General features: G+C 40.3%; 1 protein-coding gene across 1 annotated transcript; it reads right to left on the minus strand.

Moving 5' to 3' along the window:
• Positions 1–15,517: 15,517 nt before the first annotated feature.
• E2F7 (E2F transcription factor 7) lies at positions 15,518–49,615 on the minus strand. The gene is made up of 12 exons (XM_069491043.1): positions 49,523–49,615; positions 44,485–44,760; positions 38,964–39,132; positions 34,690–34,980; positions 33,274–33,432; positions 31,687–31,821; positions 23,711–23,896; positions 23,137–23,209; positions 20,427–20,934; positions 19,077–19,332; positions 17,028–17,452; positions 15,518–15,688 (listed from the first exon to the last, which is right to left on the minus strand). Exons 1-12 carry the CDS (start codon positions 49,613–49,615, stop codon positions 15,518–15,520), a joined length of 2,742 nt encoding a protein of 913 aa, XP_069347144.1.
• Between the last annotated feature and the right edge of the window lie 22,474 nt (positions 49,616–72,089).

A 72,089-nucleotide genomic window follows, 5' to 3' on the forward strand; every position in this document is an offset into this window, starting at 1 on the left:
TCCCACCCAATGGGCTGCTACGCTGATGCAGTACTGCTGTTATGGAGTCTACTAACAGGCTAAGAGCTTTATGTCATAACATTATTCAATCCTGACAAAAACCTCAGGTGATTATCATCATCCCCACTTTTCACCTGGGTTCACCAAGTGCTAGTTGGTGGCAGAGCTGGGGCTTCAGCCAAGTCTGTCCGAAGTGGAAGACCATGCTCTTTAACTCCTTGCTTTATCATCTCTTACGTATATTTTCCTCCCAGAGGTGGGGATATCAGACCATCACAGATTGACCCCCCTAGCCTTTAACTTCATTCAACTAACATATTTGGTTTTTAACTCTGTACTTATCAACTGTATTGGTTGGGGTAGATCAAACTGCTGTACCAAATAGACCTCAAAATGGAATGCTCGAACACAATGTAAGTTGTCACATGTTTAGTACAGTGCCAGGATCAATAAATATTAGCTATTTATTATTACCCACCTGACACGCTTTCCTCAAAACCACTCTGTGACATAAGTATTATGCCCATTCCACAGACAAGGAAACTGAGGTCACACCACAAGTAAATGGCAGAGCTGGAACTGGAATCCCAAACCCACTCTCCTAACCACTGAGCAATACTTTCTCATGAGTTAAGTGGGGGAAATAATTGGCTTCTGGCATAAGAGAACTGAGTTCCTTGCCCTCTGTTTAAATATTTCCCAGGTTAACTAAATCTAAAATGTAACTGTCAAAAGCACTCTCCATTTTCCATCCAACTAGGTCTGAAGAAAGATGGGCTGCCTTCGGTGAATTGTATGGCATCAACAGCCTGCTGGCAAACAGTATGTAGAAATACTTGCTGACACAGACCAAAAGTTTGAACTTGAATAACTTTTTTTTTATTTCCAAAGGAGACCTTTTAAAATACTCCCCTGTAGAGAGTAACCACAAGACAAGGCTATACTTTAAGAAAATAAGTTTGCGTAGAGAAGATAGTTTTAAAAAATATTATTTTACATTTTATAAGTCAGAAACCATATGGAATTTCCACTCTCACAGAGCTCATAAATGACTTTGCCTGGCTTTCTTGAAACTTGACCCTGCAAACTCCAAACTCAGCAAAGTCTAAAGATGAGTTGGTGTCTGGAAGTGATATTCTAAACACCAGCCTGTTGTACAGGACGAGTTGTTCAGGAAGGAAGGGAGACATAGATTAGGAGGAATGAGACATGTTTTCAGCCATTAGGTTTGACCTGATTTTACCTCTCAAAGCTTAACAACTTTTCTAATTCTGAACTAGAAAAGTACTCTTGTCATTTGCTTTTGATGTTTTCCAAGAAAATAAGGACAATTAGTACATTGCTCTAAGAACATTTGTATGCCATGATCTATAAGCAGGCAATTGAATAAAAACATAGTGGTTTCTTGGCAATCTGATTACTTGTTGCCCTTTGGTTTAATTTTTTTAGATATTTATTCTACATTTATTTAATGAGGGTGTGGTTGTGACTGAAGGAGTAATTTTTGGTTTTTCACTTAATATTTTCTACTTTTGCAGAAGCAGAAGCAATATACATTTTTCCAGTTACATAAGAAAGCTATGGAAACTAGAGTTTGTTGGCACATATTTCCTGTATGTGTGTGTGTGTGTGTGTGTGTATGTATACCTGTGATTCTTGGATGGATCTTTATGGATTGTTGGGGCTAGCCTGATCCCCAATCTAGCTCTAAATTCAAGGTTTCCCTTGTATTGGTTAGCAATTGCTGAATAATAAGCCACCCTAAAATGTGATGGCTTAAAACAACAACCAGGCATTATCACCATGTATTATTCACTAGTCTGTTGGCCAGGTCTGTTGATCTGGGCTGCACTTTACTGATTTAGCTGGGCTGGTTCACATGTTTTCTCTTAGCTGGTTCAGGAAGGTCGCTGCTGGGACAAACTCTGGCACATAAGTTCCAGAGTCTGAGGCCCCTCTAACTCTGGAACTTATGATAGTCTAGCAACGTGGAGAATCTAGTATTGTTTTGAATATTTCTTTATTTTGTGGTATAATAAATCCCATAGTAGCCAATGACAATTTAGAAGGAGGGAATCATAATCATAATTAAAATAGCTAATGTTTCTTGAGTAGGCTTAGATTCCTGCTCCACAAAAAGTTTTATAAAAATCATCTCATCTCTATTTTACTGTTCTGATGTCAATGTAAGAGTTATCGTGCTGTGATCAATGGTAGTATCTTATATGAGAAATATTATCAATATAGAGGAAAGGATAACAGAGAAAGAAAAAAGTGAGAAAGAAAGGAATGAGAGAGAGAGGGAAGAATCTAATGCTTACTGAACTTTATGTGCATGGTCAGAAATGATTAAAGAAACATGACACTTGGCAGAAAGCACCAGGTATTCTCCACATTCTGAGTTCTTTTCTTCCTGGGCACTCAGGCAGGTTAAATCTCCCAGCTTCTTGCAGGTGGCTGTATCTGTGTGCCTGAGTTCCAGCCAATAGGATGTGAGCATAAGTGATGTGTCCTGCCTGCTGGTCTGGTTGTCAAAAGCCTCTCAAACATGCTCTGGTCTTTCCTGCTTCCAGCTCACCTGGATGAAAATGTTGCCTAGGGTGACCTTGAAAATCATGTATTGAGGATGGCAGAGCTGCCCTCACCTGTTACCCTGAAGGAGAGGCATGCTGCCTACCTTGAACTGAAAGGTGAGTGAGAAGAAAACTCTTATAGTGTTTGAGGCATTATACACTTTGGGATCCATTTGGTACAGTTTAACATATTCTAATTATATACAATGTTAATCTTCAAATCATCTCTATGAGGTAGATACTATTTATCTTTATATTTACAGAGGAGAAACTGAGGCCCACAGTGAGAGAGTGACTCTCTCAGTTTATGCAAGTGACAAATCAAGATTCAAACTATGGTCAGTTCAACTCCGTCCCCTCAGAGACCACAAACATTCCTTTCATACATTGAGAATAGCCTACCAGAGTTTTAATGCAGAAATTCTCATTATACTCTTACACATTGAACAAAGATGTAGGAAGATGGTAATTCCTACAACATTCTTAACCCGGTAGGAGCAAGAGGCAATGTGATGTAAGGGGGTTAGAATCTAACAAAATCTAGATTCTGCCGTTTACTGGTTCTGTGACAGGCAAATCATTTAACTTCTATGGACCTCAGCTTTCCAACCTGGAAAATTAAAGTAAAATTTAAAATAAAAAAAGTAGATTTACCTAAGAATGGTGAATAGTTATGCTAGTTTTCTGTTCCCATGTCCCCTTCCTCAAAACAACAGTGTACTTTTCATCCAACTGTATCTTAATGAAGTTGTCCTGTTCTGGGGTGTAAAAGTCTTAATAAAGTAGGATTGAATATTAAAAGAAATAACGAATGTTGAGCACCTAAAACAGTGCCTAGTATATAATAGGTGTTCAATAAAATCATGATCTTTTTAATAAGGGTAAATGGTACAGTGTACATTAGTTAGTACAGTGTTCAGAGTTGGGCACCATGTTCAGAGTTGCTCATGTATTCTGGGTTTCATTTTCCTGCATTTATCCATTGGGATGTGATTTGCCTTACTATTTATCATAAGTCATAAGGATCCTTATCTGTTTTTCAGGAAAAGGAGGTAATTTGGGCTGCAGGCATATTTTCATTAAAGAAAATGAGGGCAGTTAATGGTTAGTGTTCAGGAACAACAAAGCTCTTTCGGTTGCTTAGCAACTAAAGCTGGGGGGTGGGCAGAAACTGTAAAAGCAGTAGGGAAGAGAAAAGCAGGAAGGAGTGTAAAAATATGACTTTAATGTCTGGTTATTCCCAAGTGGGTGAAAGATTTATATAGCTCTGGTATTTATAGCTTATTTGTTACATGACTGGAAATTTTAATGAAACATTTCAAAATTCAGCAGTGGTAAGTTACAATGGACATTTATTGTTCTAATGCAAGGGAAATGTAAACTGTTGATTTAACATGTTTATCTTGGGTGGAAATACGGGAATGGTTTAGAGGTCATCTAGCTTTGGAAATCCGTCATGCTGCGCAGACACTACTGCCACCGTGTGGACAATGCCGGGAACCTCCAGGGAGCTGAAGGGTGAGGGATGGGTAGGAGAGGAACATGGTAGTGGATTTCACATGGTTTTGCTCATGTGTCCGTGAAAATAATCTAAAAAAATTCTGGCACATCTGTAAGTTAGTATGTAAAAAATTTAATTATACATTTAAATGGTTGAAAGGAATATAATTTCTTGTGGTTTATGAATATTGATATTTTAAAATAAAACTGCTATATCATGCCTTTAAATGTATACAATGGAATCTAAATACCGTAGGGATATGATATACACCATCAACTATTTTAAAATTACATGGGCAAGCTTTCTTAATTGAGTAATTTTCACATAATTACTTTTCCTCCTTGAATTTGTATTTGAATTACACTTTTCCAACGGATTTATTTTCTAACGTTTTATGCACATACATATGTTTTAAAATATATAATGTAATATATAATACTATGTATATGTAAAAAATTATATGTATTTCTCTTTAACAAAAATAAAATTAAAAGTGAAAGATTTTTTGTGACTATAAGGCTTTAGTTATCTATATATTTTAGTGCACAATTGATTAAAACACAAATATATTTAAAATGTTGATCAATAATTATTAACCATTAAAAAGTAAAGCTGTATTTAGAAATCTACCTCTTAGGTAAAGGAGACTTTTTAAAAATTAGTTTAAGTATCCATGATGAATATTGATTATTGCTAGAATGAGACAAAGGTCAACATAAATACTATCCATATTTATCATTTTTCCTAGTTGTAAGCCTAAAGAAGTTTCATTCACAGAAAAAAGTAATGCGAATGGAAGAAATTTTATTAGGCAATGTTAACTCAATTTTTTGAACAATTTCCAAGTTACTTGTCCAAAATGACTTAAGTACAGTTTGAATAATTTTCTTTTTTTAATGATTTCGTGGACAACTGGTTTAGATTTTGCTTCAAGGTTGTTAACGGCAAAAGGATTGGAAACCATTGGTCCTGCAAAAGGATTTTGTATCCAGTCATTAGAATCATTTACTCTCTCAGTACAGACACTAGTAATTCAAATCATCCCTGTGATGGATGTTCCAGAGGTTTCTATACCCCAGACAGTGCACTTTTGTAACCTTCAATTGCATGGGAGAGGGAGATAAGCTTTTGTTTTGCTATGGGAGAAAGAATGTGGAGAAAGAACGTAGAGAAAGAGGAGGTGGGAACAATGTAACGGTTTACCAGAGATAACTAGGCAAATAAATTTTTTAAATGAATACAAATGGAAGTTGAAGATATGAAGAAACTTGATTCCCTTAAATTTATGTGAATATATCTATCCTTTGAAAAGTTTGTGCACACCGAGGGTGAAATCACTGGTCTATCCCAAAAGCTGGTCTATAAGGAAGCTTTCCATGAGTCTGATGCCAAATTGAGCTGTCGGGGTAGGGAACAAGTGGGCATAGTTAAGTTTTCAGTGTTGAATTCACTGAGTTTAAATAATTCTTCTTTATTTTGCTATAATGTCTTCTGCATTTAAAAAAGAAAAAGAAAAGAAAAGACAGTGCTAGGAGATGTTAATGGTGATTTTGAAAGCCCTGATTTTCTAAAATCACATGTTGGCCATGCTATGTTGGTCCCCTCATTTATTATGCTTTTCAAATTGTGCCAGTCGGGATAGCCTACATTAGACTGAAGTAACAGACAACTCCAATTCTCAGCAACTTCAAAATAAGTCATATTTCTGCTCATGCTACATGTTCAATGCCTCTGCTCCTTGCCTAAGACAGTGACAGAGCAGCCCTGTCTGGGACATCTAGTTCTTGGCAGGGGAAAAAAAATAAGACATGGAAAACCATCAGCAGTCTATCAAAACTTCTACTCCAAAAAGACACATATCACTTCTGTCTGTGTTTCTTTAGAAAAAGCAAGTTCGTGGCTTCTGGTGAGTTCAACAGGGTAAGAATGTATAAACTTCCATGAGGAGGCAACAGATATTTGGATCAATACATAACTTATTGTGCCCCAAAACCCCGAAATCTAGGAATCATTGATGTATGGCAAGAAGATGGTTATCATTTTCCAAAATTGGTATATTATATATATAAAAATACAGACAACCCTTGACCTCCACGGGTCCATTTATAATGTGGATTATTTTATTTATTTAAATTTTTTTTTTTTAAGAGATGGGGTCTTTCTCTATTGCCCAGGCTAGAGTGCAGTGGCACAATCATAGCTCGCTGTAGCCACCAACTCCTGGGTTCAAGTGATCCTCCCACCTCAGGCTACTGAGTAGCTAGGAATATAGGCGTGCCACCACACCCAGATGTAATGTAGACTTTTTTCAATGACAGTTATACCAAGTCTGTCTGTCTCTCCTGCCTCTCCTTCCGTCTCTTCCACCTCTTCCTCCCTTGCCAAAAATGTATTTTCTCTGTCTTATGATTTTCTTAATAATATTTTCTTTTCTCTAGCTTACTTTATTGTTAAAAAGAGTACATAATGCATATAACATGCAAAATATGTGTTAACTGTTCATGTTATTGGCAAGGCTTCTGGTCAACAGTGGGCCATTAGTAGTTAAATTTTAGGGGAGTCAAACATTGTATGCAGTTTTGACTGCATGGGGTTCAGTGCCCCAACCTCTGCATTGTTCAAGGATCAACTATATCAAATTTTACAAAATATTTCCAACATATAGAAAAGTACGGAGACATAAATACTTATATCCCAGAATTACCAACTGTTCATATTTTCCATATTGACTTTAGTTAAAAAACAAACAAAATTTTGTAGATGAAGTTAAAGCATCCCCACTAACCCCATCCCATTTGTTTTTCAAACCCTTCCTTTCTAGAAGTAATCCTATTCTGACGCTATCCTTTGTGTCTGTTCTTTTATATATTTACTATAAAAGTGCTTTAAAAATTTACATAATGTAAAAAGTACATCTCTTTTTACAACTTACTTTTTTCATTCAATATTATATATTTTAGACATAATCATGTTGTTGCATGTAGATCTAGTTATTTCATGTCAACTATTCAATAGTACATAATGTGAATAGATCACAATTTATCCATGTTGTAGGTATTTTAGTCTGTTTATAGCTTTTTATTGTAACAAACAATAGCACAATAAGTACATATATATGTGTGTATTTGTGTACAAGAGAGTTTCCCTAAGATTTATGCCCTCAAAATGTTTGAGACATTTCACCAGAGTGGACTTCTGGGGTTTAAAAATCTAATTGCTTTTCAAGTTGAAGCTTTATAAATGGCAGCTCCAAAGGGGCAGACTTCACAGGAAATGAGACCCTGGCTCAGTCTTACCCCAAAAGATTTTCTTGGCAGAGAGAACCAGAGAAAGTCACAAGACTTTCCTGGGTCCATGAGCTTGAGTAAAGCATTAGAAAGTTTTCCTAGGGGCTGCCAGTGATGTGGTTGGTGTCCAAGCAAGTCACTCACAGTGGTGCCAATTTGAACAGATAACTGCGAACCGTTTGCCCTTCCCTGTGGCTTGATGCCATGTGATAGTGGGGGCTGGGGAGTAAGGCTGTAGTGACTTTGTGGTTGCTAGCCAGGATCCATTTCCTGCTTTTTCCATTCTAACAGAACCTGAATTTTGGTTGGGTGTCACCTCTACTCCTTTCCCCCAAAGCCCATGTGCTTCAGTTCTAGGAATAGTAGGCCTAATGGAACAGAGATTATCCTATCTGGACCCAGCTGCTCTAGAAATGGTCATGGAACCCAATTTGGGCCAATGAAGAATAGAGGAGAGACTTCCTGGAGAACTCTGAGAAAGTTCTTCTTCTCCAGAACTTCCCAAGAGTTGTTTTTTCTCTTCCTTTGAACTTGGCTTGTGTAGGACTGTAATTGCTGCAGCCTGTGGATAAATCTGCCATGTGGAGTAAGGCAGAACCCAAGGAATTGGGTGAAAATGAGCTGGAGTCCTTGCCTACCTCTGTGCTTTTAGTGATGTCAGCCCCACATTGTCCCTGTTTGAATTATGTTTTTCAAAACTTGCCACTAAAAGTACTCCAGCTGCTTCTAGAGAGTGGCAGGGAGTGTGTGTGGAGTAGAGGAGGAGTTGACTGAGATTAATTTCTGCCAGCAGGTAGAATGAAGGTTTTAAATAAAAATTAATTTCAATCCCAGACATATAAACAAGCAACCCTTGCTTTGTCTGGTTCTAATATGCATGCATGTCAGTTATCATGGTTTAGTTAAAATAATGTCAGTCTTGGTTCAAATTTCAGATACTGTGATACATTGTATTAACTGAATAATTGCATAAAGTACAAACTTTGCTGCTTCTGTCCACAAATCGCTCCATAAATAACAGATGTCCGTCACGACCAATGAGCCTTTATGTCACTTCTTTCAAAGTCTGTTGTTGAGGCACAAAGTCTATCTCTTCATGCACACAGCAAAACTTGGAGTCATGTTGCCTCTTTGCTTCCCAGTGATAAAGATACATGACATTTTAATAAAACAAATAATCAAAAGAGAGAGTTGGCCAGTAAATATGAAAGTGAAGTGTCATTTGAAAGACTCAAGATGTGCAGTTAGAGGAACTTAAGAAAAGTGAACTTATCCACCCAGGTGAGGAAAGTGGTGAAAAGGAAAAAGATGCTCCAGAGAAAGTGATGCCTGCAAAAACTACATTTCAAATCAACTCTTGGAGATATTTTATGCAATCAAAAGTGCACAGGACAAAATGTTGGAAGCCGATCCAAACTTAGAAAGGAGTATGATCATTCACCAAGACGTAGAAAAGATGCTCAGTACTTATCGTAAGTTATACGCTGAGAAGGTAGGTGCTCTTCCAATTGCTCTTGATTAGTTTTTAACAAAGAAATAAAACACTTTAATTCTCAATGTTCCTCATCTTTTAAACTGTACAATCACAATTGGAATATTGGGAGTTTTGTGTTCTGGTCTCAACGTTGTGTAATTTCAGGCAACTCACTTAACCTCCCTGTTTCTATTTCCTCCCCTGTAAAATAGGTACATAAATAAGATAATTTTCAAAGTTCCTTTGGGCACTAAATATCTATAATTCTCTACCATTATTAAAGAAAGAAAAAGAGGGTGGAATGCTCCCCCCCACTTCTATTTGCATAGGAACAATAAATGTTTGAGTAAATAAATGATTAGCATGACTTTAGTGGGATAAGGTTATGCATAAAATGTTTGATTCTGGTGAGAAGTTGCTGTTTACTGTACTATTTTCATGTTACCATTGCATATTAAGCTACAGCTACCTTGATAACTTAGGATGCACTATTATACATCATTCTTCAGCACAGTTTACTGTTTGTTCATATACTCACTGAGCACAATGCTGGGCTCTAGGCAAGAATAACTGAATTCCTGCTTCGAAGGATCTCACAGTGTGGTGGGGAAAACAACTCATTCTTTCTGAGAGAAGGACACTTGAACTGGGTTTGGGAGGATGCACATGAGATAGCCTGATAGAGAAATAGAAATAGGGGTGGGAGAAAGGCAATTTAGGAGGAGGAAATGGCCGGTGCAAAGGCATGGATGTATCAGAGCATGTGAAGAATGTGCGAGTGGAGTGACTGACACACAGAGGAGGGAGGAGCAGGTGAGAGGGGTGTGGGAGATAGGACTGCTCGGTTCTATAGAGAAATTAGAAAACACTCTAGTTATTTCTAGCAGGAAGGCTTTAATACAGGTAATTAGGTGCTTACACAATTGCTGGGACGAAGAGGAAGTGGACATCAAGGGGCTGTCGTGTTTAGATCATGTCACCACTACTGCTAGCCAGAGGTTGGGGGGATGCTGCTCCCTCTGGGTGGGTGGGAACAGTATAAAACCACTGCCAATATCACAGGTGATGCACAGCCTGGACTAGACAGTAGGATAAAGTATGGCTGCTGCAAAAACTGAGTCTCCTGTAATCTGTGGATGAGTTGCTCCTACTGTAAGAGGAAGAACGGCCCCAGCTTCCTACTTACCAAATCTTGCACGAGTGTATTTACCAACAAGATCACAGCTACCACCGGGTAGCAAGGGAATCTGGGAAATGCAGTTGCCAGTCTTCAAGCCCCTGTGAGAAAGAGAACTTAGAAGGGGAGTGGAGATGAACGCCGAGGGCCAGTCAGCAGTATCTCCCATAGCTAGCAGGGCATGTGGGAACCAGACTGTGTAGGAACTGGAGAGGCATGCTGAAAAGTCAGGAAAATGTTACATGGGATGCCACTGAAAGTTTAAAAGTAGGATTGTCATGATGAAATTTGTTTTATATATTATAGCCATTAGCTCATGTAAAAAAAAATAAAAAAAGAGAAAGAAATTTGTTTTATAAACAAACATTGGTGACACTGTGAAGGCCATTCTCTAAACTGAGAAACAAAACAAAACCAAAACCAAAAAAAGTAACCTATATATAAATGCCTAAAACTGCAATGAAAGAGCCCTCTAAGGTTTTAAAAAAATTATTTGTGGTAACTCATTCATCCAATATTCTCCCCCCAATTTTTTATTGGATGCACATTTTGTGGCAGGTGCAGTGAATAGAGCCATAAATCATCTATGGTGTCTGCCCTTAAGAAGCTAATATTAATCTTTTTTTCTTTTCAGTGAAGAGCAGTTTTAGAAGGTTGTCTGGAGGATTAATTCATTGCTTTTCAAAGTCCCTTCTGCTAAACTCTCGTTTTGTAAGATGCTCTAAGAAAAAAATGGTCTCATAATCAAACATGTTTAAAAAAATATATAAAACATATATAAAAACAAAACTATATATACTATAGTTCTTATGAATTTAAGTCTCTAATAAATAGTAAAAAAAAAATCATTGTTTAATTTTGTTTTAGTGGTGCTACTCACTTTTATTTGATTCTTAATATCAACAGCTGAGTTCTTCAGAGAGCACAGTTGGGGAAAGACTGGATGCTTGCATAGAAGAGCCAGGCAAACTGAAGACTACCAGTGGGCTATTTACAAAAAAGGACTTAGATGTGATTTAGAATGAAAAGGAGAAAAGGATTTTAGCTTTAGGTATAATTTCTTAATTTCTGAAGCATTTTTAGGTCGGAAAGGGCATTGAATTAATCAAACTGATCTTCACAATAAAAAAAAACCAATGGCTACTGAAAATTACTTTGATAAGTATGAAAAACTTATCAAACTTTGGTAAATATGAAACTAAGTGCCACAACAATCATCTAGGAAAATGCAAATCCTGGACAATGGAAGCTTATAACTGTTGTAACAGGATATTAAATGGTGAGCTTGGCTGTCGCACCAACCTACAACAAGTATGTTGTAATCCAAAGTTCACTCTGCAAGATTGACAGAGAAGGTTTTGCAAAACTAGCTATGCAGCTATTGAATCCCTACACCCACAATAAGATTGTGAAAGCGTTGAAGGAATGGAAATAGAAATGATTTAGTGAGGATATCTTTGGAGAGTTATGCTGGAATTCCTTACCTCTGCCACCCAAGAGCCAACAGGGGGAGGGGTTCACGGTATCACTGTCCTCCCACCTCTTTCCTGCAGTGGGAGGTGTTTTCTGGTACCTGACTGTCTGGGGGACCTCGGGGTGCTGTTTGGCCAGCACTTTCGGCAGTGAAGGAGAGGCCTGTGAGTTTGGCTGGGACTTCTCTTCCAGAATCAGGGCAAAGGGCACTGGATGTGGGCTGATGGGAGACAGTGTCAGCCTGGGAACATTCAAAAACTCCCAACTGAGAGTCTGTGGAGTGGACCGCAGGCAAACATGAGGCTAAGGGAGAACAGCAGCTGGAGGAAAATGTATTGCCCGCATCACAGGAAGTTTAAGCAAATGTTCCCAAGGTGAGGCCTCTAAAGACCTGTCCATGGGAATCAGCTCAAGTATCTGCCAGTCCCACCTCACAACTTAGCAGGGGAGTCTGACAACAGGGCCACACATGACTCTCTGGACATATGAAGGGGAAATCAGATTAAGTCTGCTTGGACTTATTTAAAAGTGACGGTTAGCACTCTGGGAGGCCAAGGCGGGCGGATCGTTTGAGCTCAGGAGTTCGAGACCAGCCTGAGCAAGAGCGAGACCCCCGTCTCTACTAAAAAAATAGAAAGAAATTAGCTGGACAACTAAAAAAAAAAAAAAAAAAAACCTCTCTCTATATATCTATATATAGATATATATACATATAATTAGCCGGCCATGGTGGCATATGCCTGTAGTCCCAACTACTCGGGAGGCTGAGGCAGAAGGATCGCTTGAGCCCAGGAGTTTGAGGTTGCTGTGAGCTAGGCTGACGCCAGGGCACTGTAGCCTGGGCAACAGAGCAACACTCTGTCTCAAAAAAAAAAAAAAAAAAAAAAAAAAATGAGGGTTAACAATAGAAACAACAGAATTTGACTGTGAATTAAAGGTGAGCATTTGCTAGACCAAGAAGCATTTAACCTTATGGATACCATGAGAAGTCGGGGGTGGGGGGGGTCTGCATTCACCTGTGATTCCTATATTGGATAAACATTAGAATCATCTGGAAGCTCCAAACCTACAGTGATTCAGACTCAGCAGAAATCAGAAGCTCAACTGCATAGTCCCTCAACACTCTCAAGCTCCCATGTAATTCTGGTATTTGAAAACCACTGGGAAGTCTCGGCAAAAAGATCTGACTTGGGTTTATAAGGGCCTGGTTGGCTATGTTGTAACTGTTAATGGTTTTACTGGAAACAGTATGCCAAGAAAGCCCACCAATAAATAAAACCAAAATCTCTTATTAAATGAATTAATTTTTATTGCTATTTTATAAAGCTTAATATTTTTCTAAAAAAAAATCAATTTACACATAGTAAAGTTACAAGCAGATAGCTATAGACAATATAGCCTTTAGGAAAAAGAGCACAGCTAAATAATATGAAAACAAAAGCAGTAAGCAGTAATAAAATTAATCCCTACACAAAACTAGCAGTGCAATAAGATAAACAGAAAGCAGCTTTACATTTAAAAAAAAAAAAAACGTTATTTAAATACAGAAATAGCACCTTACAAAAAGGAATTGAGAAATGTAAACTTGGTAGGTAGATTCAAGTATAAAAGTTATACCCCCAACTCTTGTACCAGCATGAAAGGGTTTCACAAACCCTGGACAGTGTAGGGTACACACACCCTCAATGCTGACTCAAAGCTGCATTTTCTTAGCAGGATCACCAACGATTATTTTTTTCTTTTACTAAATTATACAATGATAGACTCAAGATTGCCATTGCTTCTTCACTACCAAGTCTAGCTCAGCAGCTTCACTACCATCGGTCGTTCTGTAAGAAAGACTTATTTTCCCGACAGAAACAACCACTGCATTATTTTATTTTTACGTATCTTAAAGCCACATTAAGAAGTGGGTACTGAATACAAATGTCACTTGTTCTTGGTTTTCTATTGCTAAGTATAGTCACGATGTTGTAATATTCTCATTTATGGGATTGCTTCTTAACACCCCTCAAGAACCTGAATTCTTTGAGGTTAATATGGTCATATTGAAAGTAGAATAATAATAATAATAAAAAGGACAGCGAAGAAGTTAAAATAAGTGGAGAACATCCAGGAACAGTGAGGGGAAAACCAGTTTGTGTTTCATCTAAATGCAGACCTCTCAGTGAAAATATTTTATGTAAGTTCTTAAGCATGGCAGATTTAAAATGGACATACCCTGCACAGATTTATATGCTGTGTTTTCTACAATTTACCTGGAAAAAGGCTTATTTTTATTTGTTTCAATAGGAAACCCATCAGTATTAGTTCAGGATAATCATTACCATGCAATTGTTGACAGCTGGAATTACATTTTCAATCTAACTCTAGAGAAGATTGTAAAAAAGGGAAAAAAATACCATTTTGTAAACTTTAAAAGTTTAGTGTTGATAAAAATTTCATATAAGTAGCAAATTTATTTAATCTGGCTACCTACCTCAAGTTTTTAAAAATCTTGTAGGGGCAATGAGGCTAATATTATCCTGTAGTTAATATAAAGCTAGTTTACTTAGACTCCCAGAGTCTCTTAAATTAATATTTTTATTCTTTCATATAACCTTTTATTGGGCCCCAAAATAAAAATAAAAATAAAACCCTACACCAAGATTCTAAATCTAAGATAGAAGTTTTGAAAGAGAAGAAGAAAAGACAAAGGAAGGAAGGAAGGAAGTCATTTACTCTTAAGAGAGGAGAGGTAAATATCAGTAAATCTAGGAATACAAAAACCTAGTGTGGCTACTTAATGAACCCCTAAAGTAATGTGGTTTAACAAAGGGAAATTGCATAACAGCTTCCAGAATCGTATTCATGCTACAACAATGAACTCCTGCACTCACTGTTCTTATTTTTCAGAAGTACCATCTATCTATGGTTTGAATATTCTTGGATATGGAACATAATGTGTCCATTTTCCCTCTTATCCTTCATAACATGAAGAAGTAAAAGAAATATTAAAAAATCACCTATTGCCCTGTATCAATTTCTACACCATTACTCTTAAGAATTCAACTAAAAGGTCTCCTTCAGGTTCCAATTTTCCATATAATTACTTTCTACCATCCTGATTTATTTTACAAACAGCAATTGTTAGAAGGCATCCATACCTGATACTCTGCAGCTAAAATTTAAATTAAAAACCTAGGGCATGTACTGAAGGAAACTGAACACAGTAGAATTTTTAGAAATGAACAGTAAAACCTCACTGTTCACAGTTATGTGAAAAGCAGCAATCAGGCTGCTGAAGTTTATCTTAGTTCTCATGCCCACAGATAGTGCTGGCACAGTTCACTTACAGCAAGGTGTGGCATTCACAGTTATTTTGGTCTTGACATTTGTCATGTATATACATTTTTCCACATTATTACTAGGTTGCAGAATAAGTGCAGGACAAATTATAGGAAAAAAGGATAAACATTCAAGTCGTCATACCCTGAAAAAAATGTGTTAGGCTGTAGTTGTAAACTTTTTGCACTAAATCCCATTTCAAGAACAAAATAAATAATATGATAGGATTCACAACTGAAGGTGGCTTCCTGATGAAGCCTAAGGAAGCAGTAGCTCTTTTAAACTGCAGAAAGGAAGTTTCTCTCACCACAGATTTACTCAGGGCAAGTGGAAATACATGTCAAGAATGCTTACCCCAGTTAAGTGCTAGACAGCTCCCCCTTCAGAAAAACCACAAGGCTCTGGCAGCCTGTTCAGATCTACTTCCAGCAATAAGATGATCCTTGAATCAAAACCACAAAAGTCAGCCGGTGCCTTCACTGTGACACCGTGCAGACAGCCTAGTATTAAATGCACAATTAATAACAATTACTTTCAGGAAAATAGATGATTCATGATGGTGGGAAGTTAATAGAACCAGTGGATGAAAGAGAGAGGAAGGACGTGTGCTCACGACCGGATGGTCTGTATCCTACTTAGGATGTTGCCTGTGACACAGGGAGATTCAGGTGGTTTGATTCCACCCCTATCTGGCAAAGGGGCAGGTTAGTCAGCCCCGTTGCTGGGGATTTCTAGTCTCCTCTGGGCGGAGCTGGCGTTTCGTGACTGATTCCTTTCTCTTCTCTTAAGGGCACGGTCTCCGAGGCTGCCAGGTGTCTTGAAAAATGTCTCACGCTGTGTGCACTGGGTGTTCTTGGGGGTCACTGGAACTGGTGACTAAACAAAAAAGAGTAAAAACAGAAGTGAAGTCAAACTGTTTTCAATCTCTGAACCGGAAGGAAGCCCTTCCTTGCCCTTTGTCACTATGACCCTGATAGAGGCATTTCTGTCCTCTTTGCTTTCCTGTCACGCTCATACTATTTATCTTCTTTACAACACTTATCACAATTGGAAATTAAATCCATTTATTTTGGGTGCAGAAAGGCAGTTTACCAAAGAAGTTACAAATGTGGCACCTAGAGCCAGGGTCTGGGCTCTGTCATAGCTAGCTGGGTGACCTTGGGCAAATTACTTAATCAACCTGTCCCTTAGTTTCTTCATCCCTGCAATAGGGATGATAAAAGTACCGATTTCACAAGGCTGTAAGAATTAACCAAGATCGTATTTGTAAAGCACCTTAGAGCACGTGAGGCAAATAGTAAGTGTATGTGTGTTGGATCTTTCTGTTTACTTGCTAATATTTATCCTCTCGTTAAATATTAAATATTTATCTCCTAAATGTGCCCTGAAATGGCTGGGACCATTATCCTACTTACTAAGTCTTCACTGCCTAGATAGGCGCCTGGCACATAACTGATGAGCAAAAAGCATTATGTTTAAAAACTAACCTGTTTATTTCAATGTCTAGCAAACTTCTGAGCCTCTGAATAACTTGTCTAAAATATTTTTGGCCAAACATAATACTTTCTCTAGGAGAGTAAGTAATCATTCTGAATAATGCCTAATGGTAAGAGGAATTCAACAAATATTTATTGACTGAACTACAAATGGAGTTTGGGGGATAAAAATAGTACTAATTAACTTATGTTGACTATATACCTGTATGTATGTACATTTTTATGTTTGATGAGTAATATATATATACATACACACACTGCTTCTAAACATCACATTTTAAGAAATAACCGATGCTAAGAATCTTTGAGTTAGTATCAAGACTTTCATTTCCATTGACTGCCTCTATAGCTGCATAATTAAAATTTAGGGTGGTTTCTTTTATTGACCTCATAAAATAAAAGCTTGGAGATCACTGAAATCATCTAAATATTCAGCATTCCTCGAAAATCCCCCTGAACTATGCCTATAATAGGCCCCCTCTAATTCTAAGAACAGAATGACAATTAAAAAAACATATTCTCTGTCTTTAAAGCACGGGATTTCTTGCCTCATGCCTCAGAGCTTTACAAAACAAGAAGATAACTCTGGGTCTGCAATGAAAGTTAGAGCCTGTCCTAGTGCCTCTGTCCTACAGTCACGTGGCTCAAGTGAAGCTAATTCAACACAGGCTTACTCCATCCCAGAGTGATAGAGTCTTCAGGACAACTTTGGGTCTCACCTGTTCTAATTTTACCATTGAGACTGGATGTCCCACGTAAATGGGGGACTCAGGTTGTTGGATGACATTGTGTGACTCTGACATCACCGGACTCAGGTTAAGTGAGGGCTGACCCTGGAGCTGAGGGTCTGTAGAAGGGAGTGTGGACGACGTTGGATTAACCATGGCTGCAGGGCCGACGACAAGATGAGCTGTTGATCCAAGGCTAGGCAAGCCGAAATTCACAGGTCCTGTGTTTGGGACAGCACCAGGAGTGGAAGAAACTGGGCCGGGCATTGCAGGAGAATAGAGAACAGGAAAAGGGCCCAGAGTTGGAGATGGTAAGACCATGCAAGGAACGCTGAAGGACGGCGGCTGACCTGAAGATGGGCCCACAGTATGAGGGGTCTGGCCGCCAGATAGGAGCACATTGAAACCATTTAATCCTGAAACAGAAGCAGAACAAAGTGACGATCAACACAACATGAGGATACCATTCAAGTGCACATTCCTCATGGATCTTTCAAATGAAAAGTCCACGATAAATCAATGAACAATGAAACCTTCCCCTACCTGACCAGGCCAGTAGCCCCATCCCACTCCCGCACAGCAGTGGCCAAGACTGATATCACATTGACCTGTGTGAGCACTTGCTTGATGCCTGCAAAGGGATCTTACTGGGAGTTCCGCTGAACCCAGATTGAGGAGGAGAGTGAAACTTGGATGGGAAAAATGACATCTTCACTTTTATAAACTTCCAACTGAAAATTTACATTTCCCTCAATTATGATCACAGGCAACAAATCACAATAGTATTAGAGTACCTTGACTTTGTCACTAGTAAAAAGTACAGAAATGTTCATATTACATCATAGCTACTGCAGATTTCTTAATACACTGTTGAGCTAATTATTAGAACATGGAGATTATGACAGTACTGGACTTGCTGCCAGATCTCTTTATTATGATAATTCCAAAAGTTGTTTTTCTAATTATAATCAATATAATTGGCTTCCTTTGTAATCCTATGCACTTAATTCTATGTATCTGCAAACATTTTGAGGAGGAATCCTTGGGCTTCACCAGACTGTCAAAAGGTCCATAGCACAGAAAAAGTTAAGAATCCCTGTGCTGGGCTGTAATTTTCACTCAGCAGGGGCTGAGTCTGCTTTTGTTCATCCCTGTATCCCCAACACTGAGTATCATGCTTAGAGTAAGCACACGAAAAATATTTGCTAAAGGAATAAATCTAGATAAGTGAACAATAATAAATACCTACCTAACCTGTTCTGGCAGGTTAGGCTTAAGCCAGCTAGCAAGCAAGGAAAATCAACTTAAGTATCTTTGCATCAAGAGCAGCTTTATGTACATAGTGCATATCTTAAAAATTAAGTATCTATTATCGTATTTCAGCTTTAATTCAAAATAGTAACACCATTTACTGAGTCTTACTAAGGGCCAGGCACTATTATTCTAAGTGCTTTAAATGTATTATCTTATTAAATTTAATTCAGTTTTCATAGCTCCCCCATGAAGCAGGTACTGTTATTATTGCTATTTTACCAATGAGGATGGCTGAATACTTAAGTTCATGCAGATAATAAGTGGTTGTAAGTGTCAAGCCCTCTTACACCAGACCTGGTACTCGACCACGATAATATCCTCAGTACTTCTGGAGACACAAGAGCTCAGAATGCTAGCTGTGCATAACGGCTAGTAGATTCATACTATTATACTAAGCCAATGTCAGATTCAGCTGCATTATAAAAACAGAATCATGTCTTGAATTTGTGGGGCTTTTTCAACCAAATAATGTTTAATGTATTTTTTTTTAAATCACCTGCTCTAATTATTTTCTCATTATCCCTGAAGTTGGTGAAAGTAGAAGCAGCTTCTCCCTTCATTTTATGGATGGAGAAAACAAGGGGGCTAAGAATAAAGGGACTCACAGGCAACAGACAGCAGCACATCAATGAACCGCTTTTGTTGGGTGACACAGACAAACGTTTAAAAATCCAATTTAGGATCTGACTACCACAAGGGAGTCTAAGACACGATGACATCCCTTACCGGCTGGAGACTGCACATAAAGATATTGCAGCAAAGAGGACTCTTTGGTGCTTTCATTTTCTTCTGAATGCTTTTCAACATCTGTATTTCCTGAAGGATTTCCCCACTCAGAAGCAGCAAAGCAGTTTGCGGTAGCCTTTCCTGAAGCCTCCTTTGCAGCAGGGAGCTGGCCGTTCCCATGAGTGTCTTCGAGGGGCATGAATGCCCTGCCATCCAGAGTCTTGGGACAGGAAAAGTCTGTGTAATCTGAGGGTTTCTAAGTACAACCAAACCAGGAACCAGAAAATCAAGTCAAAATTCCGGTAGTAAATCTTATTAACAGCTTTCTCAACATGGCTAACACATAAACAATAAAGTAAAACAGAGCTATGTGCTGTGCTGATTTTGTGTATGTAAGTTGTTTTAATTCTATTTATAGGAATGGTCTGAAAGTAAGTGTTATGTCACATGCATCTATAGGCTTATGATTCCTAAGTATAGAAATGATAGAGATTTTAGTAACAGAAAATCGGCCGTGGTGTTTAGACTGTATAATTTCTGAGCTGGTAACAAATACAGGGTGTTGATGTTACAGTATTTTGGGGGCCTTATAAGAACTGTGGGCTGGCCCAAGCCGTCTTGGTTATCTAAGACATGTGCCAGTCAGTCTTTCACTTCTGATCTGCAACCCAGGCTATATACAAAATGAGAAAAATTCATTCTGGCAAGAGAAAGGAGAGGAGAAAGGTTCCTAATTAATGGAATGATTTCCATGAAGTGTGCCTGGCTGACCTGCAAAAACTGCAGTAATGACGGCGTTTCTGCTTTCTGAGAGTTTTACTGGTCATGTCTCATTAACTTCTGCATGGCTACTAAGTGAGAGATGTGGACAGCTCATATTTTTGTTTTTTCCATTTTGTAGCTGGGGAAATGGGATCACTGGGCAGTGAAGAGAACTGACCAAGCACAGACCCTGACTCTGGAACTCAGCTGCATCCTGGATGAAGATGATTATTTCAGTGATCCCAACTTGTTTAAAAAAAAGGATGCAAAAAAGACTGGGAGAAATGTACAAACATGTTAACATCGTGATTGCCTCTATGTGGTGGGATTATGGGTAAGTTTTTTTCTTCTTCATATTTTTTAGCATTTTATACAAAGTGTGACTTTTATAAAAATCACTTTTATTACAGTACTATTTTAAGGCAGGATTTTTGGGAGAGCCAGTCCAGGTGCTTAATTACGGAAGTAACACATGAAATAAGCCTTATATTCCAGACTCCATTGCTTACTAATATCTGTGTGTCTCCACTAGGAAGAAGCTCAGGGCTAGTGGGATGTCACCAGGCACATCCACCTGCACTCCCTTACCTTGGCCATGACGAGCGACAGGGGGCTGTCTGGGCTGTCTTCGTATTCCCTATTTTGTCTTTTCATGGCCGGCTCACCCTCCTCCTCAGGCTTCCTCTCCTCACAGAGGCGCTTCTGAGCCAAGGGTGCAGATGACAGCTCTGCTGCAGCTGGGGCTTCCGAACTTCTGCCATCCTCTGACCCTGACCCTGGGGATGGCCCCTCCTGCAGGCTCCCGCACAGCATGAACAGGGAGGGGGAGGGCACGTACACCAAGGGCTGGCCAGCAAGCAGCGCTGGCTTCAAGCTCTCCACGGCAGAGGCTACAGAAGTGAGTGAGACGTTTACTTGTCCATTCAGGCCATTCTGCCCGGAGAATGCCTGCAGGTCCGTCTGAGTAACAGGAAATACTGGGTAGGCTAAAGGATTAGCACAATATTCTGAATCAGCAGAGAGGGCAGGAAAAGGAACAGAAGGGTCCAAGCTACTTGACGAGGTCCCCACTCTCTTACTGGCAAGGGCTTTTTTCCTGTAATAAAGAGAAATACAACGAGTACCTTCAAGTTAGCACATTCGACCAACTCCTGACCCTTCGCTTCCCCAAAGAGAGCCATACCAAGTGAGAAGTGAGATAATACTGCTCAGGCAGATATTAAAACACAGTCTCTGAGCACATATTAGCTCACCCCAGAGCCAAATGACTAGGTACAGCCTGGATGGGTGGGTAGGGTTTGGGGTGGGAGAGCCAATGTGGGAAGAGCTGTTGGAATCTCAGGTGAGAGCTAACCCTGGTTCCTGTTCCTTCTTTTCCCCATCTAATAGTTATTAATTACTGAGCACTTACTCCCTTGCCAGGCATGTAGATACTATTACGATTAGCACAATATTATAATAATTTTTATCCAATTATGCTTACAATGGCTACTTTCATCTCCCCTAGTTTACCAGTGAGGAAAACAGAAGCTCAGAGGTTAATCAACCTGCCTAAGGTGAGCCAGCTCTGAAGTGGGGAATCTGGGCCCCACATCCACCTGCTTGATGGCAAAGCCCCTGTTCTCAGTCACTGTGAGAGATCCTGGCTGGACAAAAGAGACTGGACCAGACTTTGACTTAGAGAAAGACTAATCTAGTTTGTCTCAAACCCAGTGTGAAGTAAATGAAGTGGGCAGTGAGTGGGGAAACAAACTTACTTGTTAAATTATTATTTTCTGTCCTTGTCCCATTCTGCTCAGTATTACTAAAGAGTTTTTAGGCAGCATGTGTTCAACATTAAGTCCCATCAATATATGGGATCATAAACAATGGCTTGGCCTTTTATATAGAAAAATTTCCAAAGATTCAAAACCACGTTTATGTTTTTAGTATACGTTTAGGAATAGACGAGGAAAATCCTTTAAAATAGTTAACAGAGGATGGGAATTTCTTTCGGCCTTTCTGATGGAATCACGGAGACCTATTTTTCCACCATCTCACTGTCCATTGTGCTGCCAGGAATAAAATGGAGTGCCCTGGGCTGCAGGGATGAGCCATCTCTCCATCCACAGCTCCCTGAGTGAGTAATCAGCATTGCTCAGCTCTACAAAGCTCAGCACGCCCACACTGAGTACGTCACCCACCATCCGACCTCCAGCGACCTTCAACCTCCCCATCTCCACCAGCAGTACCACCCTCACCCGACACCCAGATGTTCTTTTTGATGCCTCTGTCTACTTTAGCCAGTCTTGCTGACTCACTGTCTTACGCTGATTTTCCTTTCTTTCCATCTCCAGCTGACATGGCTCAGATCTGCCCCACAGCAGACCAGAAAGACTAGAAACTCTCTGTTCTGCATCTGCTCCTCTAGAGCCTTTCTCTACTTCTACTCCCACCTGCTAAAAGCAGCCAGAATGATCTTCCTCAGTGAGCCTTCAATAGTTCTTTACTGTTCCTGTGATCAATTCAAACTCTTCTATTTGGGCTTTCAGAGCTTTCTGCCACCTTGACCTAGTTACCTCCAGTGCCCAAGCTCTGCTTCGGAGTGACTTTTCCTTTTACTATCCTATGTGGACAAAGCATTACAGCCAAACTAATCAGCTTTGTGTCCCTCTACTCTCTGACTCTGCCTTATAATCTGTTTCTTCCCATATCTGTCATTAAAAACCTCCCTCGTTCTCTCTTTGGTGTTTCTTCTGCTTTCTCTGATATTATATGATGTCTTTCAAACTCAGACCCCAAATTTAAGTCAGACAGCTTGGGTTTGAAGGCCAGCTCTGTCCCTATTAGCAATCTGACCTTGGGCAAGTTACTTAACCTCTTCAGGTTTCAGTTTCTTCTCTGTAAAATAAGGATAATAGTACCAACCTCAAAAGATTGTTATTGTAATCAGATGGATTAATATACATTAAAGCCTTTGGAACAGTACCTGGTAGTCAGTAAACAAAGCTAGCTATGATGATGACAGAGTGATTTATGAGACTATGATGCTTAGTGTCATGTTAGTAGTGAAATGTCTTTTTCCAGTGTATTTATCTTTTTATTTTGTTCCCTATCAGCTATCGTAGCTTACAGGATAAATTTTTCATACTTTTGTGTCCCCAGTGCTACTTCCCACACAGTGTTGAGCACAAAAAGGAAACTTATCAACTCTTAATAAACAAATGGCTAAATTTTATCTTTTAATGGGTGGCATTTCAATTTAGTCAAAGTTAACACTAGGCAATAGAAAGAATATGTGTTTTTCTAGACTACTTACTGTGAACTTTCTTCTATTTTCTGTCTGTAGACAGCTGCTAGACTTCCAATTTCTAAAGAGTAGCCACCTGATCCTGAAAAGGAAAATGGAGATTTAAATACAGAAAGACATTTATCCACACCAATTATATACAGCAGAATTCATTACTCTCAGCTCGGGGATTACAAGAGTATCTCAAATCCATTCTGGTTTTGATGAAAAGACAGAAATTTCTAGAAGCTAGCTGCTACGGTGAATTCAGGTGTCATCAAGAATTAGTAAGAAAACAAAGTAAGTGCTGCTTTGTAAGTCTGATGAATTTCTGAGACACACCAAACAGGCCAACCACTGCAAGCCAACTGATCTTCAAGGCTGACCAGGGTCAATTTTAGGCATGGGGCCATGTTCACACACTGTGAAGTCAGCATCTCCTTTGCCCCCAATAAGTGTTTCACTTCAGTGAAGTGAAAATTAGTCCTCTGGAAAAAATAGGCAGGGCCTAGAGAGTTAGCTCATATTAAAATGCCAGCACGTGGGTGGGGCTACAATTACTCGGCAACTGATGGATTCCATGGATTAAGCAAGGGCGAGATACCTTGTTCTTTTCTGTATGGGCTGCTGGGTTCCGAGTTCACTTTCCTCTGGATCCTCTCAGAAGCGTGAACTGTGTTAAAAGAACCATGACGAGCCAGCTTCTGTTTTGCACAGACTTGAATCTTGCCATATGTTTCTCTTTTCAATTCTGGTAAGACAGATGCAGAAACATCCACTAGTTCTTCATCTAAATAAATGAGAGAATTGGTAGTGTTCTTATACAGCTATAATCCAGGATAATTTTAGTCTTTTAAAGAGATAGCTTTGAACCTATAATTGCAGTGGAGCTACCCTATAAATCAAAGGAATTTTATGAGTCTTGCCTCAAACCCCAATTTCTTTCGATGTACTAATTTTTTTTCAAAAGTTAGTGGATGACTATAAAATGAGATTGAATCCATATATATTCTAAAATTATCTGAACTGTAACAAAAGTAGAGCAAGATGTTCTTCAACCCAAATTAGAATGAGCCCGACATTTTAGATGCTCCATTTGAGCAGAGAGTATCAAAGGAAAATCCGACCATGCTCAGCTCAACATGTACATTTTGAGATTCGCTTTCAACATTAATTGAGACCAGCCTCCTATGCCACAGACCTAGGGCAATGAATATGAGAATCTCTATTTTCTATTAGGCTTTATTATTTCTTTCTTATGTAATAAGAAACTCAGTTACTAAGTGACCAAAGAAATAAGTTCAGCAGAAATCTCATGGTTAAAATGCTGCAGAACAATGAGGATATTACAAGGTTGAGTGGGCCTTGGAGGCACATTTTGTGCTTTAAGAAGCCTGTGTGAAGTCCAGACAGAATTTTCTAAATGGACTCAGGCAGCCGTCCCCTGTTGTCTAGATGGTCAGTCTACCTGGTTCACTTGTGCTAATTTTTTTAAGCTTAAAGCATGCACGTTTTAATTATAAAAGTGATTTAATAAACTGAAAGGCCCAGACTTACATTTTGTAAAACACACACTTTCACGTTAATGTGACTTTAAAATTGAAAAAAAAAATTACCTTTACGGTTTTCTTTTTCTTATAACAAAAGCCCAATAAATGGTCCTTTAAGAAAAATCAGAAATTACAAAACCAAAAAGAAAATAGGTCAGAGCTAGTAACAGGGACCATATTTGCCTCCTTAAGTCCTGATACCTGTAAAATATTGGGCAAAATATATAAAATAATGGCCCTCAAGACACTGGACATTGGCACATGGAGGGCAGTGATCCCTTAGAGACAGGAATCTAATGAGGTGAGCTCTATGATTGTTCTAGCTTACTGTCTGGAGAATGTTTCTAGGTTGCAAAGCAGGGAAGGGGAGCTAGACAGAGTGTGGTGGTCTCTCTAAGTTGAGGATGCAGCTGGGAGTCCTAAAAAGCCAAGGCTGCTAGAGTTTGCAGGGCAGAATGCTGGAGAGGAGAGCTGTACAGAAAAACAATGGTGGGGGTCTGCAGAGAGTCCCCCTGCAATGTTCAGTGGAGTACTGATGCATGTGAGAAAGCTACCCAAGGGCAGGGAAAGTACCACTCAAAAGGAGTGGAGGGAACAGTGTCTGCAGCTCATATAGGGCTGAGGACAGTGCCTGTTGCCAATAGCTGCAGTGGAAAAACCTCATAATTCGGGGAGCATTGGTGAGAGCACTAAAAAGGGTGTTGTGTCGATAATGGGGAAAATGTACTGAACTAAATGCTGATAGTGTCCTGCCCAGAAAAGCTTAAAAGCAAGACCCAAAAGGATCACTGTTTCTGTGTAAGTTCACTGCATCCAAAAACAAAGCTCAAGAACAGTTTTAGGGACACGAAAATGTCTATCACCTAACAATGTATAATTCTCAGTGTCTGGCATACAATTAAAAATTACCACGTACACAAAGAAGCAGGACAATGTAACCAACGGGGAGAAAAATCAATTGAAATTGACCCGGAAGTATAGTAGACCAGCACATTAAAACAGTTATTAGAATTGTATTCCATAAATTTAAGAAGCTAGGGGAAAGACTGAATATGTTAAATAGAGGTATCAAAAATATAAAGGCCCAAATCAAACTACTAGAGATAATACAGTGGCAAAAGTGAAAAATTCAGTGTATAGGATTAATGGCTGATTAGATATTGCAGAAAAAAATTAGTGAACTTGAAAACATACCAATAGAAACTGTACAAAAATGAAATAGGGAAAAAGGACTGAAAGAAATGATGTGCACTATCTAGGGGATGGACACGTTTGAAGCTCTGATTCGGGGGGGTGGGGGGAGCAAGGGAAATACACGTAACCTAAACTTTTGTACCCCCACAATATGCTGAAATAATAATAATAATAATAAAAAAAGAAATGAACAAAGCATCAGTGAACTGTGGGACAACTTTAGGCAGCCCAATACAAGCATAATTGGAGTTTCCAAGGACAGCAGATGAGGAGACAGAAAAAATATTTGAAGAAATAATGGCTGAACATTTGCCAAATTTGATAAAAACTTTAAATGAGGCCGGGCGCGGTGGCTCACGCCTGTAATCCTAGCACTCTGGGAGGCCGAGGTGGGTGGATCGTTTGAGCTCAGGAGTTCGAGACCAGCCTGAGCAAGAGCGAGACCCCACCTCTACTAAAAATAGAAAGAAATTATATGGACAGCTAAAAATATATATAGAAAAAATTAGCCGGGCATGGTGGCGCATGCCTGTAGTCCCAGCTACTCGGGAGGCTGAGACAGGAGGATCGCTTGAGCTCAGGAGTTTGAGGTTGCTGTGAGCTAGGCTGACGCCACGGCACTCACTCTAGCCTGGGCAACAGAGTGAGACTCTGTCTCAAAAAAAAAAAAAAAAAAAAAAAAAAACTTTAAATGAATAGGTCCAAGAAGCTGAAGAAACACAAGCACAAGAAACATGAAGAAAAGTACATGAAGTCGCACATCATCAAATTGCTTAAAATCAGCCACAGAGATTTAAATGATTTAGATTAAATAAACATATTAAAAGCAACCAGGGAACAATGACACAGTACATACAGAATAACAAGACGATGGTAGATTCCTTGTCAGAAACAATGCACACTAGAAGACAGTGCAGCAATTTCTTTAAAGAACTGAAAGAAAAAAACATTCAACCTAGAATTCTTCACCCAGAGAAAATATTTTTCAAAAACAAAGGAGAAGCTTGTGTGCATCTCTTTGGCCCACTATTTAATGGGGTTGAGTTTTCCTTGCTGATTTGCTTGAGTTCTCTGTAGATTCTGGTTATTAGTCCTTTATTGGATGTATAGCTTGTGAATATTTTCTCCCATTCTGTAGGTTGTCTGTTTGCTCTGTTAATTATTTCCTGGGCTGTGCAGATGCTTTTTAATTTAATAAAGTCCCATTTATTTATTATTGTTGTCACTGTGACTGCCATTATGGTCTCCTTTAAAAATTCTTTATGTAGGCCTATATGTAGAAGAGTTTTTATTCTAGAATTCTTATGGTTTCATGCCTTACATTTAAGTCTTTTATGTATCTTGAATTAATTTTCCTAAGTGGTGAGTGATATGCATCATGTTTCATTTTTCTGCATGTGGCTATCCAATTTTCCCAGCACCATCATTGAATAGGAATTCTTTTCCCTGGTATATACTGCTATCTGCTTTGTCAAAGATCAGTTGGCTGTATGTAGATGGTTTTATATCTGGGTTTTTCTTCCTGTTCCATTGGTCTAAAATGGCCAATAAACATATGAAAAAATGCTGACTGTTACTAATCAGCAGGGAAATGCAACTTAAAACCACAGTGAGATATCACCTTACTCCAGTCAGAATGGCCTTTATTAAAAAGTCCAATACCAATAGATGCTGACGTGGATGCAGAAATAAAGGAACACTTATACACCATTGGTGGGACTGCAAATTAGTACAACCTCTATGGAAAACAGTATGGAGATTCCTCAAAGAACTAAAAGTCCACCTACCGTTTGATCCAGCAATCCCACTACTGGGTTTTTATCCAAAGAAAAAGAAGTAATTTTATCAAAAAGACACCTGCACTTGAATGTTTATTGCAGCACAATTCACAATTGCAAAGATGTGGAATCAACCTAAGAGCCCATCAATTCCCGAGTAGATTAACAAAATGTGGCATATATATACCATAGAGTACTACTCAGCCATAAAAAAAGATGGATTAATGCCTTTTGCAATAATTTGGATGGAACTGGAGACCATTATCCTAAGTGAAGTAGCTAAAGGATAGAAAAACAAACACCACATGCACTCACTACTAAGCTGGAACTAACTGATGAGCACACATGTGCATAGAGGAAAGTAAAACTCAACAGAAATCAACCAGGGTGGGACGGGAAGGAGGGCATGGGAGGAAATCTACCTAACGGGTACAAGGAACAATGTCTGAGTGACAGGCACTCTTATAACTATGATTCAAGCATTATAAAAGTGATTCATGTAACCAAAATTATTTGTACAGCATAATAATTTGAAATTAAAAAAAAAAAAACAAGAAATGAAGATGTTTTCAGACATACAACAGCTGGAAGAATTCATGATTGGCCGACCTGCACTATAAGAAATGTTAAAGTTCATCAAGCAGAAGAAAAATGATACTTGATGGAAACCTACATCTACAAAAAGGAATGACAAGCACTGGAAATGGTAACTACATGGGTAGACAAAAAATTTTTTTCTTATTATAATCTCTTTAAAAGATAACCAACTGTTTAAAGCAAAAATAACAACCATGCACTATGGGGTATATAATATATAAAGCAGTAAAATGTTTGACAACAATAGCACAAAGGCCAGGCAAGGAGAAATAATAGTATGTTATTGTAAGGTTCTCATACAATGTATGTAGTATCACTTGAATTAAAGATGTACATTATAGATGCTAAAGCAACCATTAAAATAACAAAACAAAGAGTTATAGCCAGTAAACCAACAAAGGAGATGAAATGGAAGCATAAAAAATAATCCAAAAGAAAGAAAAAGAAACAATGAGCAAATGGGACAAATGGAACACAAATAGCAATATGATGGATTAAAATCCAAACAGATCAAGAATCACATTAAATGTAAATGGTCTAAACCAGCGGTACCCAACCTTTTTGGCACCAGGGACCAGTTTTCATGGAAGAGAATTTTTCCACAAATGGGGGTCGGGGTGGGGAGTGGGAACTGAAAAGTACTGGCATGGTTTAGGGATGATTCAAGCACATTACATTTATTGTGCACCTTATTTCTATTATTACTATATTGTAAGATATAATGAAATAATTATAAAACTCACTATAATGCAAAATCTAATGCTGCCACTGATCTGACAGGAGGTGGAGCTCAGGCGGCGATGTGAGCCATGGGGAGCGGCTGTAAATACAGATGAAGCTGGCTCACTACTCACCTCCTGCTATGTGGCTGCAGGTTTTTAACAGGCCACAGACCGGTACCAGTCTGCAGCCTAGGGCTTGGGGACAGCAGGTCTAAACAACACAATTAAAGATCAGAAATTGTCAGATTAGATTTAAAAAAACAACTCAGCTATATACTGCCCACCAGAAACTCACCTTAAATATAGATATAAATTGTTTATGAGTAAAAGGGTGAACAATATATACCATGCTAATTAATCAAAAGAAAGCTGAAGTGACTATATTACTATCAGATAAAGTGGATTTCAGAGCATAGAATATATCACCAAGGGGGTCATTTCATAATGAAAAAGGGGTCCGTTCATCAAGACATAGTGATTCTATGCAGACAAAGCTCATGACAGCTTCAAGATACATGGAAAACTTGATAGAACTGCATGAAAAAATAGACAAATCTGCAACTATAATCAAAGATTTCAACATCCATCTATCAATAATTGATAGAACAAGTAAGTAGACATAAATCAGTAAGGATACAAAAGAACTGAAAGGTATGTTCATTACCTTGATGATTATTTCACAGGTGCATACATATGCAATAGCTTATCAAATTGTAACTAACTTCCTGTCATAGTTTGTATGTCACTGACCCCTCAATAAAGCTGTTAAAAAGAAGAAAACACCCATGCATAATGAACTATGCCATGCTGGTGGGAAAGGAGAAGAGGAGAGAGACATTTCTGAGGTTTAACTGTGAGGAACTGCTGCCTGAGGAGTGAAGGAGAACAGATCAAGGAATCAAAGGTGACTTGATGTTCCAAACTTGGTTGCTGGGTTGATGATGTTATTAGTAATGGAACTAGGAAATATAGAGGACCAGGTTTCTGAAGGGTAGAGAAACTAAGTTCAATTTAAGGTTCCTGACCTGGCTCCAAACTCTCTATCCCATGTTACATCAGAGTTCTCTCCAATGCTGTCCCCCTGGTTGTACAACCACGTGAACTCCCTGACTTCTCAACACCAGCTTATCTTCCTAGCTATCTTACTTCTTCCATGGCACCAACCACCTTTGAGTCCTTCCTTCTCTTTTCATCTCTACGTCCAAAGACTTATCAATTCTGCCTATCACATTCAGTCCAAATTTCTTGGCTCACTTTTGAGGCCTTCCAAAAATGTGGTCCCAACTGATCATATTGTATATCTCATTATTTTCTATCCTGTGCTCTCCACTTAAATCCTGTGCTTTCCACTGATCTCTCCAGCATATTCCTTCATCCCTCCAAAACTCAAAAGTCCATCAAACTTAACCTGTATTCTTTCTGAATTCCAGCAGAGCCAGTACCAACCTGTCTAGCACACAATGGCTCTCTAACTTTCAAACCTATGCTAATTTATGCACCTTCAGTAGAAGCTCATTAACCAGCTAAAGTGAGTAAGGCACTGTTCTGGGATAATCAAAGATGAATAAAGATGATGTCTGGTCTCAAATGTGGAGGGCAGGGGCAACACTGCAGTATCAACTTCACCAAGCACAATACTAAATTGCAGTCGTTCAGAGGAGACACTCTTTGCTCCAGGTGATCAGGGAAAACTTCATGTAGAAGTTGACACTCGAGCCAGATCTTGAACATTCAGAATATTTTTGTGTCAAAAAGAAGAGGGCTTCACATGTGAAAAAACAGAAGCCAAAGGCAGAGAAGCAGAAAATGGCAAAGTTGTATATTTCATGCAGGCAGGGACAGTGTCACCCACATCTTAAAACTCTCATGGCATTTGGTATAATAATCAGCAAACCGCCCACACTAAGTACTTACTGGGTTGAATTAGTTATACTTGATTTTAAGTGGTTTCATCTAGATCCTAAGTGAATAATGTGTTATAAGTGAGGTGGAGAGCAGTATCTTTTATAAGCTCAGGTTAAGTGGCACAAATTTATACCACAAACACCAAAATTGGAAGGGTAATTTAAAAATAGCTTTAATGGCTTTTTCCCAGGCAGCGAGCTGTATGTAAAACAGTTGGTGTAGTAGGATCTACTCCCTGATTGCTGATATTACCTGTGACATAGTAGAAGATAATGCCCTATTTAATCAGTTAAGTAAAATTTTGACATCTGTAACCTTTTAAATAAATTACAACAAAGGTGTCCACTACATCCACACTATATTTAGATACAATTTTACAACATATTAGTTACCCCGTATTAGTTTTGTGATGGTTATTTGATGTAATTTTACATTATCTGGAATTTCAAAGAAAAACTATATTTTATTCTGCTAACGTAGAAACAACCACCAGTGTTCAAAAGAGGTGTTTTTAATTCTCAGTCCCAAACTTCCAGGAAAAAGCTTTGGAACGAAATTTAAAAACCTAAAAAGCTATAATTTTGTAGTTACAGACACTGCCACATGACATGCTTTCAGTATTTCCCTTCCTATTGTGAGTGAGCCAACCGGCACACACCATTTGTAGGCTACCGCTCATTATTCCAAAAGCGAAGTCACTAGTCTAATTTTGTACATGACGTGGGTTATGGGAAAACAAGGAGATCAGTCTCACTGGGTAGTAGATGTATGATTCAGAGAAGGAATTGGGGATTATAAATGAAACAGGTCCCTAGCAAAATGACGCCACCTTACCGCTGGAGCTGAAGTCCACAGGCCCAATCCATTTGAAGGCTGGTTTACGGCCTCGCTCTTCTGTTACGTGCACTTTCTTTATCAGAGCCAAGCTGGTCAGAACATTGGCTATATCATAGAGGCGTCGTACCTTTGCTTGAAGATATAAAACACAATTATGGTCATGCCGTCTGCGACACCATTACATTTTAGTTTATGTGACAGATAACTTTTCTCAGCCACCATAAAAACCCCAAGAAGAAAGCAGTGGGGTGGGATGAAGAGACCAATGACTCTGTCATGAAATCACCCAGGATTTTATGTGTCTGCGGGATCTGAAGACACAGACCAAGGGAAGGTCAGCGTGTCATTCTACTTCCACAACTTCACACCTCTTACAAGAGGCACCTGGTGACAAGCAGGGAGCACTAGGATTGCAAAAACACCAAGGGAGGAATGGGCTGTCATTAAAGGCTTAGTAAGTGTAATTTTGATACAGCACGTCAAAACTTGCCCTGCAGGAGATCATGGCACCAGCTCCACCAGGCAGCTGGTCTGTGAAAATAACAGGGATTCCCCACAGCTCCTGCCAGGTTGCACTCCTGGGCACACAGGAGGGCCAGGATTCAAGGTCATAAGGTATAACTGCGGGTAAGACAGGCAGCTCCTCACCTAAAATCCTGGCATTCTGGCCACTCAGTGGGAAGGACTGGGCTGGGCTGGGCATCCCCTGAATCTTAAGGGGTTTTGGGAGAGATCTCTGCATATGCACTTACTAGAGAAAAAATTTAGAAGGGGTGGTAATCCATTAAACTGGCAAGATGATGAATACAACGTATTTTTGATTCAAGAAATCAATTTACAGGTAGGAAACCCAGTTGACCTCAAGGCTAAGATGAAAGAAGTTTTGCTTATCATCCAGAAACGACATGCATTCACCCCAGCTGCAGCTTTCTGCTTCCCAGTCCTGACAGGGCTGGATTTTATCTAGTCATTTCACCTGCAGGGGGGCTATAATTCCAGCTGGAAACAACAAAAAAGCTAAAGAATGTTCAGCTCGTGGCTTCCAGGGGCTTGAACAGGCTACCAGCAGCCCAGGGCATTTGGCTCGGCATCCAAGCTGGATGGGAGAGGAAGATGCACTAAGCATGAAGCTCAGGCACTCTCTCCCTGTCCAGCAGCCCTGTCCCACCACCCTACCCTGGCCATTCCTCTGGGTCTTACCTTAGACAACTTTCATCTCCACCCTTCAGAAGAGTATGCAGGGGGTGGGGAAAAAAGGGGAAAGAAAACTCAGACATTCTGTCTTGGATGCAGTAATACTAAAGAGAAACGTAAAGTATTTCACACCCTCCCTGACCAGCGTTCTCAGGACAGCATTCTGCTTCTCACCGTCCACTGTAACCGTTCAGGGAAGACATGTGACAGGCTTTAAGAGGGATTCTAGTATGTGACTAACTCACCTCTCACAGCAATGAAAACCTTTATGAGTGTAGGAAGGAGTACATGTCTCTCTCTATATATAACTTTTATCTCAGAGGTAGAAAATATCAACATACGAAATCCCACCCTTTTTATGCTGACAAGGATTCAGGTGAAGATTCTTACTTTTAAATTTACTGTGGTCTGGGGTATCTTGGCTTTCTTCGATCAGAATTTTGGCAGCCACATCCAGAGTAATGATCTTGGTTTTAGAGACGAGGAACAGCATGACAAACTTCTGGCTCATAATTCTCAGAGACTTGTCTTTTCTACTGTTTGCTGATGCTACAAACGGAATGAAACAAAAACATTAAAACCTATAATTTTCTACAAGAAAGACTGTCCTTGCATTTGCCAGATCTAACTCTACCAGCAGATGGAAAGATCACCCTCTTTATGGGCAGAAGCCTACTGGACACACATCCCAAAAGGCAGCACATAAAGAAATGAGCTGGATTTTCTTGTGGCTCATAAAATTACTACTCTAGAGTACACATAAACTCTGAAATTTATATTTGAAACCACTCTCAATGCTTTATACTTATACTTTATATAACAGAATCACAAGTGGCAGTTTTTCTGAAGCAACTTCCTGAAAAGATTAATGTAGGATAAAAAGACAGGGTAGGGATATGGAATTATTTTCAGTACATCAACTCTCCTCTCAAAGGTAAGAACTCCATTTTTATTTCTGTGTCCACAATATCTAGACTATACCCTAAGCATAGTTGGTGCCCACCTCTCCCATTTCTTTTCAGAAACACATGAATAAATAAACTACATATAAATAGGCTGATTAGATGTGTGCTCCTGTGGAGGGCAGGCACACCGTCCCCAACAGATGGCTGTCTTCTCTGGTTATTAGGATAAGTCTTGGCTCATGGGGTGGAACTAAAAGGCATGAGGCAGTGAATCTAATGAAAACCAGGCCCCCCTTTCTTTCCATTCCTATTTCTTGTATTTGCAAGTGAAATGTGAGTATGATACTTGTACTTTGTCATCTAAGCAACACGGAGAAGGGTAAAAATGAAGAAGATCAATGACTAAAAGAAGAGGATAAATATAAGTTGGAAGGGAAGAACAATGCAGACAGATATGAATCAAAATCTCTGCACCAAATGAAAACAGGGGGTGTCTATCTTTCTTATCAACATTTTCTGCAAATGGGGTCCTTTTCTAAGTAGTCTATTCCAATATACAATTAGATAAAATTCTTTCAAAAGATCACTTCTTCAAAGTAAATTTTACTTAATGTCTCACAAAAGAAAACAGCATGGGGCTGTCAATCTAAAATGGGAGCACCGTTAGCGATTGACGGTCCCAACATGCCAAACACTGGTGAACTGCCATGAGACAGGTTTCAAGTGAGGTTGAGTGGGCAGCCCAGTTGGGAGCCATCTGTCTCCCTTTCTCCAGTAGAGAGAATAAGAGGACATCTCCCTCCAGGGTTGTCAATCTGGCACTTCCCATCTTAGCAGTGAAACTCTTCAGAAGAGACCATTGCTGTCTCTGCCATTACTCATGAGGTTACAATGAACTCACAAGAAGGATAGTCAGGCTCAGAGAAATCCAATAACTGTGGATCTTGGGACTCTGGATAGCCATCTTTTTTACGTTCTCCAAATTTATAATCCATCAGGTCCAGCTCTTTCTTCTGGAGGCATGCCATCTGCTCTTCGTATTTCTGCTCCTCTCCTAGTCTCTGGAGGTTCCTAAGGGTTTTGGGCAGGCTATGCCGTCCATGCCAGCCATACTGATTCTTGGCCACCCGGCTGACCAGATGCAGTGACTCCAGCACATTTACAATGTCATAGATACGTCTCCTCTCCACACCTGTTTGAAAAACAGAAGCCAACAGACTTCATGCACATGAACGTTTTTGAGTATAAATTTCCTGAGGGCCTAGACCGTGCCTGTGAACTACTTTGCATGATGCCCAATATAATACCCACAAGTGTAGATGCTCAATAAGTTCAACCTATATGGATGAAAACAACAAATTATTTTTCCTTTTCCTTCTTGGGATCCAATCCTCAAAAAGATCTTGGATAAATCACGTGAGGTATGATTGTACCACTGTACTCCAGCCTGGGTGACAGAGCAAGAGAGGAAGATCCCATCTCTTAAAAAAAAAAAATATTGGCCAGGCACAGTGGCTCGTGCCTGTAATCCTAGGACTCTGGAAGGCCAAGGTGAGAGGATCACTTGAACTCAGGAGTTTGAGACCAACCTGAGCAAGAGCAAGACCCCGTTTCTACTAAAAATGGAAAAAATTAGCCAGGCGTCATGGCGTGGACTTGTAGTCCCAGCTACTTGGGAGGCTGAAGGAGGAGGATCACTTGAGCCCATGAGTTTGAGGTTGCTGTGAGATAGGTTGATGCCATGGCACTCTAGCCTGGGTGACAGAGCGAGAGACTGTCTCAAAAAAAAAAAAAAAAAAAAAGTATTCACATAGGTTAAGTTTGGTGAGAGCCCTGCAGTCAGACTGCCTGGATTTGAATCTCTGATCTATCCCTTACTTAACCTTTCTATGTCTTAGTATTTATTGCATAAAATGATGAGGATTAGATGCAACCATCCATGTAAAGGGTCCCCAGTTGTAGCCCATTTTAAATAAATACTTTTGTAAATACTTTTTGCATGGCATTGGCGATACCCCAAATCCCTGCTAGCAATAATAGGCCACAGTAGAAACTGATTCTAAAAATCTCATGTCTGTGACTCACTGTGTTGTGAAACAGGCCCTTGGACTCATGGCCTATTTTGCTCTCATCTAAGTATCCATAGCAAAAGCCTCTAGGCATCTTGCAGGAAACCAGCCTAGCTACAAAGATGCCCTCTTTCTTTTCACTTGCCAGGAGCTGTTATATAGTCAGGGCAGACTCAGTGAATGTAGCTGTTGGCCCTTCAAAGACTTAACACGAGAAATATACCGAATTACAATAAGAACTCTGGAGCTGAGAGAAGTTCTATCACATGCATGAAGAGGCCTTTCACAGTCAATCAGAACATTTCCGCTCATGACCCTCAAAGGCTGGCTACCCTCAGAAGCTCAGACTTTGGTGCCAGATGCCTGCTGGAAGGTGCTGGCAGGAGCAGTCGGCGGCCCCTTGTCCAAAACTGCCTGCTTCTTTATTCCAGTCTGTTTTCATATATTAACACATCTTGTTTAGAGTGTAACATTTTATAAACCTTCCCATTAGAAATGTCATGTGAATGCAACTGAGACACCCCAGGGCCAGCCATATGCCCGCCTGTTTTGTTATTTTGTTTTTGATAGTAAGCTGTTAAGTCTCCATCTAGTGGCTAGACATCCCAAGGAGCGAAAATAAAAGAAGCTTCTGACCACTTGGAGAGTTACAATTATGCTTAATATGCACACTGGGTGTTCAGTAGGTGATTCTGGTGAATGCCAACGTGGTGGCTGCTTGCCTCCTCATTCACTCACCTCTTCAACCTGGACTGAATTTAACTGTCCACTGGCTAGTGCACTAAAAAGTTCCATTTCACGGGTCTCAAGACCCATGTGTTAATGTGTGATGCGCACTGTCTAGGGGATGGACACGTTTGAAGCTCTGACTCGGGTTGGGGGGGACAAGGGCAATATACGTAACCTAAAATTTTGTACCCCCACAATATGCTGAAATAAGAATAAAAAAAAAAGAAGTATATTGATGATATACAATTGTAAAAAAAAAGAAAAGGCCCATGTGTTACTCTGTCAGAAAGCATTTCCCTGGCATTCAGTCATCTTTTTCTTTTATATTCAAGTAGTTCTATTAATCCTCATCATGGCATTAACTTATATGGTCAAGGATTTACCAGTTGTTGCCATGCTTCCCTTAGTTTCCAATGGAACTTATTAAGAACAACTCTCAGCCCAGTATCCTAGGCTTTGCTATTTTCCATTTACTAAAGTCACTCCCAGTTCTTTAAATTCTTACGAATGACGTCAACGTCAAATCTACATAGCACCAGAATCTGAGAAACAGTGTAAGTTGAATGCTCTACACATCCTTGGTCTTGTAGCTTTTACCCTGGGATGTAGCAGGAAGTTTTGACTCAACCCCAAAAGACAGTCACCACTGAAATAGCTTTCAGCAAGGGATCCCGTTTTTCAACCTCACATGAAGAGACATGGCATGCTCCTTTGGCAGGTCTGGGTGATCAGGAGGCATTGGAGAGCTGTTGGATTTTAAAAATCCCTGGAGTTCTGATCCAGGCAGCCATAACACGGGGATCTGCAGAATGATCTGTAGCCCACAGGGGAGTCCTCCCTGGGACCTGTAACACAGCCCTCCAATATCTAATCTTTTGTCTTCTGCAGTGACATCAGTGCAAGACCCTTGGTGGAAGCTGGGTATAAGGAGGAAGTAGGCTTCATGAACTCCAAGGAGGACACCAGACAATCTGTCATTTTACCGTCATCTTCCGTGAGACAAGTTTCCAGCCCCATGTGCCTCACTGGCTCTTCACCATGCCTCTGTCCAGCTGGCTTACTTTCCTTTTCTTGATCAAATGCCACCAATCCTAGAATACTGTATTATACCTTTGGGTTCCAAAGTGGCTCCTGAACCCCAGCACTCTACTTCCTCTTCCTAGCTAGAGAGGCTGATGGGACAGCTGGGGACGGGGGGCTGGAGGCATTCTAGTAAGAGCTGAGTAGAAACTGTTCCATGTAGTAATAGGAGCTATCAATGTGAGGCAGTGACTTAGGCACATTACAGACATTACCCCCAGCTTTGCCATGTCTCTGCAAGGTAGGTGCTATAGTCCCTACGCTATAGACAACAAAAGGTGAATTAACTTTTTAAAGCTCTTACAGCCTGTAAATTAAGAGAGCTGGGCTTCAAATCCAGCTTTATCTGACCCAAAGCCCAGGCCGTGGTCTTCCCATGGCAACTCACTGCCTCCTCATCATCTCAGTTTCCAACAGCCAAAATCTTTTTAGCTATGATAATTCGGACTGATACTCATCTACTAGGGCATATTCTTCTGGGGTATGGAAGAAGTAGAACTAAGAAACAAACAAAAATTATAATCCATCATTTATTTATTTAGCTAATTTCTTCAGAACTTTTTCTTTTTATTCTGTATGTAAAACCCTCCAATGTTTTAAGGGGACACCCTGACATCTTCAAATCATTGTGATTTCTGCTTATTTAATGATTGTCAACAGCATGTTCATCCTGGAACCAACTGCAATCCATGTCCACTAGGGGTCTCTACGCTGAAGCAGCTGTATACATACTTACAGCCAATACAACCATCCTACATTACATACTCCCGCCACGTGAACCCATGTATTCCTCTTTGTTATAAGGTTTAGCTGTTTGATTTATGTCCAAATGTGCTTTTTCTAGTTTGACAGGCTTGCTGTGAAGATCGTGGTATAGGGTTTCAAACATAATGCTCATGCTCTCAAATTCTTCCTTTAGTTGAAATGACACCAGTTCTGATCGCCTGGAAGCACTATTAAAAATCAAAAGCAGGCTATTTCTAAATATTTCTTGAGTCTGTCTGAAGTCAGATGAATTTAAAATATGAGATACTAGTTTGTAATGTAAGTCACATAAAAATACTGCCTCTTATGAAAATATTTTGTAAGGTTAAAAAACCTGAATTTTTGTTTGGCTCTCAGGTCTAGAAGACTCCCTGAAATTCTATGCATAATGAAGAGAGATTCAATGATAACAAAGAAAGCTCTGCCTGCTCACCCTTCAGGCTCACGCTGCCTGAAGCCTTTGGCTTGCCTAAGGAAACCAGTTTCCCACTGTAGCTGGACACAGGCCTCCAGGTAATCTCATGATACATACCAAGACTGACGGCAACTTCATCTAGGGAGATGGTAGTTTTCTCAGTTGACAAGGGATAACTTGGATAGCGAGCTAGAAACTTCTGGCACAGGAGTCCTAAACTTTTCTGTTTTCTGCTTGGCCTTTGCTTTTCAAATGCGTCCACGGGACTGTTCCCAACAATAACAAACTATAGAGGGCAGAGAGAAGGGAGGGGAAGACATCACAGTTAACATCCTAATGGAGAAATTGCAATGGCTGGTATTGGCAAACCGGAGGGACATCTCAATCCATACCATCCTAGATTCTGGTTAAACTACATCTCCTAATATAATTTTCTGTATGTTTTACCTATTGCTTTGTCTGGGCTGAATTTTTTCTCCTTTGTAATTTGAGGCTGAGTGTATCACTAAAAGTTTGAAAAATTAAAAATGTAGTCATTTCTAGGTAGTTACACCTTTGCTACTAGTGTGCTTCTTGGACCCATGAAATCAGCATCGTCAGGAGCTTTTTAGAGACATAGAATCTCAGGCCTCAGCCCAGACCTGCATATCAGAATCTGCCCTGTCAGAAGATTCTGGGTGATTCCTATTGACAAGAAAGTTTGAGATGCACTGGCCTGCATCCTGTCACCATATTGTTTTACATTTTACAATTGACCAAAGGTTGATGAAACTGAAGTAGGGCAATTAAATCTTATTATTTCTCATTTGTAAGTATTCTAAACTAGCATCCTTGTACCATCAACCCACATTCGAAAGGGGCTCCATTCAAGCCCCAAGAAAGTACAAGGCTTTTTAATGGACAGATACAAGGAGAAAAGTGATATGATTATCTTAATAGATTCAGAAAAAGCATTTGATAAATTTAACACTCATTCATGATTTCCAAAAATACCCTCAGAAAATTAGGAATAGGAGAGAACTTCTTCAATGAAGTGTATTCATGAAAACACAACAGCAAGTATCTGTCTTAATGGGAAAAAACTTGGAAACTTTCCCTCAAAATCAGGAAAATGATAAGGATGCCCATTATCCCTTATTAGAGATCCTAGTCAATGCATGAGTACAAGATAAAGAAATTGAGGCACAGGGCCAGGAAAAGAATAAGTAAAACTTTTCATTCTGCAGACAATATATGATTGTTCACTGAAAAGAAACTGAAAAGAAAAAACTGAAAAGAACCTCAGACAAGTTATTAAAAATAATAACAGAATTTAACAAGGTAGTTGAATATGAGACAATATATTTAAAAAAATCAGCTGCATTCCTATACAACAGTAACAACAAATGAATGAAGAATGATAAGGTTTTTAGGAATAAATCTAGCAAAAATCTATTTGCATAAGATACTAAAACTGAGATCTTAAGGAAGGATATTTAAAACTTAGATATACTATTTTCTAGATAGAAAGACTCAGTACAATATGGCATCTCTTTGGTTCTCCTGGAGAGAGTTGGAACCCATTCTATTAAGTGAAGTATCCCAAGAGTGGAAAAATAAGCACCACATGTACTCACCAGCAAACTGGTTTCCCTGAGTGCACATTTGGGAATAACACCAATTGGGTATCGGACAGAGGTGGGGGCTGGGGGGAAGGGATGGTTGTATACCTATTTGATGAGTGCGATGCGCACTGCCTGGAGAATGGCCACGCTTGAAGTTCTGACTGGGGGGGATGGGGGTGGGGGGAGGGGATGGGTGCATACCTACATGATGAGTGCGATGTGCACTGTCTAGGGAATGGACACACCTGAAGCTCAGACTCGGGGGGATGGGGAAGCATGGGCAATATATATAACCTGAACGTTTGTACCCTCATAATGAGCTGAAATAAACAAAAAAAAAAAAAAAAAAAAAAAGAAAGAGTACCATAACAAGGTTAATTCTTCTCAAATTAATCTACAGATTCAATGCAATTAAAATCAAATCCAGTGTAAAGTATATATAAAGAGCCAAAAATAGCCCAAACAAGCAAGAAAAATAAGTTGAGGTTCTGTTTCACCTGATACGAAGGCTAATTACAATAGAGTATTGGAGTAGGGATGGACAAATTGGCCAACGGAACAGAAAAGAGTCCAGAAACAGACATACATATAGATGCAACTTTGACATATCAAAGTGGTAGCACTGCCAACTGGGAGGAAAGGAAAAACTCCTGAATAAATGGTGCAGGGACACCTGATTATACATCTAGAAAAACAAAGATGTATTCTTGACTCACAGCATACACAAAAAGCAATTCCAAACGATTAAAGATTTAAACAAATAAAGCAAATTTTAAATGAGGAAAATATGGGAAAATAATTTTCTAACCTTGGGATAGGGAAGGATTTCTTTAAATAGACACAAAAAACATTACCCTTAAAAGAAAGAATGTATACATTGGACTATGTTAAACTTGAGAACTTCTGTCCATCAAAAAGAAACAACATAAAGGGAAAAGACAATCACCAAACTGAAAGAATATATATGTAGCATATATAATTGACAAAAGTTTAGTATCAAGAATATATAATCAATTGCAACAAATCAATATGAAAAAGATTAACAACCCAGTAAAAATTGGCAAAGAATACAAACAGGCATTTCACAGAAGTGGGAAAAACACAGCGGCCAGTAAACATGTGGAAGGAAGCATAACCTCCCAAGTGACCAAAGAAAAGCAAATGAATACCACAAAAACATATAAATTGTATACCCACTAGATTGGCAGAGATTAATAAATTTAACAATTTCAAGTGTCAGGATGTGGATCAATAAATGTTTATACATTACTGGTGGAAGCAAATAGTACTTTGGAAAGCAATTTGGCATTATCTTGTGAATATTTGCATATACAATGACCTAGCAATTCTATTACTAAGTATATACCCAAAACAGTAGTTGTGAAATGTTTTGCTCACAGGATCCCTTTATATTCTTAAAAATGACTGAGGACCCTACAGAGCTTTTTATTTATGTAGGTTTTATCTACTGAGAGTTACTGTATTAGAAATTAAAACTGAGACAGTTAAAATGTTTTGTGAGAAAAACGTCAGTGTTTTATACATTTTTCTCAAATTTATTTAGTGTCTGGATTAATAGAAGAGAACTGGATTCTTGCATTTGCTTTCATTTTCAATCTGTTGCAATGTCCACATTGTATACTTACTAGAAGACTGCAGTATACACTTGGGACAAAATGAGAGTTCAAACTGCAAATGTCTTAGTATTATGAAAATAGTTTTGACCTCACTGACCTGTAAGACTCTTTGTGGACATGAGGTCCCCAGATCACACTTTAAGAACCCCTGTCCTAGGGAACTCTTAGATATGTACACCCGGAGATATAAGCAAGAATATCATAGCAGCGTAGTTAGTATTAGCCCTAAATTGTAAACAACTCAAACAGTTATAAACAGGAGAACAGATAAATTGTGGTGTATTCATGCAGTGGAATACCACATAGCAATGAAAATGAAAGGACTACAGCTACATGCAAAAATGCAAATGAATCTTAACGAAGTATGTTGATTGAAAAAAGCAAGTCTCAGAAAATTGTATACTAAATATAGTTTCAATTTTACAAAGCCTAAGGACCAAACCAAACCAAACCAATCTATGCAATATACTATATAGGAACATGAAAAATACAAATTCAGGAGAGCGATTGTTCTGTTGGGGAGGCAGATGTCAATTAACAGTATTGTTCTGGCTTTTGGGCTGAGAGGTACATTTATGGGGGTTAAAGGTATTGCATAGGGTAAGCGTATTTTATATGATCAAATAGTGTATCAAAAGGTAATAAAGGCCAATTTAAAAAAGATATTAAAAACCTGTTTTATGGCCACTCAGATTTAAGGTATTTACTTCCAAGTAGTGGTGAACATTTCTAGTGACTGATCAGTTAAAATTTCCTTATAAAGCTTGGGTACAAAACCCCCAAATTTAATTTGTTTTAGGGCCATGTTAAACAACTAGTTCTACCAAAGTTAGATATCAATAATGTCACCTTATGAAAGAGGCCAATAACAATTCCCATTGGGTGATTTTCACTTTGCTATATTTTTGTCAAGAAAATTAAAAAAAAAACAAAAAACCTAATGTTTATATGCTTTTGACAGCAAAAAGTGCGGGGAGTTAGTTATGCTCCCCGCAAAGAGGTCCTTTTCTCTTTGTTTCGATCATGGTCTCTAACTTGACTACGACAGTTTGCAGGGAGTTAGTTATGTTCCCTGCAAAGAGGTTTTTTCTTTTGATTAGGTCTCTCAGGCAGGGGTCATCGCAAAGGATGAAAAATATAGTAGGAAATAGAAATAAAAGATAAAGTAATGGCAACAATAATATATAGAGCCAAAGATATAGTTTATAAAGTAAAAGTTTATGAAAATAGATAAAGGAGGGTATCCGGATAGAAATATTTTACCCGCATAAAATATCTCCCCGACTGAAATTTCACATAGGTATTATATAGGGTACATATATTTTTGTCAAGAAAATTAAAAAAAAACCCAAAACCTAATATTTATATGCTTTTGACAGCAAAAAGCACACTTAATTTTATTTAGTTTTTAGAATAAAACCAAGGCAGGTACCATGATTCCCATTTACAGATGAGTAAACTGAGGTGTAGAGACCCTGAGTGGTTAGAACCCAAGGCCTCTAAACCCAAGCTCCTTGTGCTTCCAACATTAAATATAAAATGGAAAGGAAGCGAAGAATAACCCAGACTTAAAAAAGGAATTGTGAATTTTTTTTGGCTTTAAGGATGTAAAAACTGCTCTCAAAACTGTATGATTTGTGTTTAGTTACATGAAACAATCTGTTAGTTCTATCACTCCAATATGTATAGTGGATTAAATTAATTTTGTTTTATTAACTTTAAGTTATAATTCAGGACATCTTTTTCTCTTATCCCTTCCCAATTTCTTCATTTTGGCAATTTTTATAGCTTAAAAAAATCCACCAAAAGGAGAAAAAATAGCTAAGAACACTCAAATCTGCAAGAAACTTTTCTTACCAAGTCTGGGAAAAAGTTTGATGAAAGAGTGAAAATTATTGACCATTGAGTTTTTTAAAAAGTATAAATATGCTGCTTATTTGTCAACAGCTCTGGTTCCCCACAGGACAGGGAATTTAAAGATGGCTTAACTTTAGTAAAACTCCAAACCAACAAACTGAACATATATGAGAATAATGGAATTTCCCAAATCAAAAATACTTAGATTAATATCACCTTTAAAATGTGAGCAAAATTATAGTTCACAGTAGCATTTTAAAAAGTCCAAACTCCTTCATTAAATCAAAATTATTAAATATCATTACTTAAAAAATATTTTATCATTTTTAAATGTGTTCTGGTCCATGAAGTATCAAACAGAAGAGAAGAAAGCATTCATTATGAAAAATAGGATACAGAGCAAGAATTCTGCTATAAATAAAAAGATATTCAGCTTAATACTGCTTTTGGCTCAATAAGAGCTGAAAAATTGAGAATTTTTAATGATCAAGTAATATTTTTTAAGTTCTATAAAAGCCTTGAGGAGCACAGTCTGTTTACCTGTAGAGAGTCTGTAAATGCATTATCCTTGTTTTCAATGGGTCTGAAAAGTCCCTTTTTCTTCTCCCGGTCCCTTATGTCTGGGCTAGCAGCACTAATGAGCATCTTCAGGTTAGCTGTGGGTGTCCATGGTTCTGCTTGCTGTTTGTCGACAAGCTTAACTGGAGTAATGGGATTTCTCTCTGGAGTGAAGATTTTTTGCTTCGATAAGTCAATTGGTTCATTTTTTATTGGCGTCTTCGGGGCCATCCTTGATAGATCAACAAATATATTTTCCTATTTTAAAAAAGAGAACTTTTAGCAAGAGTGAGAAAGGGCAGGTATCAGCTAAGAGTACACTTTGCTCCCACCATTCACTAATACTTGAAAATACAAATAGGACCATATGTTTAGTGGTGAAAAGTATCAGGATAGGACTAATGAAAATTAGACAAAAGGCTTCATGGGAATTGAAGAGTGGTTCCAATGAGAAATAGACTATAATCTGCTACTCCTTTTAAACATATTTTCCGTGGAATCTCTGTGAGAGAAGTCATGAATGTATCTGTCACTCATAATAGTTGGGGCTGATGAAGGCCAACGTGGGTGAGTCCATATTGCTTCTAAGTGCCATCTTTTTAAAAACACTATTTACAAGTTTGCACTAACTAGTGAAGAGCAATTATGCTTTTCTAGTTCAATGTTCACTAGTGCTAATATAGCAATTAACAGTAGGACCAGTTAATGGAAGAACATCTAGCAAAATACCACATTATAAGCCAACCCAAAGAGCTGTGTAATATTCTCCCAGAGCAGTGCTTCTCCCACATACTGATATGTGATCTTACTTCATAAGACTAATATGCAACTCCCACCAGATGTGATTTGCCATTTGAGTTTGTCACTCAAACTGGCTTGTTCAACAAAAGACTACTGATCATAGGCTTAAATGTCCTCGTGGCAATATCAAATTGCTACTGAGGTTTCTAAGTGCTTAACTCCCAAGTTCTGTTAATTTTTTTGCAGGCTGGAAATAGTGTGTGGAAAAGCACCTGTCCTCAGACCACACTTTGAGTAGATGACCCTCAATAATTATAAGAAAACATTAATGATGGCCCCATTATGAAAAAGGACCAAATATATAGAACCCACATTTAGAACTATCAAGTAATTAAAACAAATTCCCCTAAAATAAGTTTCAAAATATTCAAAATAAGAATTCAGAATAAGAGAATTCAATAATTCAATATTCAAGAACAGAAAGATTCTGCTTTTCCTGTAGTATTCCCTTCCAGTCAATAGTACCTTACATGATTATGAAGGTAGATGAGTTAAATATCTGTCACTCAATCTCCTGCACACACACCTATAGCTACTACATGTGTGGATTTTAGCTGAATAGTAATTTACAGAAAGTGCTTTCCTATAAATGATTAACAAGTGATGAGGTAAAAGATTGTTTGGGAGAAACTGGAGTTTGTGTAAGCAGAGCAAATCTTATTCCTTGCATCAGCAGAAGCTGCAAGCTAGCCATGGTAACGTTCTGTCCCAGAGTAACAGGAAGGAAGGGAGTGGATGGGGGTGGGGATTTCTCAAGCCACAGCAGCAGTAAACACCCAGTCCAGAGCACTGCATCCACCCACATCCTTTAACAAGTCCGTGCTGGCATGCCATTCTGATGAAGGCTTCCACAAATGAACTCTCGAGGGAAGTTACGGAGCATTTACTACGTCACGCCCTGTTTCATGTATCTTACGTGTATTAAGTCTTCATCCAATCCTGTGACATAGGTACTATAATTTTTCCAGTTTACAGATGAAGAAACTGAGGCACAGAGAGGTCAATAACTTGCCTGAGGTCACATATGACCTCATTCAATGTAAAAATCATTGGTATGTAAGAAATAGCTGAAAGCAGATGGTTCTGAATTCTGCATTTAAAAATGAGCCTGTCCTGGGTGCAAGTTGGGAGGAAGTTATTGTTTTTTACAACTCCAACCAAAGGTACCCAGCAGGCCGTGATCCTCACCAGCATATAGGGAGAGGCAGGATGAGGAAGTAGTTATGCACAAACGGCCTGAGGCCAGCTGACCTGCCTCTGCTACTTAGCAGTGTAAGTGTGACAAGTTCCTGCATCTCACTATACTTTATTTCTCTCGACTGAAAATAAGTTCATAAAAATGCTCACCTCAAGGGTTAAGAGAATACCTGGCCTGTAGTGAGTGCTCAATAAAACTTGCTATTATCTTTTCCCTCTTTCCATTCTTTATTACCATTCATTCTGGCACTTTGAGATAATACACTACAGGGCATGGTATTGCTATTTTATTTCCTAGATGTGTGTCTTGTCTCAATGAGACTATGCAAGTCAAGGTGCAAGTTCCACATGTGTTATTCATCCCAATTTTTGGCACAATGTCTTGCCCATTACAGGTGCTCAAAGAACACTGTGCCTTGATTATCTGGTTATTCCAAAAGGTGTCCTCTTGGTAGAGGGTGTGGTCCAGGCATGCTGAGTGGACAGATATTTACTTGCCTTCCCTACTGCTTTCACTATATCTGTCCGTATGGGAATGATGAGTTCCTACTTTTCCCCTAGCAAGGGAGCAACTCAGGATGATGATTTATTCATATACTTTGATATATTTTCCCTGCAGTTTAATGAATACTTAAAGTAGGAGGGGAGTTAGGTCATGTGGTAGGTTATGATCATATTACACCTCTGTTAATACATCAAAAAAAAAAATGCCAAGCAAATTGTTTTCTAAGATCTACGGTGGACAGAAAGTCAACTGCAATCTGGTCACACCCTGCTCCATCCATCTGTCTATCCTGCTATCCTGACATTTATAGGGAAGTGGTAAGGGGACTGGAATGGGAATGTGTAAACCTGATTTGTGTCTCAGCTCTTTTTGTATCTTTTTGATCCATGAACAAATTGTTCATTCTGTCTGAGCTCAAGTTGCCATATGCATAAAATAAGGGATTCAGACTACGGTATCTATCATAGTCTGTATCTACCTCCAAAGTTTTCTAGCAAGGCTGCCCAGCTGTATAGTGGACACTGGGATGCACCCAGATTTATGTGGAAATGAATGACTCATTTCCCCAGCTGCTGGAAGTAATGCCAACATTAAACCCTTAACGGGACTGGAAGAGGTCTGACTCATCCAGGATCACATCCCCTCCTGGGAGGCCTAGCTTGTGCTCACTAGCTAATAGAAATAGCAGTAACATGTGAAAACCTGGCCTCCTTGCCCCCACCAAGAGGTCATTCTAGAACTCCCCATAGGGTAACTCAAGACATTTGGGTCCCTCAAAGTCTCTCTGGTAACTGAGGACAGGGCCTGCATCAAATTCATTTTTGGGTTATTACTTTGATTCAGCACAGTATGAAGAATATGTGCTGATGGGTATTTTTCAAAAACCCAACAGGGGAGGTACTATATGTTAACGCCAATTAATGGAAGAAGAAAATGGCCTTAGGGAGGTTATGAAACTCATTAAACCACCATATCCTCAGTATCTGGAACATAAATATTTGTTGGAAGATCTTATAAATGTTTGTTCAACAGTTAATAAATGGCAAAGCAGGAAATCAAACCCATGACCCTGTGACTCCAAACCCCATGTTCTCACCATCCCTAGAGTCTCCTTCCTTTACTTCCTAGCAATATGAAAGAGACAAAAGTCCCTCCTAGTATCTTGGCAGAAGCACTCTGTTCTCATCTCTTGTCTTCTCTTTGAGGTGATATAATTCCTGCTCATATGTTCTATTTCAAACATTTTAGCCACTTGTCCAGTCTCTTTCGAGTCATTTGAGATTTTCTCCAAACCCTTTACAATGTAAAAGCTCAACAAGACACAGCATTTACTGATGCTAGAGGAGAAGGGTCCTTGCTGAAGGCACTTGATAAAAGTCATTGACCCAGAAGGATAGAAGTGGAGTACTGACTTAGACTTTATATAAATGTACATTTACACATTCTTTCAAGGCTTAGTTAAGATGGAAAGGAATTAAATTTGTGGGTGGAAGACATGAACAGAAACATGTTCCAATTGACAGCAATTGCATTCACTACTATCCACAGTTTCAGGCATCCACTGGGTGTCTTGGAAGATATCCCCTGCGGATAAGGGGGACTACTGGATAAGGGGGACTATTGTACTTCTTTTCCTAACAAAAATAAATCAAAATGCTAAACAAACAAAAAATCCCTACATGGAAAAGCACACAATCACAAGTATCCAAAATTAACAAGTGTCAAGTATTCTTCAAGGCCCATTTAACAGATGCTTCACAACCAGGAGGTTTCATTGTTGATGTTAAAAGCCTTGATTCCCAAGGAAGTTGTTATTCTTAGGTTTATATCCAAAGTTTCTAAAACTGGGTTTGTTAAATCTATGTGCCTCGGCCTAAAAATACTCACATAGTTTAGACATTGTTACTGCCAGTTTACTCTTTAATGTTTCTTGAAGACACTGCTTCACTCTTACAAATCACAAGGGGTGCAAAAAGGGAGAGAATGGCTCAGTAGCATTCACGGAAATGCTATCAGCAGCACTGTAAAATATTCAGAGTATGTTGGTGGGCTGAGTTGCTTTATCTCCCTATATGGTAGGCACAGGTCATACTCTTGGGTGAAAGGAACAGCCTCTAGGAGCTGGTTCATTGGTATGAAGACATTTCACAGCACTTTAAGAGTCCAGCATTTAAAACTACAAAAGTCTATTTTCCTGGAATTGAGACTTGACATTCCTACAGAGTATTAGTTAAACCACCCTTGACAAACTTTTGATTGCTGTGTCTAGCATGTCTTACATAATTGGTTCCAACATTACATCCATGTAACCTAGCCTCTCTTTCCACGGCACAATGACTGAGAGTACAATTGCAACAATAATGATATGGATGGCTTCATTTTAATAAAAGTATGTTTCTACAATGTTCATCAAAATTGATTTGATGTTTATAAGACAAATACAAGTAGCATGTTGGAACACGATTAGATATCACCATCCTTAATATGCTAGAGATTAAGGTATTTATGTGTGCTTACCTTTTGTGCATTTTCTCCATCTTCAATTGCAAAATTTAGCCTGGACTGCCTGGGGTTGATCAGGTCTTTTAGTGTTAAACAATTTACTTCCATCTGTAATGCACATTAGAAAATGACCGTACAATTAGATATTTTTTCTTACAACAAAATATCTACATATTTATTACTTGTGAACATGAACTTCCCCTTCCCTAAACACGTCCTGGGAATTTCCAGGAGTGTAGCCGCCTTCCAACTCTCTCTAACACTCACATGAACAAACACAAACACCTAAAGTGTGCTTAGTAATTACTGAAAATCTGGGAAGAAAAAAAATCAACAAAAATAGTAATTCTTTATGAAAAAAACAACAGGGCAAAATAAAGTTACCAAGTCAGGAGGGTGTTGGGCAGATCTGTCAGAAAGTACAGGGTCTCCCAGGTCAGTTAATTTTGGCGCAAACAACTGGGAGGAATTCGGCTTTGAGGGGGTTTGAATCAGAGGAGGAGGAAACCTGACCGCTAGACCAAACCCACTCAGAGCTTAGCACAGCCCTTTCTCAGGCCTCCAAGCAGACCCCCAAAATAAATTCTTCCAAGGAAGCCCCTAAATCGTCGGGAAGACCCCTCTACTGCCCAGCTGGAGGGAGAGCTGGACCCGGTACAGGCCCCGCGCACCCGGTGCCGCGACCATAACACCTCGGTCTCCCGCCTGCCGGGGGAGCGGAGGGGTCGCAGGCTGGCAGCCGGGGGTCCCCTCATCCCCAATTCTCGCCCCCCCCCCACCAGCGCTGGGGCTGCACGCTTACTTACTCCCGCTATGCGAAAGAGGCTTCCTGCCTCCACCCGGACCTCCACCGCGCCACAGTGATGCGGGAAGGGTGTGAGGCGATCAGCAGCCGGGCGGCGACATCGGGAGGGTAGAGCGAGGCGCGCAGATCCTCGCGCCAAGTGCCCTGAACTGGCGGGGACCCGACAGCGTCCGGGCAGCGCCAGCGCTCCGGAACCCCCGAGCGCTGCTCCAGCCTGGATCACTATCCCCGCTAAAACACCTCCTCTGGCGCCTTGAGACCGAATTTGAGAATCCACCAATCAGCTGCGGCTGGAGGGGCGGCCCCGGCCAATCGCGCGGCCGCACGGCCCGGGCTCTCCGCCCCTCGGAGTCTTGGCGCTCTGGGCCGCGCGTTTTGCCCTCACCCGCCCAATTGTTGCTGCCTCAGTCCCCCTCCCCCTTCCGGGTACCTGGAAACCTCGTACCCGGGAGCCAATTCCTGCGAAGGACGCAGGCCCGGGCGGCCGCGGGAAGCCAAGGTGGGGGCGGCGCGGGGCGGCGCGGGGAGGCTGCAGGAGGAAGGGAAGGAGGAGGGCTCTTTTGTTATGCATAGAAGACCCGCTCAGCTCCCCGCGGCTTGCCGCGCCCGGGGACCTCGGGCACAGCCTGGGGAGGGGAAAACAGATGGAGTTTGGAAAAACGATCTACGCGCTCTGGATGCTGCTGCCGCCACGCCTTTCCCCCTCACGCCTTAGTAACCTGCGCGGAAGCGGAGTTGTTCAGACTTGCTGGGGCAAACTTCCTAACACCCGAACGCTGGTGTGACACGTGAACCATGGTTACCACTCTGTGCTGCGAGCAGATGGCACGCCAGTTAGCCCTGGAAACTAGACTGGAAGCCGAACCCATTTTTTCCCCGCCTTAACTTTTTTTTACAAATCCGCAAATGTTTCTCGGTATTCCCTTTTCGGAATATCGCAAATAATTAGGAAGGGAAAAGCCTTATTTTCTAAACAGCAATTCTTTGCAATATGGACTGGCATTCGGGAAACAGTAGAGAAAATTTCCTCAACATTACTGATTTGTATAAAATTTTTCACTTCCTTCAACTTGAGTTTCATATTTAAATTATGAATGTAGGTAGAGACAGTTTTTTTTTCAAAAAAACTATTGTTTGGAATAGTTTTAGATTTACAGAAAAAAATGAAAGATACTACAAAGAGTTCACATATATCCAGCATCCAATTTCACCCCTATTAACATTTTATATTAATATAGTACATTTATTAAAATTAATGAACGAATATTAGTATTTTATTTTTAACTAAAGTCATTACTTTATTCACATTTTCTTAATTTTTATCCAATGTCTTTTTTTCTGTTCCAGGATACCACATTACTTTTAATCTCCATATCTCCCTAGGCTCTTCTTGGCTGTGACAATTTCTCATACTTTCATCGTTTTTGATGACCTGGACAGTTTTAAAGAATATTGATCAAGTAGGTAGGACCTCAATTGGAATTTGAGACGGCCTTTTTAAACCATGTCTACAGATATTTCCCTACAAATCATATACCCCCAAATATATATATGTGTGTGTATGTATATATATTTTATATATTTTTTTAATTTTTTTTAAAAGAACTTTGGGCAGAATTCAGAATGCTCAATCAAGTTTTCCACTTTGTACTCTAGATTGCTGGTAAATACAGCCTAAAAATTGCTGCTAGGGCATACGTTAAAAAGACAACAAAGCACACAAAACATTAAACATAAAGAAAAGTAACAGTAGTAATAAAAGGTTGACATTTTTGTAATAGAAATAACATTTTGAACTGAAACTAGTAGGTGGAAGCATAAAGAAAAATATAAAGAATAAAATTGTAATTTACTAAATTTTATACTTAGGTGGAAGCAAAGAATTTAGATGAAAAATTTTTTACAACTATATTAATTTTCTGTGACTGCTGTAACAAATCACCACAAACTGGCTGGCTTCAGAGAACAGAGATTTATTCTCTCACAGTTGTGGAAGCCATAAGTCATGGTGTTCACAGGTCCATAATCCCTCTAGGGCTCTTAGAGGAGAATCTGTCCTTTGCCCCTTCCAGCTTCTGGTGGCTGTTGGCAATCCCTGACATGGGACTGCCTCAGCCCAAACTCTGCCTCTCTGGCCACATTGCTTTCTCTTTTGTCTGTTAACTCTCACCTGTGTGTCTTTTATGAGGACAATTGTCATTGAATTTAGGTCCCACCTGGATAATCCAGGATATTCTCATCTCAAGATCCTTAATTTAATTACATCTGCAAAGACCCTTTTTCCAAATAAAGTAATATTCCTTCACAGGCTCTGGGGATTAGGACATGGATATACCTTTTGGGGGGCCACTGTTCAGCCCTTTAGACCTGTGGTCCCCAACTCCCAGGCCATGCACCAACTCCTGGGCCACGCCCTGGTACCAGTCTGTGGCCTGTTAGGAGCCAGGCAGCACAGCAGGAGGTGAGTGTTAGGCGAGCGAGCAAATCTTCATCTGTATTTATAGCTGCTTCTCATCATTCGCATCACCACCTGAGCTCTGCCTCCTGTCAGATCAGTGGTGGCATTAGATTCTTATATGAGCAGGAACTCTATTGTAAACTGCATGTGAGGGATCTAGGTTGCACACTCCTTATGAGAATCTAATGCCTGATGATCTGAGGTGGAGCCGAGGCGGTGATGCTAGCACTGGGGAGCGGCTGAAAATACAGATAATCATTAGCGGAGAGGTTTGATTGCACAGAGACCATAATAAATCAATTGCTTGCAGACTCATAACAAAACCCTATCGGTAAATGGCAAGTCACAATGTAATAATAATAGAAATTAAATGCACAATAAATGTAATGCACTTAGGTCATCCCAAACCATCCCCCACATCCCCTGGGTCCGTGGAAAAATTTTCTTCCATGAAACTGATCCCTGGTGCCAAAAAGGTTGGGAACTGCTGCTGTAGACCAACATTCAAATTATTAAAGTCCATTCATTTCTCTGATATGCCAAAATACTAGTGGTTGTTTCTTTGAGCTTAGGCAGTTACAGACCATTTCCTAGCATTTTCAGAGTAAAAATACTTTTTCTATGTATTTTATTACAAATGTAGCCTCTAGTCAAATCATGAGAAACTCAGCTAATATGTAACTTCAGGCACTTTTAATTTCATTGACTGTTTAAAGTCAAAGTTATCTTAGATTTGGAGGAAAACTGGAATAAGAATGTTTGATGGACAAATTCAGAGACATTACTCCAACACACTTTATTTATATTAATGTTTTCAAGTCCCAGAATTCATAAATAATCTGTCTACCCCTGAGTTATTCAGTTGACGGGTAATGTTGGCTGGGAAACCAGGCTGGGGTATCAAGACAAGCCCCTACATGTGGCCTCTCCATGTGGCCTGATCTTCCTTACAGCATGGTAGCTCAAGATAGTTGGACTTCTTCCATGGTGGCTTCTGGGTCCAAAATGAGCGTCCCACTTGGCAAAGTGGAATTTGCATAGCCTTTTGTGACATAGCCTAAGAACTAAGATTGCATCAATTCTAGCATACTTTTTTTGGATGAAGCGCTCAAAAGTCCATCCATATTTAACAGGAAAGGACATACATACCCCATCACTCAATGGGAGAAGTGTCAAAGAATTTGGGGCCATATTTTCAAACTGCAAGGCATTGACTCTAGAATAGTACTATATCACATATGTGGTAACAATCCCCAAGCCTGTAGTTCTCAACCTTGCCTATGCTTTAGAAACATCAGGGGAGATTTTAAAAATACTAATAGCTGACCTCCACACCCAAAGATTTCTCATTTACTTGATCTGGAATTTGACTTGAGTATTAAGTATTTTTTAAGTGCTTAGTGTCTCATTCCTTAGCATCATGCTAGTTGCATGCTCCCTTCCTTGATTTCTTTGGATGCTTCTGACTTAGTAGTTTCAGAAATGGATCCTCAAATTCCATCAATGAGGGCAGGAGGAGTTGGGCAGGTATACCACCCTCTGGAGTAGATACAGAGGTTTCAAGGGGCTGAGTCTTGCTGGCTCATGGCTATGTCACCAGTTTTTGGCAAGAGTTGAGGTCGTAAATGAGAAATCTGATGGAAGGTATAATAGAAGAGAGTAACAAGGGCTGTGATCAGGAGAAATACACAGATGACATCAGACATCTGTCTTTGCAAAAGACTTACTCTGCTATTTCTCAAACCTGAGAATAGTTTTAGATCCCAAGATTTATCAAACTTTACAAAAAAAAAAAAAGAGATTGATCACACTTTACCAAAAGAATATACTGTAGTGAAGTACCATTCTTGTCAGTCAGTTCTATGGCAAGATAGTCTGAATTGTCCAGTTAATGTATCAACTTCCTCAAATATTTTCTTTTTCTTCCACTACTGCAAGCACAGTCATCTTGGTGTGTCATCTGTTCTCCAAAGCGCAATCACGGAAGGGAATTGGAAATTGATTTTTCACCACACAGGTTACAGGGATCTTGACTTCACATCCTGGCAATTCTCAAGTTTCTTTAAGAGGATTGATTTAACAGTTCTTAATCTGAGGGCTGCCATTTAAAATGGACTTTGTCTTCAGCCATTCATGAATCTGACAATGTGATGCATTTGCTTCTCTAACTGCTAGCAAGTTCAGGGAAGACAAAAAACTTATTCTTGACCAACCACAAGCAATGCCAGAAGGAGAATGAGTTCATGATTGGTTCCTGCTCATGACCTTAGCAACAATAAAAAGAAGATGATACCAAAGGGCAGTTATGGCTCCCATCTCAAATGATATCCAGATGTCCAGCAGTTTAAAGGGAAGTGCCTCAGCTGTGACTGTATGTCCCATAGGGGACAGAGGGAATTCATTCTTTATCTTTTACAAGTGCCTCATGCACTGTGCAATAAGGTCTGTTTTCCTAATAGTCATGTGATTTGCATTCTCACTAAATGAAAAGATAGTGTATTTGGCATGCACGTGTGTATATGTGTTCATGGCTGTATTTGTGTATACATGCTGAAGGCAGGGATGGGGAAGGGGGTGTGCTGAAACAAACATTCCAGCCCACAGCAGACAGGATAAATTTTGAGTTGGGTGTTTCTGGGAATAGTGCGAGAATGGAGACTGTATAATGGGGTGCTCTTATATATGATGCCACATTTATGTTACAGGTTTGGACATGGTTGTTTGGAGCCACGACAGTGCACCCATGGGTACAATAAAAATGGGACTGACCACTGCCTTGGAACTGAGATTCTGGAGAAAATGGGGAACATAAGCTTCTCCTTAATCTCCAGAGTCTTATCCACAAGGAAGGGAATTTACTTTGAATAGTAGAGAGACATAGAGTCTAGATCAAGCCTGGCCATGAACTTGCTGGGTGACCTGGAACAAAAGATATTGCCTATCTAGGCATTAGTTTTCTCTGTAAAGTGGTGGGGCTGATTTGGAATACCTCTGAAGAACCTGCTAATTTTGTCATTCTAAATAAATACTTATTGGACACTTATATAGCCTCTTAAAACCATTTGCTACTGACTTCTAATCACTCAGTGTGGACATGTAAAAATATTGATGAAACTACTGTTTTATTTTCATATTTGGTGAAAGTGAACACATCCCTACTCATTAAATTACATTATGTACATCCATGTATGCACATCCATACATTAATAATGAGAATGTTAAAAAAATACCAGGCCAAAGTGACCTTTGTGAGCTTCATTTTTCTAAACTTAGAATTAAATGGCTAAATGTAACTATACATACCAAATAACATTATTTTAATAGCATTACTATACTTTGTAGAACCAAATGAAAATAGTTTCATTGTGTGGGGCAAAGGGAAGTTTGAGGTGAAAGGTGGTAGAGAAAGGAGTTTGGGGTTAGCGGCTCAGGGAGTGAAAACTTAAGTTCAAGTACTACAACTATTGCCTTTTCCTAATGCAGAGACACCTCATCCTACGTAGGGCTTTCTACCTTGGAAAAACTAGAGATGTGGGACAATGAAGCCACATGGAGCTGTAGTAACACAGACCTCCATGAAGCAATGAGGGAGACATGTTTAAAGTATTGTCTACACAAAGTCCGTGTGAAAATGAACTGTTTAGTTCCTGGAAAGAGTAATCATTTAACCCATGTAGCACAATAAGCCATCTTTCCTCAAGTCACACCTGGGGGTGAAAATGGGGTTAAGCCTTAAAGTATAAAACATTGTTTTCTCTGTAATACTTTATATAAAATGCTGGAGTTTCTATCCTTATTCAAAGACTCAACCTGCCTTCCCAGTAAATTTTGGGAGTCCTCAGTCACACATGCTCTTAGACAAGTTCTTTCCACCTTCCCTGACACCCAGGGCCTCCACTGCCATGTGTTAGTTTCTTTCTGCATAACATCAGGCATCTCCAGGTAGCACAACTCCCTCTTGCGAACAAAGCTGTCATCACTCAGAAGGGCAGGGACACTTGGTAATGCCACTGTGCTCTCCATTGAGGGTGCTACAGCTGCTGTTGGCATCAAGTGAAGCCAGACCTGGATCTTTGCTGGGATTGGTGCTGCTCTCACCAAGTATGGAGATGGCATTGGCCCTCCCTCACACCATCCTTGCAAAGTCATATCAGGCCAGGACATCTCTAATAGCTAGTATTTTGTTGCATTTATTCTTTCCTTTTAGGCCTATTTTTGTTTAGTAAGCTGGTCTAATATCTTTAGTGTCTGTATGTCTAATTTATCTTTATTTCAGTTATTAAACTCTTTTTAGCTGATGAAGTTAAATTCTGCCTACCCTTCTGATGCAAGGTGGATCTCTTCTTGTTCATAACATCCAGTTTTACTGGATTTCTTATTGTTTAATAATGTTCCCATATGACCATTTTTACTATTTTCTTAAGGTTCCTGAAATTTGCACTGGGAATTTGGTTTTCCACTTTACTGGTTTCTTTACTTTTCTGGTGGTTATTATAAGGAAAACCCCCATCTATTACTTGGCACATCAGCCACCTGAGACCCCCACCCCTCACAGAAGACCCGCATCAGCAAAATACTGACCTATTACCTGGCACATTAACTAATCTATTACCTGGTGCATTAACATAATGCTAACCTATTACCCAACACATCAACTAATCTATTACCTGGCGGGCATTAGCCACCTGAGACCTCACCCCTTGGACCATCCCAACTTAATAAAAGTGGGAAAAATCGGGTAGATGGGGCTCGGAATTTGGTGGTGAGACCCCTCTGAGCCCTCCTGTGAATAAACTTTGATTCTCCAACTCTCCGTGTGCCACTCAGTTTGTCCTCAGAATCACCCGCTGTAACACTTGTTGTAACATTTTGGTTCCCTGACCAGAAAACCGACCGCACTGGCCCGTTGAAACCACTGGTTTGGCGTGTGCAGTGTCCTGGGGGACCTCAGCGACAGAAGCGAACGGGCCCCAACCACCATTTTGCAGAACATCTTCGCTCCTTGGGAGCTCCCGCTGGCCATGGGGTCCTGAACTTGCCTGGACACGCTGGAGGGATGGACAAGTCAAATCAGATCTGGAGGTATCAGACCAGGCAAGGTCCCAGGACCCATCCGAGTCAGGCCTGTCAGATGACAGAAGAGGAGCTTGATCACCTCTTTAGTGCAGGGAATTCCCAGGGTGGGAATGTGTAACCTCTGTCTGAATGAGTGAGTGAAGAGTGACTGCGGTTCCGTGGCTACGGCTACGGAGCTTAAGTGGTTCCTCACCTGCGGTTCTGTGGAGGCGGCGTATGGCATAACAATGATTCACTCTCCTAAAGGGAGTGACCAGGCCTGGGGTTTATATGGGCACACCCTTCCCCAGGACACGCCTAAGTTCCCTCGAGGGACAAAGCCAGATGGACAACTGAGAGAAACCGCCCCCCCCCTTATCTGTTAAGCTGCAACACCGTTCAAAGGTTTAGGATGGGTAGCGTAGAATCTAAGCCTCCAGTCCTTAAATACATGTTAAAAACTTTAAGAAGGGTTTCACAGGAGATTATGGCATCACACTGAGTCCCAGTAGACTTAGAGCCCTCTGTGAACATGAATGGCCCACATTCGGGGTCGACTGGCCTGCAACAGGAACCTTAGACCTTCCCACCATGCTAGCAGTTTGGAGAATTGTTACTGGGACTCCCAGCCACCCCGACCAATTCCGTTACATAGATTCATGGCTAGAGATTGTTCAGACCATGCCCCCTTGGGTCTGGTTTTGTGCTAATAAGGGACAGAGGAGGATTTTTGTGTCCCAAAGGACAGAGACTCAAACTGTCCAAACCCATCTATCAGGAAGCTCCTGAAGAGGATCCACCACCACTGCCCTACAACCCTACCATGACACCTCCTGAAGTACTCCCAAATCCACCAGACACCCTGCCACCATCAGTCTCCCTGCCGCCAGTTCCAGAAAAACCAGGTGCCAACACTCCCATCACCGCTGGCTACAGTCAGCTCAGGCCCTAACTTTAGCCCTCCAGATGCCCGTGCGTGAGGCACGAGGTCCGATGCAGGTTATGGACAATGAGTCCATTTAGCCAGGGCAGCCAGTCCTGTACTACCAGCCCTTCTCCACCATTGACCTTCTGAACTGGAAGCGTCACACCTTGCCATACTCTGGAAAACTTCAGGCCCTCGTTGACCTCCTGGAATCCACATTTCAGACCCACCATCGCACTTGGAAAGACTGCCGTCAGCTCCTTTTGACCCTTTTTAACACAGAAGAATGATGTGGGATTGTGGCTGGGACCCAGAGGTGGCTCCAGGACCAGGTTCCAGCAGGAACCTTGGACGTGGATCAGTGGGCACAGAGAGCAGCACCTGAGACCAGCCCAGATTGGGATTTCAACTCCCCAAGTGGACGAGAGGCACTTGGAAGGTATCAGGAAGCTCTCCACCACTAGGTGCGGGAGAGAGCCAGAAAACCAACCAACATGAACAAAGTCGCTCTTTACCCAGAAGCTGGAGGAATCACCGAGCGAATTCTATGAGCACTGTTGTGAGGCCTACCATGTCTCCATAATCTTTGACCCAGAGGCGGCCGAAAATCAGCGGATGGTGAATGCCACATTCGTTGGACAGTTCTATGTTGACATCTGACAGAAACTCCAGAAACTTGATGGGTTTGCAGGAATGAACATCATGCAGCTGATGGAAGTAGCCCAGAAGGTCTATGTTAATCGAGACCAGACTGCTGAGGGGGAGAATGACAAGAAAATGAAACACAAAGCTGCTCTCCTGGCAGCTGCCCTTGGAAGACCTGACCCAGCCAAGAGACCTGGCCCGCCACGGGAATGAGGACCCAGGAGACGAGGGACCCTGAAGCCTGACCAGTGTGCCTATTGGAAGGAGTTTGGTCACTGGAAGTATGAATGCCCCAACAAAAGAAACCACCCACTGCCAAACAGGAACCTGCCCAGGGGCTTCCAACAAGAGCTGGAGACCCAGGACCTCATCAGTCTCACTGAGTCAACTTGGAATAGGACCAGCTGGGTTCCCTGACTCTTGGCCCCTGGGAGCCCACAGTCGTAATGGAAGTGGGGAGCCCACCAATAATGTTCATGGTGGACACTGGGGCAGAACACTCGGTGGTAACAACGCTAGTGGCTCCACTTACAAAGCGGGAAACCACCATTGTGGGAGCCACTGGAACTCAAGTAGCTCAACCCTTCTGCCAATCCCGAATATGCCAGATGGGGAGCCACCAGATAAGACATGAATTCCTATACATACCTGACTGCCGTGTTCCCCTCCTAGGTCGAGATCTCCTGAACAAATTGGAAGCCTAGATCACCTTCCACCCGGAAGGGACCACGAGCCTCACACTCGGCACCCCAGAGACTCTCATAATGGCAGTCACCCTGCCCCGGGAATCAGAATGGAAACTATACGATGAAGCCAAAGAGGAACAGAACCTGCCTGACATCCCGCAGGATTTTCCATCAGTATTTTCCATCAGTATGGGTGGAGGACAATCCCCCCGGTCTTGCACATCAACATGCACCCCTGGTGATGGAGATGAAACCGGGAGCCCAGCCAACCAGGAGATGACATACTCCATCCCCAAGGAGGCTCTAGAGGGCATTCAGGAAAACATTGATAGGCTTAAGCAGGAGAGGATTTTGTGGAGTGCCAAGCCCCATGGAGCACTCCCCTCCTGCCAGTCAAAAAGCCCAACAGAGGTGGATACTGGCCCATCCAAGACCTGCGACTGATTAATGAGGCTACAGTGACTCTCCACCCAGTAGTACCGAATCCGTACACCCTCCTGGGCCTCATTCCTCCTGATGCTGCCTGGTTCTCCTGCCTGGACTTAAAGAAAGCTTTCTTCTGCATGTGGCTCGCTCTGTTCACCTTCGAGTGGGAAGATCCTCAGACTAGAAGGAAAACCCAGCTCACCTGGACGCGACTACCACAGGGATTTAGAAATTCACCAACTCTATTCAGGAAGGCTCTAGCCACTGACCTCAGCTCCTTTTTGTGAGAAGAAACCCACTGCACACTTCTACAGTACGTTGATGACCTCCTTCTAGCAAGCCCAACCAGAGAAGACTGCCACTGGGGAACCCAGTCCCTGCTCCAATGGCTCACTGACAAAGGATACAAAGTCTCCTGGAAAAAGGCACAGATCTCCAGGCAACAGGTAAAGTACCTTGGTTTCCACATCACTCAGAGGTGCCAGACACTGGGACATGAGCGTAAGCACACCATCTGTACAATTCCCAGGCCGACCAGTTGGAGACCACTCAGAGAATTTCTCGGTCCAGCCGGATTCTGCTGCATCTGGATCCCACGTTTCTCCTTAAAGGCCAAGTCTCTGTATGAGGCCCTATGTGGGCCTGAAAACAAAAAAATGGAATGGGCCGAGAGTCAGGAAAGGGCTTTCCAAGAAATAAAAGACTTACTAAAAAGAGCCCCCACACTGGAGCCTTTGCTACAATACATATCCAAGGGGCAATATACAGGGAGAGGGGACTACTGACTGTAGGTGGAAAGTAGATAAAAAATACGGATAAAATCCTTCAACTGCTAGAGGCAGTTTGGGAGTGAAAAGAAATTTTAGTCATCCACTGTCTAGGGCACCAAAAGGGCACAGATCCAATTGCTACCAGCAATTGCCTGGCAAACCAAGCAGCCAAAAATGCAGCCACCCGAGAATGTTCAGAGGACAACACTCCAAATCAGTGACAAATCTTATTGGCACCCAAGTGGCCTGAAGAACCAAAATATCCCCAGAAGAGAACCAGTGAGCAGAGCAGGAGAAGGCCAAGAAGGATGCAGACAGGTGATGGCACCTACTGAACCATAACATCTTTATCCACAATAAATTAGCATACTCTATTGTCTCCCGACATCACAACCTGACTCACTTAGGGAAAACAGCCCTCACGCAGCTACTCGCCTGGTACTACTACATCACCAATCTTCCATCCATCGCTGCAGCAGTCAGTGCCCGCTGCCAGACCTGTGCTAAAAACAATGCAGCGGTCAGGCCAAGACTCGCCCCAGGAATTCAGTACACAGGAACCTCTCTGAGCATGTGGAAATTGATTTCAGTGAAGTAAACTATGTCGGGGGGAGGGTGGCTATACATACCTGCTGGTAGTGTTATGCACCTTCTCAGGCTGGGTCGAGGCAGTCCCTACTGGGACCAAAAAGGCTAGGGAAGTGGCAAAGTTTCTATTGAGAAACTATCCCCAGGGATGGTCTACCACTCTCCTTTGGCAGTGACAATGGTCCAAGCTTCACTGCGGAGGTCATGCAAACCCTCACCAAGGCGCTAGGAATCAAATGGAAACTACATACAGCCTATAGGCCACAGAGCTCAGGGAAAGTAGAGTGCACAAACCGGACCCTCAAGACCAATCTAGTGAAACTGTCAGGAAACACAATTACCCTGGGTAGACATGCTAAGCCTAGCCCTGTTCAGAGTCAGGTGCACACCGGGGCCCACAGGATATTCACCGTTTGAAATCTTGTTCGGCAGACCTCCCCCACTCATCAAGCGATTAAGACATTACACAAATAGGAGAATTGAACATAAACACACACCTCCAAGCCTTAGCCCAAACTCGGCGCCATATCTACCACACCATCCTAGAAAAAACCCCTATCACCCTGGGTCTCTCTGTCCACTGCCACCAACCTGGGGATCTAGTCTGGGTAAAGGACTGGAAAAGAACACCCCTAGAGCCCACCTGGAAGGGTCCCCATACTGTGATACTAGTTACTCCCACTGCTATTAAAGTTGCAAGTATCACTCTGTGGATCCATCACTCCCGGGTGAAAAAGGCTGAACCAGACAACGAAACTGATCTCTGGACTGCACATCAGGACCAGCAGAACCCAGTAAAGATCCAACTTAACCGTCTCCCCACGAGGAAAGCCACACCCAGGACTGAACAGGAGTAAATGAGACCACTGGCCCTGGCCCTCATTGGGGTTGTAGCGACTTTACTGGGGATTGGACTTTTCTCTGTAGCTCTGAGAGACTGGACTGGACTGCAGAGGGCATCTCTAACCATGGTATTTTGGCTCATTATAGGATGTCCTTACCCTCCTCCTGGTTGGGATACTCGCCCTAACAACTATGGCAGAGAAACCCTGCCAGGAGGCTTGTTATGCTAAGACTTGGATTCCCTCCACTAATGGGATTACTAGAGGTTTCTGGACCACAGGAGGTTTCACAGTCCGCACCTACAGGCCAAAGATATGTTATAGTCAGGCTCAGGTGTGTCACAGCAAGGGAAAGGAATACTGGACTGGCACCATTACAGGTGGTATTCGAACCTGTATAGCTCCAAGGTGCAACCCAGCTTGTTGGACTTACTACTTGCTGGGGGATGTCTGATGGGGGAGGAGTCCAAGACCAGGCTAGAATCCAACAGGTCAAAGACACAAGGGCTCAGCTAGTTAAGACAGCCTCAGTAACAGAGTCAACTTTTAAGAGGCCAGAACTTACTGACACACGAAAGATCACTGAACCCCCGGAAACCTCTCCCCTAATAACCTGACTCCTCAATATGACTCTCCAGGCCCTACCCAACCATACTTCATGTTGGGTGTGTTCACCCCTCCAGAAATGAGTCTATAGTGGGGTCCCCGTGCTTCTGGGCTGTAACTCCAGCATCTTGATTACATGTCCAAACAAAACATCCCTGGTGGGCCCAGTAGCATACAATGTCTGCTTAGCCATAACTTCCCACCTGAATATCACTTGCATTACTAATGCAGGAGATCCTGCACTAGTAATGAAATATTGGGATGCATACCAGGTGAACTCTGCACAAATAACTAAACCTTACCCAGTAATGACGCTGCCACCTGCTCCTGGGATGGCATATTGTTTCTTTGTGGAGACATTGCCTACCTCTCTGCCTCCCAGGAAACTGTACTGGGACCTGCACCCAGGTCTTCCTCACCCCAGATGTTTCTATCTTTGAAACCCAGCAAGTGGAAGCCCCCACCTAAACACCCGGAAAAGACCGGCCTTACCAGCATCAATCCTCATAGGGGGCAGAATTGCTGCTGGGAAAGCAGCAGGAGTAAGAGGCCTAGGAACATCCCTGAGCATCTACCACAAGTTAGCCCAAGAACTAAATGAAGACATGGAACGAGTAGCAGATTCCCTGCTGTCCCTCCAGAGTCAACTGAACTCACTAGCAGCAGTGACCTTACAGAACAGAAGGGCCTTAGACCTACTCACTGCTGAAAAGGCGGGGACCTGTATATTTCTAGGGGAAGAGTGCTGCTACTATATAAACCAGACAGGAATAGTAACCACAAAAGTCAGGGAACTAAGAGAAGGAATCCAGAAAAGAAACAAGGAATTAGAACAAACCTGGGGTTTCGACTTGGGACAATAGACTTCAGGGCTACTACCTCTGGCCCAGCTGCTAATAACTATTCTCTTCCTTGTCACTGTAGGCCCTTGCGTACTGAGCGAGATTATAAAATTCGTAGAGACAACTGTAACCCGGAGAGCAACAGCTCACATAATGGCCTTACAAGGCTATCACCCACTAGGAAATGATGCCCTAATGATAAGGAAATCCCCCATCTATTATTTGGTGCATCAGCCACCTGAGACCCCCGCCCCTCACTGAAGACCCGCATCAGCACAATACTAATCTATTACCTGACGCATCACCATAACACTAAACCTATTACCCTGCGCATCAACATAATACTAACCTATCACCTGACACATCAACTAACTTATTACCTATTGGTGCGTCAGCCACCTGAGATCCCATCCCTCGGACCACCCCAACTTAATAAAAGTGGGAAAAATCGGGTAGACGGGGTTCAGAATTTGGTGGTGAGACCCCTCTGAGCCCGCCCCCTGACTCTCTGTGTGCGTCTCGGTTTGTGCTCGGAACCACCCGCTGTAACACTTGCTATAACAATTAAATATTTTATTGACGTTGGCAATTTCAATGACATAATGCTAGAGTACTATTTTAGGGTAATTTGTTTTTGCTCTTTTCCCAAATTTTCTGTAATCTTGTGATTTTTTTGATATTTAAAAATTTCAAAAAGATTTCACCTTAGTCAGTGTCAAAATAAACCAAGCAAAATTGCTAGTTGCAGAATAAATACAGTTACGTAAACAATTTTCCTTTCTTCCAGTGACTCTTTTAAAGGAGTAAAAAATTGCAAACTCATCTGAGGCATAACAGAGTATATTCTAAAGAGGAAAGTAGATAATTTTGCCAATGTGGGATACCACATGTTGTAATTATAGGGCTGAAATTTTTAAAAAAAGCAAGAGATGAATTGAAATTTGCATAATAGTAAGAAAATAATTGGGCTCTCACCATTATTTAATGATTCTTTTGTTAAATATACAATTAGACAGTGGAAAAAGGAAACCACCATACAGTCTGCTGCGAGGCTGATGGCTGATGAGAGGCAAGCTTAACTGAATTTTGTGGCTGTAAAAAGGATATCTTGAAGTTTCCTATTTAAAGTGGTAGTCTTATGATTAATTGTCTTTGTCAACTTATCTGTGCTGTGGTGCCCAGATATTTGTTCAAACATTATTCTAGATGTTTCTGGGAAGGTGCTACTATGGTTTGAATGTCCCCTCCAAAACTCATATTGGAATTTAATTGCCATTGTAAAAGTATTGAGAGATGGGGCATTTAAGAGGTGATTAGACCATGAGAGCTCTGCCCTCATGAATGGTTTAATGCCGTTATCTCTGGAGTGGGTTAGTTAGTTATCCTTGGAATGGGTTCCTGATAGAAAGGATGAGTTTGGCCCAATTTTCTCTCTCACGTGCTCTGTTTCCATGTGATGCCTTCTGTCATGTTATGATGCAGCAAGAAAGCTCTTACCAGATGCAGCCACTTGATCTTGGACTTCCCCCACTCCAAAATTGTGACTCAAATAAATATCTTTTCTTTATAAATTACCCAGTCTGAGGTATTTTGTTATAGCAACAGAAAATGTACTAAGATAGGTACTTTGGATGAGATTTAAATTTAAATTGGTGGACTTTAAGTAAAGCAGATTACCCTTCATAATGGGGGTGGGCCTCATTCAATCAGCTGAAGGCCTGACCAGAACAAAAGGATGACTTCCAATGAGCAAGAGGCAATTCTGCCTTCAGACTTCATCTGCAACATCAGCTCTTCCTGGTTTATATAGCAGACTGCCTTTGGACTCAGACAGCAGCTCATGCCCAAGTTCTCAGCCTGCCAGCCTCCCCCATCATGGTTTGAACTTGCTAAGCCTCCACAATTTCATGAGCCAATTCCTTAAAATAAATCTCTTCCTATGTACATATCCTATTGGTTCTGTTTCTTTGGAAAACCCTAACTAATATAGGTAGCCTAATTTTTTGTTTGTTTGCTTTGGAACAATCACAGTTGGCTACTTAAAAGAACCCAAAACAATCTTGTCTCTGGGCCAATGGCAATCTCATGGTTAATATGAAAGATAGCACTGAAGATGAATATATATATATATGAATAACATTAAATCTCAATGAAAAGTATGGGTAGAGTAACTCAGAAAGCGTTCATAAAACCTTCAGTTTAGTTTTATTTACTTTTTGCACATTAATTATTAATATTTGTAATGAAACAAGAATGGTATTATGCATTGGCAGTGCCCTTTTCAGTACAGAGGACACCAAGCACTTTATGAGCTGCTGGGAGCCAATTTCTGCTTTCGATGCATATGTAGTTCTCTCACTTGAGCCAGCCAGAGTATGAATATCATTTATGCCTGGATTTCAGACAAGGAGCCTATAGCACTATCTCAAGGAGATATCCAGAATCCAAACACTGCTTATCACCTCCACCACTACCACTCGATTTTAAGCCACCTTCATCTCTCCCTTGGATTGTTTTAATAGTCTCAAAACTGATCTCCAGGCTTATTGCCCCTCTGTAACTTGTTTCTAAACAGCAGCTACAGTGATTCAATCAAAATGTCAGATCATGTCTGCCTTCTGCTCCAAATACTCCAGTGTTTCCTAAACTCATTCAAAGTAAAAGCCAAAGTCCTTACAGTGGCCTTAAGGATCTGGTCCCTTTTTACTGCTCTGATCTTACCACCTGCAACTCTTCCCCTTATTTGCTGTGTGATTCCATCCATTTACTTGAAATTCATATAGTATGTGGCTAGTGGCAACAGTACTAACACAGCTAATAAACATTTCCATCATTGAGGAAAGTTCTCCTGGATATTTCTGTTATAAGTCAATGCTGAAGAGTCATTTGATAAAAGTAATTGTCATTACTGTTAAGAACTTTTACTAAATTAGAGTTAGAAGGAAACTTTCTTAAGGTGAGAAACAGTGTACATATAACCCAATGATAAATATAACAGTAAAAGGCAAGTGGCACTCTATTACATTCAGGAAAAAGGGTGGCAATTACTATCACAATTGTGTCCATTAGGATTAGGTTTAATTAAAAAACAAGTTTATTTCTCTCTCTTTTCAAGAAAACAGCAGAAAGACAGTTAAAGGTGGCAAAAGTGAGTCCTAATCTATGACCTTTTCAGGGATCCAGGTTTATTCTATAACTCTTTTTTTTTATTTCAGGATATTATGAGGGTACAAACATTTTGGTTACATGTTATGACTTTTGCACACCCAAACCATGATTTGAAGCATACCCTTTCCCCTCCTACAATGCTCACTGCGTCCATTAGTTGTGAGTTTACCCACCCCCAACCCCACAACCCTCAAAGAATATTACTACTGTGTGAGTACCTTAGTGTTGATCAGTTAGTGCCAATTTGATGGTGAGTACATGTGGTGCTTATTCTTCTGTTCTTGTGATACCTCACTTCGGAGGATGGGCTCAAGCTCTATCCAGGAAAATATAAGAGGTGCTAGATCACCGTCATTTTTTATAATTGAGTAGTATTCCATCGTATACATATACCATATTTCATTAATCCACTCATGGATTGATGGCCACTGGGATTGTTTCCACATCCTTGCAATAGTGAATTGTGCTGCCAAAAATATTCAAGTGCAGATGTCTTTATTATAGAATGACTTTTGTTCCTTTGGGTAGATGCCCAATAGTGCTATTGCTGGATTAAATGGTGTTTCTATTTTTAGCTCTTTGAGGTATCTCCAAATTCTTTTCCACAGAGGTTGCACTAATTTGCAGTCCCATCAGCAGTGTACGAGTGCTCCTATCTCTCCACATCCTTGCCAGCATTTGTTGCTTTGGGATTTTTTGATAAAGGCCAATCTCACTGGGGTTAGGTGATATCTCATAACTCTTAAGGTGTGTTTTCATTCTCATATTTCAAGATAACAATTCAAATTCCAGACATCACATCTGTATTTAAGTCAGAAGGATGGAGAAGGTGGTATCTGCTGTTTTTTAAGAATGTTCATGAAAGTTGCCACATGATACTTTTGCTGACTTTGGCCAGTAATTGGTCACATGGCCATACTTTGTTGCAAGGAATTCTGGAAACTGTAGCCTTTATTCTGGGTATCAATGTGCTTATCTAAAAACTAGGTTTTTCTAAGAGTAAAAAAGAGAATGCATATTGGGGACAACTGATGTTTTCTGTCTTACCATCTTAATATTGTTCTGGAGGTTTTAATCAAAGCAACAAAATAGAAAAACAAAGACATACAAATATTGGAAAGATACACGTTATGTTTCTCTTCAGAAGCTATAATTAAATGCTCCAAAATCCACTTGAGTCAAAGGAAAACCTATTAGAGATGAATAAGAGAATTCAGTAAGATGTGGGAAATAAGATATAAAAATCAAGAGTTTTTCAATTGACATTTTAACCTGCAAGAGATGAGAAATACAATGAAAAGATATGGAAATTAAAATATAATGCCTATGGATAAATTTAGCAAGAAATGTGTGCAACTTATATGATAAAAACCATAACATTTTATTGAAGCGTATAAAAAGAAGATTCAGGTAAATGAAAAATCTTGGCATGTTCCTGGATGAGATGAGTCAGTGTTGTAAAGATATCAGTTCTCTCCAAATCTGTACATTTCATTTCATATAATTCCAATCAAAATGTTTTTGTAACTTGATAAGTTAATGTTAAAATTTACGTTAATGATTGACTGTGTTAGAATGGCAAGAAAACTGAAAAAGAAAAATGATGAGTATGTTCCCTAATAGGTCAAAGTGTACTGTAAAGCCATGGTAATTAAAAGTGTGATACCAGCTGAGAGATTCATAAGGGGATGGACAAGGTATATGTTGCAGATAAGAACAGTGTAGTGTGTGAAGGAGTGTACACATTCTGGAACCATACTGCCAACATATGAATCACATCTTTGCCACGTAACAGCTTGTGATCCTAGGCAACTTATTATGCCTTTTGTATTTCAAATTTCTCATCTATAAAATGGGGATAGCATGGTCTATACACTGCTATAGAATTGCTATAGGGGCAATATATGTAAAGCATTTAGAAAAATACCTGGCTTGTTGTAAGCACTATGAAAGTGTTAGCTATTATTAATGCCAGAATTTAATATATAATAAAGGTGCCATTAATATCAGTGGAGAAAGAAGGTATTATTTATTTATTTTTTAATTTTTTTTTTTTTTTTTGAGACAGAGTGTCACTCTGTTGCCCAGGCTAGAGTGCCATGGTGTCAGCCTAGCTCACAGCAACCTCAAACTCCCGGGCTCAAGCAATCCTTCTGCCTCAGCCTCCTGAGTAGCTGGGACTACAGGCATGTGCCACCATGCCTGGCTAATTTTTTCTATAGATATATTTTTAGTTGTCCAGCTAATTTCTATTTTTAGTAGAGACAGAGTGTGTTGCTCTTGCTCAGGCTGGTCTCGGACTGCTGAGCTCAAGGATCCACCTGCCTCGGCCTCCCAGAGTGCTAGGATTACAGGCAGAAGGTATTATTCAATGCATGGTGTTGGGCTTACCATTTGGAAAGAAAGAAAGAGAAAAAAAAAGGAGTAAATAAAGGAAGGAAGGAAAGAGAAAGAAAGAAAAACAAAGGAAGAAACAAAAGGAAGAATATCAGAATTCTAGCTTACACTTATTATAAATTAAAAGGTAGAGATTAAATTTAATTATAAAAATCTTATAAAAGTGCTAGAAAAATGGAGAAGAATTTAAAAAGTATCCTTGGTGTGTGGAAGGCCTTTTAATATATTATTTTTATTTTTAGCATGATCCCAATACAACAAGTCATAAAAGAAAACATTGTCAGATTTTACTGTCAAATGAAAAGGAAGTTGAGATGAGATAAAGGATGGTGGTGGTAGTGTTATGAGGCAGTGGTGTATCAGAAAAATTAATTTAAATACCATAAACATTTTTATGTCTAATTTCTTTTATATACTGTGCCACATATATGGTTTAGATTTCTGTTTTGAAATGCTGCTCTTTGGCAGCAGAAAATGTCAATGAACATAATAGCTTTTACTTTTTAATTTTCAGGAATATTTAAGTAAGCTAGTTTTAAATGATTGCTTCTTCTTTGAACCATGTTCTTCAATAGATGCTTATAGCTTTAAAAATTAGGTGATAATCATGGGGAAAACATAACTATTATAAATCCAATGTATAAGATAGCAATATTAGAGCACCTTGGCTGTTCCAGATTCTAAATTGGACATAGGTTGTTTTGGTAAGAGGAAGACACAGTAATATGTTTTTTTTAAATATCATAATTGTTTTATAACACACATTTAATCTGATGGAAATAACCATTGCAACTCTCCATTTTTAACTTTATAGAAAATTATACACTTAGAAAATTACATAAATGTAACAAATTATAGAAGAAAGGCAAAACTTGATACCGGATTGACTATACACTATTCATTATGACAACAAGAGCTGTGAAAACGTAGACTCTACAGGGTATAGTTTTTATGCAAAAATTGATGTAGCAGCTTGAAAATTTAGTTGGCAAATAGCTGCTGACTTTTTAATTTAGAGATATTAAGATTTATTGTGTCAATCTGGCTCCTACCCAGATTGTGCAATATTTAAAGCTTCGAGTTAAAACTGTAAGATGAGTGGATGATGATATACAACATAAAATGATCATTATAGCAAAATCAGATTACTAGGATTTTTTTCCCTTCCAATTTCCTGAGTTTGAATCCCATGTGAAACATTAATGGACTTCTACATTTCACTTAAAAATGCTCTCTGAGAATTATTAGAACATCAAAGTGACTGTGGCTACTAATAGGTATTTTCTTTAACTGCACAACATGAAAGAAACTCATTTCTTTAAAAAAAAGTTATAAGCAAGACAGCTTTGTATATTTGATAGTCTCTGATTATGAAAGGATACAAACAAGTTCAGTTCCTCCCTCCTACCTCAGAGGATGAGCTCTTCACACAATTCATTCTCTTTGAGTTCCAAAGGAAAAGAAGTAGGTGCCTTGTGTTGCTAATTAGAACTGCTACTTTATTAATGCCCCCCTGAGAAGCATTGCTTCCCCCAACCCCCACCCAGACAAAATTAGACAGTCACTAGTGATGTGGTCATCTTATCCACCCCTCTCACTCCTTTTCCCAAATAAGGTTTCACAGCTTGGGTCCCTTCATGGTAAATAAACACTGGCAGTTGTTACTGTTTTTGTGTTAGGAGAGGTTTCCATGTTTTCAGCATTTCAAATATGCTTCCCTGGCTCAACACCCTTGAAGTGGCATACAGATATTTATTTGGAGGCAGTGTCTGTTGTGGTCATTTTCACTTTTTCAAGGAAATGGCATATATATGAATATGAACTCTTTTCCTTGTAATTCATGTCTTTAACCTTTCTCCAAACAATAAACATCAGGGTGGGCAATTAACCTCCTGCTTTTTTGCTCTAACTGAAGTTCAGTTTTCCTCAGCATGGGTACTTTTTCCATACCATCCCTGCAGAGGTCTCACATGGGGACTGCTTGGATTGGTGCGTTTCAGGCTTACAGCACATAAGTTTGAACACTGTCCAGGGGACCCTTGGAAAGGCTTCTTTGAGGACAGGACATTTGAACAGAGACATCTGAATAACAAGGAGGCACCAGCCATTCCAAGAGCTGGAGAAGAGGTTCTGGGTAGAGGCTTTACACCAGGGGTGGCTTGTTAGATTTTTAACAAAAAGAGGTGATTTTGGCTGGTTTGAAATTGGAGCTGGATGGTTAAGAGGACACAAAGCATACAGAATCTCCAAAGACAATGTTCCCACTCTGGGGAGTGACCTGATCAAATTTGTTTCAGACCTTCCCCGTTCAGTAATAAACTAGCCACTTGCCATGGAGCTTAGCAGCACTCTACTGTGGCTATTGAGAC

The sequence above is a fragment of the Eulemur rufifrons genome, chromosome 16 (genome assembly GCF_041146395.1).
Source record: "Eulemur rufifrons isolate Redbay chromosome 16, OSU_ERuf_1, whole genome shotgun sequence".
Taxonomy (NCBI): Eukaryota; Metazoa; Chordata; class Mammalia; order Primates; family Lemuridae; genus Eulemur; species Eulemur rufifrons.

Coding starts and splice junctions, on each gene's coding strand:
- E2F7 (XM_069491043.1), bottom strand. CDS start 49,615: ATGGAAGTAAATTGTTTAACACTAAAAGACCTGATCAACCCCAGGCAG. Junction 19,333..20,426: donor TGTCGCTCGTCATGGCCAAG/GTAAGGGAGTGC, acceptor GGTTGTACTTAG/AAACCCTCAGATTACACAGA. Junction 15,689..17,027: donor CAATGGTAAAATTAGAACAG/GTGAGACCCAAA, acceptor TTTTTTGTTTAG/TCACCAGTTCCAGTGACCCC.